The 72,089-nt window shown below is 38.1% G+C and overlaps 1 protein-coding gene across 3 annotated transcripts; it reads left to right on the plus strand.

The window, feature by feature from the left end:
- Positions 1–9,533: 9,533 nt before the first annotated feature.
- Positions 9,534–34,878, plus strand: MYL1 (myosin light chain 1). 3 transcript variants are annotated; one of them, XM_007524513.2, is made up of 7 exons: positions 9,534–9,803; positions 22,226–22,253; positions 28,370–28,513; positions 30,105–30,278; positions 30,981–31,058; positions 33,990–34,032; positions 34,569–34,878. In XM_007524513.2, exons 1-6 carry the CDS (start codon positions 9,684–9,686, stop codon positions 34,016–34,018), a joined length of 573 nt encoding a protein of 190 aa, XP_007524575.1. In that variant the 5' UTR covers positions 9,534–9,683; the 3' UTR covers positions 34,019–34,032; positions 34,569–34,878. The 3 variants fall into 3 exon arrangements, with proteins under 3 accessions (XP_007524575.1, XP_016044279.1, XP_060050000.1); XM_016188793.2 differs by lacking the exons at positions 9,534–9,803; positions 22,226–22,253 and adding exons at positions 20,936–21,068; positions 21,947–21,971; XM_060194017.1 differs by lacking the exon at positions 9,534–9,803 and adding an exon at positions 21,051–21,068.
- The last annotated feature ends 37,211 nt before the right edge of the window (positions 34,879–72,089 follow it).

The following is a 72,089-nucleotide window of genomic DNA, read 5'->3' on the forward strand; positions in this document are numbered from 1 at the left end:
GCATTCTTATCAGTTCCTGTTTGTTCCAATCTGAAGAACAGATGGGATTCCTAAATCAATTCAACCAAGATTCAATTCAATTAAAGATTCAACCAAGCTGAACTTTCCTTTTCGATCTCTGTGTCTTTCTTTACTTATTTTATTGGGAAGAAATGATGATTTATAAAATTGTTGTCACAAGGGGTCTGGTGGTGGCAAACCTGGTTGAACACACATGTTACAATGCACAATGACCCAAGTTCGAGCCCCCAGTCCCCACCTGCAGAGGGAAAGCTTTGCGAGGTGAAGCAGGGTTGCAAGTGTCTCTCTGTCTCTCTTCCTCTCGACCACACCCTTCCCTCTCAATTTGTGACTGTTTCTATAAAATAAATAAAGATAATAAAAAAATAAAAAATAAAAACTGTTGTCACAGGTATAGAGTTTCTTGCCTCCCCATGACCGTTATCAATCCACCACACCTTCTACTCATCTTCCTCCACTTCACAGTACTGGGTCCTTACCCCTTTTGATCCCTTTTCTGCACCACCATCACCTCCCAACCTCTGCATTTAGTATCCTCTGATCTACTGCAATAAACCATCGCCAACTGAAGTTGCACTCATAATTTTTCTTTATTAAGTCCTACCTGTGAGTGAGATCATCTGGTATTTATATGTATTATGACCAAAATGGGATGCATTGGATCGACCTTCTCGTGGTGCATCCCGTGAGTACCCATTCATTGGGGAAACTGACAATCCTCCCTAGCCGACTGAATCCACGTGGATCCCAGTCACTTTCAAAGCCAGCAACAAGCAGCTCCTGACAGCTTTCAACCTGACCTGTTGACTGGCTACAGAAGAAGGGCAAATGCTAGAAGAAGAATGACCAAAATAGGACTGTAGAGTATGCAACTATCTGTGCAGTTTATGGGTTCTGCAATGATTATCCTCTACCTAAGAAATAAGAATATTGAGCAGGGTAGATAGCATAATGGTACTGCAAAGAGACTCTCATGTTTGAGGCTCCAGAATCCCAGGTTCAGTCCCCCACACCACCATTAGCCAGAGCTGAACAGTGCTCTGGTAAGAAAAAAATAGTAAATAAAATAATATTTTTTAAAAAAGAAATAGGAATATCATCTGAGTTCTAGGTCTTGACATTAAAAGAAACATCTGAAAATTCCATTAAAAGTTGTTTCTAGTCCCAAATACCCACTGACAGATAAGTGATTAGGAAAGCTGTGGTATATAGACAGGATGGATTATTACTCAGCTATTAAAAATGACAAGAATCATCTCCTTTGCTTTATGGGTGGAGCTCAAAGAGAGATCACCCAGATGTAGAAGGATGAATACCAGATGATCTCACTTATTGGTGAACCTTAAGAAACAAGGAGCTTATGGAGACAAAGCAAAACATAGGGGCAAAACTTGACCAGGATGTGCTCTATTGCAGCAAGACCCCGGATGGCAGCTCAGGGAGAGGAAACTGAGAGGCCATTGGGGGTCGAATGCTCAATGGTGATAGAAGACCCAAGTTGGTAGTGGGATAGGTGCAGGTGTATATCAACGTAATGATGAGAAACTACACATTTGCTCATTATCTTGTAAATCATTATTTCCCTGGTAAAACAAAAAAATAAGTTGTTGCTATTTATGAACTTAGTTTTTACACATTTTTGTTTAAATGGTGGACTTGAGAAGTCATCTTGTTTTGCCTTGTGGTTTCAAATAAGACTCATTCAGTTAATAAAATTCCATGTCCTTATCCCTAATTATGAATTCTTCGTAAACTTAAGAGTATCTCAAATGTGCTAGCCACAACACCAAGTGTCACAATTAATGAATTTCAGCAAGATAGCTATTCCAATATTTTATTCATTGCTCTAAAATATGAAAAACTGGGTGGGGATAGATAGCATAAAGTTTATGCAAACAGACTCTCATGCCTGAGGCTCTAAAGTTCCAGGTTCAGTACCCCGCACCACCATAAACTATAGCTGATAAGTGTACCAGAAAAAAAAAATTCAAGTGGTCCAGGAGGTGGCACAGTGAATAAAGCATCGGACTCTCAAGCATGAGGTCCTGAGTTCAATCCCCGGCAGCACATGTACCAGAGTGATGTCTGGCTCTTTGTCTCTCTGCCTATGTTTCTCATTATAAATAAATAAAATCTTTTTTAAAAAATCAGTTTAGGAAGTCGGGTTGTAGTGCAGTGGGTTAAGCGCAGGTGGCGCAAAGCACAAGGACCGGCATAAGGATCCGGTTCGAACCCCGGCTCCCCACCTGCAGGGGAGTCGCCTCACAGGCGGTGAAGCAGGTCTGCAGGTGTCTATCTTTCTCTCCTCCTCTCTGTCTTCCCCTCCTCTCTCCATTTCTCTCTGTCCTATCCAACAACAACTACAACAATAAGACAACAAGGGCAACAAAAGGGAATAAATAAATAAAATAAATATTTTTAAAAATCAGTTTAAAAAATTCAAAACTTACTTCTTTACAGCTCTTATTACAATTTCCTATCATCTCTTACTCTTTACTATGACAAAATTCCCATCTCCCCCTTTCTTTTTAATCCCTAAAGAACTCCTATTAGTCCTGCTCTTTTCCCCACCCTTTATTGAATACTGTCCCCCAGAGTTCTCTGGAGAACCTCTCACCTTCTGTCCTATCTAACCACTGACCAGGATGGCTATTCTTTGTCCTAACTGTCCTCCTCACAGAAATGATACAAAAGATTTTCTCTTTTATCAGAGGACAAATCATTAGTCCAACTCCTGTGGAGAGTAGACTGGAGAATTCTCAGAAGGCTATAAGTCAACCTATCCTCCAAAAAGGATGACAGAGGACCCAGTGGGGGTTGTACTGTTATGTGGAAAACTGAGAAATGTAATGTACAAACTATTGTATTTACTGTTGTTATGTTACAAACTATTGTGTTTAATGTAAAACAGCAATCCCCCAATAAAGTAATTAAAAAATTTTTTAAAAAGTTGACCTATCCTATGACCCTGTAATTCTTCTCCTGGGAATTATATTCTAAGGAACCCAACACACCCATCCAAAAAGATTTGTGTATACCTATGTTCATAGCACCACAATTTGTAATAACTAAAACCTGGAAGCAATCCAGGTGCCCAACAACAGATGTGTGGCTAAGTAAGTTGTGGTATATATTCTCAATGGAATACTACTCAGCTATTAAAAATGGTGAATTCACCTTCTTCACCTCATCTTGGATGCAGCTTGAAAGAATCATGTTAAGTGAGATAAGTTAGAGAAGGATAATATGGGATGATCTCACTCATACACAGAAGTTGAAAACAAGATCAGAAGGGAAAACACTAAGCAGAACTTTGACTGGAGTTTGTGTACTGCACCAAAGTAAAAAAAGACTCTGGGGAGGGTGGGAGGGTGCAGGTCCTGAAACATGATGGCAGAGGAGGACTTAGTAGAGGTTGAATTGTTATGTGGAAAATTAGGAAAAGTTGCACATGTACAAACCATTGTATTTTACTGTCAACTGGAAACTGTTAATGCCCCAATAAAGGAATTTTAAAAAATAAATAAAATGTTAAAAAGAAAAGAAGGGGAATGGGAGTTGTGGATCTAAGTATATACATCAAAAGTATAAATATTTAAAACACATTTCCTTGGAGAAAATAGTAGAAAGCTCTTTATATTATTTTATTTTCCAGGGCTATACCTGTTTGCTGAAGCAAAGTAAAGGTGTGTGTGTGTTTGTGTGTGTGTGTGTGTGTGTGATGTGTATCCTAGAGAATCACAAGTGGGGTAAATCCAAAAGCGATGAAAGAAAGGGTTAAGGGACTGTATCATCAAAGGGACTATACAATGATGAGTAAAGTTTTGAACATCAGTTCCTGTAGCTTTTTTTCCTGATCCAAGTCCTTTTCTACTCTGACACTTTCTCTATAACCCACAAAGTCATGAGCATTCATATCACAATGATTATGCCTTGTTTTTCTGAGGCATCACGGAGGTAAGATTTGTCTTCACCTTTTCCTACTTCCCCTTAAACTACACGCAACTAGAATCTTTGTCAAGGTTCCATCACGCTTGTCTCACCTATCTGAATTATAGCCAATCTTGACATGCACATCTGCGCATATAGAGTGATGTAGGTTTGTGCAGAGATGCTTCCACATATGGTATGATTCTATTCATATTTGGCAGTTTGCTTCTTTCAGGTCTTAGTGATCATTATACTATTCTGTATCAGTATATATTAGTCTATTTCATTATTCCGGAGAATAGAAAAACCCACACGTGATCCTGGGCCATTGTTTACAATATATGTACACTCAACCTCCTATGAACCTGCTCAGCAAAATCCCAGGAGGTCTCCTATTAAATATATATATTTGGGGACAGGTGGTGGCACACCTGCTTGAACGCACATGTTACAATGTGCAAAGACCTGTGTTCTAACCCCTGGTCCAAACCTGTAGGGGAAAAAGCTTCACAAGTAGTGAAGCAGTGTTGCAAGTGTCTCCCTGTCTCTCTCCCTCTCTATCCCCACCTTCCTCTCAATTTCTGACTGTCTCTATCCAATAAAGAAATAAAGATAATACAAAAGTAAAAAAAAAAAAACACATACTATGTTAATGTAGGCAATTTAAGGATAAGATTCTATGTTATAGTCTCTATTCCTGTTAGACACATGCTGTAGTAGGTTGTCTGTACAAGTTCCTGCCTGGTTCATAGGTTGATTTCTTCTCTACAGTAGCATTTCTCAAGCCTGACTTCACATCAGAATTATCTGGGGGAACTTTTTAAAATACTGTTGGACAATGGAGAAAAGAGCTTAAGAGCACAAAACTTGCTTGCCTGAGGTGCCAGGATTGACTCCCACCTTGTCTCAGAGTAAATGAAAGGAAAAAACTGCATGCAGTGGTAGAGCTGTCCAAGTACCCAGTCCTAGCAACAACAGAGGCAGCAAAAACAAACAAACAAACACCAATGAAAGGTCTCCTGGGGCCAGGTGGTGGCACACCTGGTTGAGTACACATGTGACCCGGTCCCCACCTGCAGGGGGGAAAGCTTTGTGAGTGGTGAAGCAGTTGCTGCAGGTGTCTTTCTGTCTGTCCCTCACTATCTCTTCCCTTTCTATTTCCAGCTGTCCCAATCTGATACATAAATAAAAATATTTTTTTTAAAAAGTGAAGAAAGAAAAAGGTCTATGTTGAAATGGCAGCTCCTTAGATATGTATATGTGGAGTGTCCACACCATCTCTACTAATTGTTTCCATGACATCCATTTTGTTTTCTGTGTGTGTGTGCGTGTGCGTGTGCGTGTGTGTGTGTGGTGGGGCTTCTCCACTCCAGGTTGACTTTTTGATATAGAAAGACAGTGATAGAGAGGGAGGGAAATAGTGATAGAGAAATAGAAAGAGAGAGAGAGAGAGACCACAGCACTGAAGCTTCTTCCAGTACTGCAGGGACTAGTCTAGGTCTCTGTCATAGCAAGGTAGAATGCTCAGGTGAGCTGTCTAACCTGCCCAATTTTTGTTTTCTTTATACTGTAAAAACTTGCCATCATTTTCTTATGATCTTATTAGTATCTATTACATCCACAACCTTCAAGAGATTCCCAACTAAGAGAAAACAAATCTGTCATCCCAATGCTTATTAGTATGGAGCCTAGAATAGATGGTCAACACATCTGGAAAAGATTTGGTTTGTGGGATATATGTGGTTGCCCAGTTAGCATGGAAGAGAGACTATGAGGACCAGTGAAATGAAGCAGAAATGCTGATGACTGACTTTGTCTAGACTCAACATTTGCAAATGCAAAACAAATATTTTAATCTTAGCCAAAATAATAATAATAATAACTTTAAAACCTTCTGGCATATAAGAAACAAATTAATGTGTGCCAAGTACTGATCAAGTAAGGAGAAGATCGTAAAATAAAATGAGCTGTCTTTCATAGTGAATATACCCCTTCCCAGCCGTTCCCTGTACTGTAGTAAGCATCTAAAAAAAAACTTGTACAGCAAATGGTACAGTGAAGTGTGAGGAGCACTTGGAAGATAGGAGCACAGCATGTTATCAGTTGTCACTGGAGATCAGGATTCCTCAGCTGTCGCTTTTTTTTTTTTTCCCCTGACAAATATGTCTTGTCACACAGTCCTATAAAAAGGAAAGGTCAAGAGAAAAAAATTTCATTTTGTTTCTGATTATCATATTAAGTTACTAGGATCAGAATTTCAGAAAGTCTTTAAATTATTTTCTCCATATGTCATTTCTTCATGCAACCGATGATACCTAAATCATTCTGCATGCCCCTAGTAGGACTGACTGTTCCAAGGAAGACTTTAGTGCTATGAATTATGATGTTTCAACTTTTCATCTGTAATACCTAAGATACAAAAACAAAAAAAAATGATGAGCTCTTACACCACCTCTCTTTGAGGTTTCAGAATAAATTATTTTTACTTGTTAGTTACTGGATTTTATAAAATAACTTTCACTGCACGATATTTGAGATGCACAGAAAAATTGAGAGGAGAGTTCCCATATGCTACTCTGTACCCAGGTTCCTCTATTGTCAACACTTAACTTCAGCATGGTGCATTGACCGATGAGCAAATAATGATGTACTGTTTTTAGCTAAAGAAGACTTCTCAGGCTGGGGAGATAGCTTAATGATTATGCATTAAATGGTTAATTAAGTGGTTGTTGTTTTTTTAAGAAAAAATTGTTTTAAATTTTTTTTTTTTAAGAAAAAAAGCTTTCATGCCCCAGTCTCTGAGCTCCCAGGTTCAATCCACAGCACCACTGTAAACCAGAAAAACAAGCAAAAACTTCCATAGGATTTTTGTTCGTTTTGTTTGTTTTTGTTTGTTTGTTGCAGAGAAGGCAGAGAATGAAAGAGACCATGGCAATGAAATTTCCTCCAGTATGTGGGAACCAGGCTCAAACCTGGGTAGAGTACATGGCAAAGCAGCATACTATGAAAGTAAGCTATTTCACTGGTCCTTCCTTTGTTTCTTCTTCCTCTTCCAGGAGTTGGGCGATAGCACAGAGGGTTAAGCACATGCGGCACACAGAGCAAAGACCAGTGTAAGGATCCTGGTTTGAGCCCCCAGCTCCCCACCTGTAGCAAGTCTGCAGATGTCTTTCTTCCTCTCCTTCTCCTCTCCCTCTTCTTCTCTTCCTTTTCCCTCTCCCTCTCTCCTTCTCCTTCTCTTTCTTCTTCTTATGACTCTGATTTATTCCCCAAATTTTGTTTTGGACTCGGGATAACATTAAAGATGTCCGCAGTTTATACTTATTATTCCTTTTTATTCTGGAAATCCATCTAGAATAGCACATCATACGTACTCATAATGTATACTTAGGTTTTTCTACAAGCTAGCTGTGTCTCAAACATGATTTATTTTTGACAGCCTTCATAATCTTTAGAAAAGTGTCTATCAGGTGGGGGAGATAGCATAGTAGTTATGCAGACTCTCATACCTGAGGTGCCAAAGTCCCAGATTCAATCCCCCACACCATCATAGGTGTTTCTCTGTGTGTATGTCTCTCTCTCTGCATCTCTCTCAAAAGTAAAGTTAATAAAATAATTTTAAAAAGAACAAAGAAAGAAAAATGCCTATAAAAAAACACCTTCAGATAGAGATGAATTGCTATGACAGAAAGTAAATCTACAAATGAGATTTTTAAAAGCTCAAATTCCTTAAGAGATTAGTGAGGGGTGAGGGAGAGCTCAAATATAAGCAAACAATGCTACAGACACAAAAAGTAACAATAAGATAAAATCTTATGCCAAATAATTTGAAAATTTAGATGAAACAGAAAAATAATGTAAAAGCACAATTTAGAAAGTTGACATAAAAATAAGTGAAAACATTCCACAATGCATATAGATATGGAATCATTATGTTACAAATCTGAAATTAATGTATTATGTTAATAATGTCATCATGTTCTAATATTAAATATTAAAATTGGGTAAGAAAAAAAGTGCCTGTCAGTAATTTTATAAAATGTTCCTCAATTTAACTTCAATGGATGCTGTCTCATGATTAGACATCCTTATGAGTTTGAAGGAGGGGTCAAAGTTAGTATCAGCAGTAATGTGGGGTTAATATTAATACTATGTACTGTAGATACATTATGATAGCTTATTATTACCTTTGTGGTTTCTACCTTTCAAGCAGGAAATTCTACACCACCCCTCGGTGTGTCCATCAACCCATGATATCATGATATCTATTTGAACACACTAAATGATTTTAAATATGTAATGAGAACAGTTGTTTTCTCCTTAATATAAAATGTGTTCCTGTTTCTGATATATATTTGAAAACACCAGAGTTTTAAATATGTCATAAGACCCAGTCATTTTTTCCTTAATGTAAATTGCATTCCTGTTTTATTTTTTGTGTTTGCTCAGAATACACAACACACACGTACACAAACCTTTTTTTTTCATATAAGCTCTTTTATGTATGAAATGTTTAAAGATTCTCTTTTAAAATCCCAAACTACCATCTGGATTTTTTAGAAAAACTAATTAGTAAGTACTCATTAATGAAACATTCACAAATTTAAAAAAAGAGCACATGGGGATTGAACATTGATTAATCCTGTGCCTCTTAAAATGAGACTCTAATCTTGCAAAGTGAGAAAGTCAAAGGAAGGAAAAGGAAAACTTTCAAATTACTTACCAAAACTTACACAGTTATGATAATTAAAAGTTCTTTTTATCTCTCTTGACACCTAGGTAAATTTTTTATTATTATCTTATGTCCCCAGTGGATTAAAAAAATGCATATGAGAAATAGACTTTGTGCCATTTAGAAAATAAAATGGATCAATTATGTAGTTTGAAACCTACTTGACTATATAACAGTTGATTTGAATGAAAGCTAATCTTGCTGTCATTCAATCTCATCTAATATTTTTCATTATAGAAAGAAAATAAAGTTATAGGAAGTAGTTTTAAATTATTATTATTATTTTGTAGGAGATAGTTCAGTAAAAAGGTAGGAGCCAGAGACTGTACTCCCTAGAAGGAAAACCACTTTAAGACTTAACAGACTTTCCTTATACGTCTGCTTTTTATTTTTAACCACCACCCTCTCTTTGCTGACCAACATTTTTTTTACAAATGATGGCAAGGGGGGAGGAGCATGAGCTAAGAAGCTGGGTGAAAGTTGGTGGCACTCCTGCCAAACTTCCAAGTTGAAATCAAATCCCTCAGTAAAGTTTCTTAGGCATAGAAAAGAAAACGATTTATAACTTCAGCAGAACTGTAGTTCTACCTAGAAAAAGTATTAGTCAATCTACTTTACTGTCACCAAAGGATTTGACGCTGACTTTGTCATACATCTTTCTCCTTTATATATGGAGGCAGGGGGGAAAAAAAAAAGTAAGAAGGGTTTTAAAAAGATTTTGATGAAGCCCTGACCCTTTAGATTCCATTTATAGTCTGAGCCTGAATGCCATCCCCCTTGACTAGAGAACTGTCCAATCCAGCCGCATGTGTCAAAATTCTAGTAAACACTAAGTGAAATATATATGCCCTTATACCATTGAACACTCTGGGTCCGCCTTCAAGACACTGGGCTGTGGATCAACCCAACCACCACTCCTCTTGCAAGAATCATTTTGACAAGTTCTTTTGGAGGTGCTCCTTCTCTCTCTCTCTTTTAACCCATCCTCCTTTTGAACAAAATGGCACCAAAGAAGGACGTGAAGAAACCAGCAGCTGCCCCAGCCCCAGCCCCAGCCCCTGCACCTGCACCTGCTCCAGCCAAACCCAAAGAAGAAAAAATTGACCTCTCTGCCATTAAGGTAATTAAACGAGTGAATTGTTTTAGTCACTGAAACATCTTTCAACAGTAGGAAACTCTAGGAACTTGTAGGTGGACCTATTTTTTCATTGAGAGAAATGGCATTACTGAGTGCACTGGTAAGAAAGAATCCCAATTTTAAAATCCTGATTTTGAAATAAACTTCAGCATTTAACTTCAGTGAATTTATCAAAACTGTAGTACCGAATGGGGAACCTGCACTTGTTCTATTTTTTTGTTCTCTAGTTTCTTCTTTCTTTATAGTTGTCAAAGTATCATGTTGGGGAAAAGTGCAAAAGTGTATATATGTAATGGTGTTTAACAAATCCTTAAACACGTGGGTTATTTTTTTTTTCAAAGTAAAGTCTGAGGAAACTAGATCCTTTGCCTTAAAGCTACACCAGAGAGAAAGGCGTAACCCTCATTAGATCCCAAAGTTTTACAAACAGCTGTTGATCCAGTTGTCTTACTGGTATTTATTTGACAGTTGTTTTATTTCATCTGAAAAAAAGTATTTTTGCAATTCAAGCAAATTCCTCCTTCAGCTTTGCTTAATAAGACTTATATAGTATGAAGTGAGACCTCAGGACAGACAGTTACACGTTCTTATGTTTCAGTGACTGTAACTGTTATCTTGCTTATTTATACAGAGTATTTAATTCAGAATGTGTGAGTTGCTTCTAAATGAAACTAACTCAAAAATGATGTTGGTTTTGTGGCTTTCTGTTTGTGTTTCTGAGTTATTGCATACTGATCTTGAACTAAGGAGAATGTGACTGATTTTTGTGTCAACACTGCTGTCTGTGATCAAAGTTCTCAACTGCCAAAAGATTATCTGCTTTTGGAAAAGGACACAATGGATGTGCCCATTACCGCTCAGTGATGTGACCCACCAAATGTGCACCTCTCCTTATTCACCGAGCTCTGATTGGTCCAAAAGACAGTTGGAAAATCTTCATCTAAGAAACCCTGCCTTATATGGAAAACAAATGTGTGAAAGTGTCCATGAGGTGATCATTTTACTTAAGCCAGACGTTGTATAATAAATACGTACAATAAATCTGAACTGTGCTCACATTACAATACTGATTTTGAAATTCTAAACATATACATCAAAAATAATCTTGTTATAAACATTAGACTACACATATAAATACATTCATGTTTTATAGCATTCTAATTAAACATAAAATTTTATATTTCAAAGCAGGAGTAAGATTGTCACAAATACTTTATTGTGAGTTTTCAGATTTCTGAAGTTATATCCGAAACATGTTAGTTATAGGGTCTACTATTGCTTAGCAACTACTTTTGTGAATATCCACTTAGGAGGAGAAATGCATATCAGATCTCCTAATAAATATTTTGCTGCCATAAAGACTATATGCAAATAGGTCATTAACAAGAAACCAAAAATTTAATTTTCATGGGAGGGAGAACCAGCCCAGAGTCAGCGTGCTTGCCTGCCTACCAAAAAATGCAATTTTCAGAAATCCTGGTTAATTCATCTTTACATGCTGACTACATGGCACAATGAATGTGATTATAGCACTTATAATAGCTCCAGCTGTCCCTACTATTTGACTCTCCATTTCAGAGAGATGAATCAACATCAAAGCTATTCCTTTTTGCATTTATTGTTATCATCTCCTTTTGTCTGGTATTATAAGTATCTATAAAGAAAATTTGTGACTTTTTACTTAAGAATAAAAATGTATCTCACTAATACAAACAGGCATTAATTTTCTTCCCTGAGGAATTATATATGAAATAAGTAAGTAAGTAAAAAATTTAGCTTGGAAGGTAAGAAGTTTCCAAGAAAATACAAAACATTGCTTTCTTTAGTTCAGAAAGTAAATGGATTAATTGTTTGTAGTCTGCAGGGAAGTGATACTATTATGAGTGGTTTCTTCCTTTCATCTGTATTCATGCTAGTATGAGTTAGTACAACTAGGCAAAAGAAGGAAATACATTCAGAGAATTGTTGTAAAGATGCAGTATATTAAAGAGTGAGAGAGAAAAGAAAAGGTGGTGAAGGAGGAGAAGTTGTTAAATGAATCTAGAAGGAAATTGAAACTTTTTTTTACCAGAGAATTTTTGGTTTTAGCCATCACCAGAGCCTCACCACTCAGGTCCTATCTTTTGGAAAAAGAGAGAAAGATACCACAATATGAAAGCTTCCCCAGCGTGGTGAGAATGGGGCTAGTACCTGGATTCCACTCATACCAGACCTTCCCAGATAAGCTATCTTGCCATACCTCAAAGAGCTTATGCTAAAAGAAGAATTAAAAAAAGAGTTTAAAAGATAGTTTACTTACTTTTTTTTTTGCAAGTTTGTTTAGTCATCTAGAGAAAACAAAACAAAATACTAACAAATTTTTTATAAAGGATTTAAAATGTATATATAGAATTTGGTTCATATTCATAGGTATTATAATATAATCAAAGAATGTGATATAAGTTGAAAACTTCACAAAATTTATCTTCATTCAAGTAGGTAACAAGGATAATTAAAATGTACATTTAAATTTTCATATCATGATGATTTTAATCACTTAATGATGTTGTTAGATATATTGCCTCATACAAGTTATAAACTGTTTTCTAGCAGAGAAAATAAAGTTTAAAGACATTAATAAAACTGTTATGTTTCTCAAAACTCAATAAATATCCTTAATTGGATTTTTTTTTCATTAAACCTATAAGATTTGCCACCTATCCGTCCTCTAGATTTGGAAGTGCTGAAGTTTATGTCTGTCTTTGTATAGTTACAGCAATTGTAACAAATAATTTCTCAATATTTATTCTGAGTTAATACTAATGTTCCATCTTATAATGTATTATGCTCAGTGAATGCATACTTGTTTCCTCATCAACTCTGAATCCTGGATGTTATTACTAATTTTATCAATTTCTTAAATGTTCATTCCAATCTGTTCTCCTGGCTTGGTGGTTTATTAAAATCATGTCTTCATTTGTTCTATCATAAAACCTCCTATCTTCCCTGAAGAAATACCTATTTGATGTCCTATTCTGAGTCCAGAGTACCCTTTTCAAACACTAAATCCTGCTGGTATTTAAACATTAAAGTGTCTGTCCTGGGCATTTCTAAATGTTCTTTACTTTCAGAGAGCTGATATTTTCTACAACAATGCCTAAATTAAAAGAAAACTGACTGACAGACTCTCTAGAGTCTGAATTAAAAACCATTTGAATATGATTGCAGATACAAACACAAGAATCAATAAGTGTTGCCTAAAACTACAATCAACTGAAATAACTAAATAAGTAACAATGCGACTATGTGCCTGGATTTTAAAATACTTCCACTGTGTGAAAGAATAATTTGCATGATGCATGTCTTAGCTGATATGCCAGGGTTTTCTTTAAGTGGTGGGTCTCTGAATCATGCTTCTCTTTACTGTGCTTAAATTTTAATCCTTATTGTATTCACCACACAGCCAGGTCATCCCTGATCAGAGACTGCAGGTAATATTACAAAAAGTGGTAAAATTACAAAATGCATTGACAAAAGTTCATCATACATCATCTTTCATAACATAGCCAATTTGGAGAGCAGATTAAACTTCCAATTTAAGAGGTACAGTGGAAACTTGGCAATTTTTTTTTTCTTAACTGCTCAGCTCTAGTTTATGGTGGTGGGGGGATTTAGCCCAGGACTTTGGAGCCTCAAGCATGAAAGTCTCTGTGGATTTAGCATCACCACCCACTTTTTTGGTCCTACCTTTTAGCAAGGCTAATAGTAAGCCTATCTGACCGCTGGGTACACAGTGGAGGCAAAGAGTTAATACGGGTGACTTGTTCTGGGCCAGGTGTAGGATTATTATTTTTTTTTTAGATTTTTTAAAAAAATTTATTTATTTTCCCTTTTGTTGCTCTTGTCTTTTTTTTATTGTTGTTGTTGTTATTGATGTGGTTGTTATTGGATAGGACAGAGAGAAATGGAGAGAGGAGGGGAAGACAGAGGGGGGAGAGAAAGATAGACACCTGCAGACCTGCTTCACCGCCTGTGAAGCGACTCCCCTGCAGGTGGGGAGCCGGGAGCTGGAACCCGGATCCTTACGCCGGTCCTTGCGCTTTGCATCACCTGCAAGCGCTTAACCCGCTGCACTACCGCCGGACTCCCCAGGTGTAGGATTATTTATGTTAGATTAAACACTTTTTTCTTAACTGTATCTAGGCTCCCACAAACCCAGTTCAATTTTAAATCGTTGGGAAGATGAAATAAAGTTATAGCTCACAAGAATCTTGAAAATATTTAAATTCTCGGGAAGGGGCGGGGGCGCAGCAGATAAAGCACACATGGTAGAAAGCGCACAGACTGGCAGCAGGATCCGGGTTTGAGCCCTGGGCTCCCCACCTGTAAGGGGTTCGCTTCACAGGCGGTGAAGCAGGTCAGCAGGTGTCTTTCTCTCCCCCTCTGTCTTCCCCTCCTCTCTCGATTTCTCTCTGTCCTGTCCAGCAACAACGACAACAATAACAACATCAATAATAACGACGACGACGATAAATAACATGGGCAACAAAAGGGAAAAAAATAAAAAATAAATTATTTAAGTTCTCTCTCTGTAATATAGCACCAATATTCAGTGTGAATTTACTCTGTGCCTTATTATCTAATTTAACTCTCAAAACATGGCACTGGCGTTGTTTTTAGCCTAATTTTCCTGAAAAAGAAAAAAAAATAATAAAAGCATAAATGAGGATCAACTTTATGCCCAACATCAAATAACTTAGTGAGTTATGATTTATTCTAGTCAGCCAAATCCGGAGTTGTCTATGTTAACTGTGTCATAACTACCTCGCGTTGATACAGAGTTAACTTGCTGTTTCCAACACCGCGTAAGAGACTTTGTCCTGAAGAGTGTGAGGTTCTTATTTGCCCTGCAGAGCTCAGGTTAGCCAGAAGAGGGAGTAATAGGTACACATCAGAATACATTAACCAAGATTTGACCTTGGTATTTCATGACTCTGGTGTCCTTCCGTTTTCCCTGATTTTAGCCTGTTGCTGATAGGCTCGATGTTGTGTCTTACTGCTCCAATTTCCTGTGACAAGCTGTGAGAGGAACTTGGGATACTAAAAAATACTGTTTTGACAGTCGATTGGTTGTTGTTAAGGACAATGGTGGTATACAATAACAGGGCGAACATATTCTGAAGATCTATTATACGGAGCCGTGATATAGTTAGAAATGCCATATTGGTATGGATACTAGAGAACGTATTTCAAAAGTGGGGGATGTTGTTCAGGACAGCATATGCCCAAGTTTGAACCCAGGCATCAACAATAAGCAAACAAACAAATTCACACCGTAAGAAACAAATTACAATGTGAGGTAATGTATGTGTTAACTACTCTTATGGTAATCATATAATATGCATATCAAATTAATATGTTTGTACCTTAAGTATACACAAAGTTATATGCCAATTACATTTTAAGAAAACTAGAAAAAAAGCAGAATATTTTAAATGCAATTATAGTGAACTAATTAAGCTTTAAAATGGATTTTGTTAAACAGACACAAATATAAAACCTGACCTCCAATTTTTGTCATTAAGCTAATATTAAAATGGTATGTAATTTCTCCTTTGTGTAAAAATAAATAGCAAATTCTAAGCTAGAAATTCCAATGAATTATTCTTACACTAGCATGATTAAATATTAACCTTAAAAGTGGTTTTAGGAAAATATCATATATAGGTAATCTAATTAAAAGGGATGGATTGAAACATTTATAATGTTTCTAAGACTTTTTCATATAGTTTATCTTCTTTTACTTTGGCTTTTCAAATATAAATTATTTTAATATGACTGGAATGCCAACTAATTAAAATATTACTCCACTTATCGTGGACTTATCATAACCTTGGAAGCAAATAAAAATTATTTAAAATTATCATCAGGTTTCAGTGTCAAGTTTCCACTTTCAAACATCTATGTTGTTAAAAAAAAAACTGGTATGAAGTGGAAGGATCTTACTTAAAGGGCATTCTGTATCTCTTTCTAAAATTACATTTGATTTACATGTAACTAGATAGTGTCTTTACAAAGAAAAATGCAGTTTGGAAATGGATAGATATGTTCAGCAATTAATGTGGAATAACACTTTTAATTTTAAAGATAATGAAATCTTTGCGAGACAAGGAGATCTACAAAGTGACAGTGCCAAATTTAGCCTCGCGACATTTTAATACCGCAAATGAACCCCCTGGCAAGTTGTCTTCAGAAGTTGTTCCATAATTACCCGGCATTAAGCACCATCTGACTCATGGAAATTGTGGGAAGGATTATATTTAGTCTGCTGATACCAGACTTTCTTCTGCTTCTCTTCATACCCCAATATAACAGTTTCCTTCTGAATTTTTTGAAATTCTTCATGTCGCAATAACATTTTGTATGAAAATAGGGTCTTTGACAGTTTGTTTCTATATCAAGTTTTATAGTTTGGTTTCTAACCCCCAGATCAGAACTTGGAGGACAAAATTTAATATACAAGTAGTAATGGCTTTAATTATAAAAGTTAAATTTTTAATTACATGGATGATAAATCCTTGCTATTTTCATCACAAATTAATGAGATAAAGTCAGAAAATTCAATTTTTCCAAGACAAAAAAAAATCATATTCAACTTTATATTTTTCTTCTATTATAGTGTGAGATTCTATGTACCTACTAAGTGCTCGAAGTCCTGTTAATAAAACATTTTACTCATTGGGATGCAATATTATAAAATTTTATTTTCCTTAACTTTCTTTATGTAAACTGCTTCAAAATAGTACACTCTGAATTCCTCTGTATCTTGTACTGAAAAAGCTGAGAGCTAGAGGACTCATGCTTGGTGTCTTGGGTTTGATCCCAGATAATGCATAAAGATAAAAGTAAATAGACTATTATAAGTAGCAGGACAGTGCTTTGATGTTTCTTTCCCTCTCTGTCTGTCTCCTCTACCTCTTTCATGCAAACTAAGATTTTCTTAATTACAAAAGGTTTTAACTGAGTTGAGGTAGATCCTACTGATTAGAAAAGATGGGATATTCACAACAATATAGAACCATAAATAACTTCAGAAACGTGTAGTATAACATTTCATTTACAAGGAGCTATAACCCAGATAAGAGAAACCATTCAATCAAGGGAGTCGTGATTTACTACAAAAGAGCCAGAACAATACTACAATTTCTAATTCTCTTTCCATCATATCAAAATACCTGAAACCTCTAATACAATAAATGCAATATTCACAGATCCCTGTGATCACAAAATAAACTTTGGCTCCAAATAACTATGGAAAAAAAAAACTGCATTTTTTTTAAAACACATCCACATGGATTTTTTTCTTTTTCTTTCTTTCTTTTTTTTTAATCTTTGAGAAAGATGGAGAGGGAGAGAAATACCAGAGCACTGCTCAGCTCTGGCTTATGGTGGTGTGGGGGATTGAACCTGGGACTTTAGAGCCTTAGGCATGAGAGTCTTTTTGCATAACCATTATGCTATCTCCCTCACCCCATCCACATGGATTTTTCTAAAGCTTACAATTTAAAAATAAAAGATGGTGGAAGGAACAAGAAACACACATTGCATTTTTAACTAAATCATATGCAAGCAAAGTGGGATCAGTATTATATCTCATCCTGGAGGATGTCTGCTTTGCCATGAGTATGACTGACCCTTTCTCTCCCCGTCCCACCCCCCACCCCCACACACTGGGGAACCTTTAGTGCTGTGGTGTTTTTTTCCCTCTCTTCCTCTGTCTCTCTACATTTCTATCTGGAAAGAAAAAATTGACCCAGAAAGTCAAAGCCCCAACAATAACAAAAAATACACATGCAAACAAGAGAAGGTACAACTCTCAAGACATCTGAAATTTGTGTATTAATTATTTACCATGACAAAGCTGACAATAAGTGCAGGGTTAAGTCACATTTTAAAATTTATGATGATTACTAGTAACTGTGAGATTGAAGTGAAAATTAATAATTTAAGTACTTCATAGGGTTTATGTCACCTATGTCTTTGACCTTTATGCCAGGCACTAAGTCCAAGAACATGCAGCAGTGCTTTCTTGATTGGTTAGATTAGTATTTTTATGGAGACTTAGAACTCATTAGCCCTATAAGTAACTTGCAGTGCTATTGAAGTTCTTTTGTTCCTTTGTAAGGATTTTTTTCCCTTAGTTTTCAGGATCATCTATTTTTTTTTTAAGATTTTATTTGTTTATTCATGAGAAATGATAGGAGAGAGAAAAAGAACCACACATCACTCTGGTACATGTGCTGCTGGGGATTGAACTCAGGACCTCGTGCTTGAGAGCCCAAAGCCTTATCCACTGAGCCACCTCCCGTAACACAAGATCATCTATTTTCCAGATCATTTTTAACTATAACTAATATTGCTGAAGTTCACTATACATCAATTCCAGAGTCTCTTTAACATATATATATTCAACTATTTCTCTAATAATTTCTTTCCATATTTCAGAAATTTTATTATTTTTTAATCAGTTACCTAAGTCTCATTCTTATTAGAAAAATACATCTTGAAGTAAGGCTGTAAATATTGAAATAAAACTCTTTTAGTAACTGTACCTTGCTGACTATTTGTCTTAGTCCAATGCCAAATGGTATACAATTCTTAAGAAAGCAGACTATAGTTATTATACAAAAAGTGTAATATAAGCTTCAACTTAAAAAGCATATAGACAGAGAGACAGAGTCAGAGGGAGAGACAGAGAGAGAGAGAGATTAAGATTATAGCACCAGAGCTTCCTCCACTGCAGTGAGAAAACAGTTCAAACCTGTATCATGCACAAGGTAAAGCAATACACTAAATGAGCTTTTTTGCCAGCCCTAAGATAAGCTTGTGCACGGTATCTGATGAGCATTATATGGGTCAACTTTGATGAGTTTATTTTATATTGTTTATAGTTAGCTCTTCTAAAGATACATACTGGTTCTGAATGTTAGTTATAGGGCAATTCAAATGTAATGACTCAATGACATATACAATTGCAGGACTGAAAGGGGCACAAGAAACTCTAGTGACTTGAATTTGTGCATCAAAAATCAGGAGACTTAAAATCACACAATTATCTAAAGTTACAAATGGCTACCTTTGACCTTCTCTTCCATTTCCATTAACTTCCATTTCCCAATAACCTCTCAAAGCAACAACCTATTTGTGAAGATACATATATCTAGTGATTCCCATTTAAAATTATATTTTCAATCATTATTTGGGGGCTCAAGATTCTCCAAGATTTTCTCTATAACTCACAAGCTTTGGACAAATATGTATTTAAATTATGATCTATTCCTAAGTAACTTGAGAAAAGCTATAAAGTATACATCAGTCAACTAGGAAGAAATTTTATGCTTTTCTGCAGCAGTCCCTTACACACAGTAAACTGAAACAGTATTTAAGTTCTAATCTATCTCCAATATACTTCATGATTATAAGCTACTGCAAATATGTGGAAACTGATATATTGCTTAAATGTAGTGCAAATCCTAGGGCTGATTTTTTTCCCATGTACCACTTATTTAAAGTAGTCCATTTTAGTTGTTCATTCCAGGAAAAAAGTTGTCATCTTGTTGTTTTTTTTTTTTGGGGGGGTAATCTACTATGAAAACTCATTTCCAGTCAATTGCTTGAGTGATTTTAAAATTCTTAAATACAACTTTACAATCCACAGTCCCTACTTTGAGTTCCTTTAGTTCTCAATCTGGAAAACTATACGTGTGACAAAGCAGAAATAGAATAAGCACACTCCAGTAAGAACATATTTTTGTTGAAAATGCTATACCAGGGGGCCAATGGTGGTGCACCTGGTTGGGTGCATATGTTACAATGCGCAAAGACCCAGGTTCAAGCCCCCAGTCCCTACCTTCAGGGGGAATGCTTGGCAAGAGGTAAAGCAATGCTACAGGTCTCTCTCTCTCTCTCCCTCCCTATCATTCCCTTCCCTCTCAATTTCTAGATGTCTCTATCCAATAAATAAAGATAAAAAAATTAAAACAATAATAAAAAATATTATACAAGGAAAGAGAAAAAATAATAAAGAAGAATTCAGAGAAGATCTAGCAGCTTTTCTTCCCATAAGAACTTCAAACATGGGAGTCGGGCTGTAGCGCAGCGGGTTAAGCGCAGGTGGCGCAAAGCACAAGGACCGGCATAAGGATCCCGATTCGAACCCCGGCTCCCCACCTGCAGGGGAGTCGCTTCACAGGCGGTGAAGCAGGTCTGCAGGTGTCTATCTTTCTCTCCTCCTCTCTGTCTTCCCCTCCTCTCTCCATTTCTCTCTGTCCTATCCAACAACGACAACAACAATAATCACTACAGCAATAAAACAACAAGGGCAACAAAAGGGAATAAATAAATAAATAATTTAAAAAAAAAGAACTTCAAACATTAAAAAATCTGACCTAAAGATAGTAAGGAGGGAAGAAAATACCCAACCTAAATGTAAGAGAATGGAAGGATAACAGTGAAAAATGGAAATCAAAATCATTCCTGATTTAGATAAGCTCTTTGCTTCTGAGAAGACAGTTTGCCAAAGAGTGGTCTTTAATGCAAGTCTTCAAGAACAGACTGGAAAGCCTCTTGGGTAGACTTGGAGATACGTGCGGGGCATGCACAGCCTTTTCCAAGTCCCCTGAGTCTTAGCACAAGGGAGAGAACTTTAGCGGACCCTTCTTCTATAGCAGTTGTCATTTGAAACCCTACACCTGACCCATCCAGTTTCTTCTTCTAGTGTTTGCCCTTCTTCCGTAGCCAGTCAACAGCATCAGGTTGAGCCTGATGTAAAGTTTCGAGACCTCCTCTAGTAAGTTCCATTAATACTAAAACTTGCCCACTTGAAGTTTACAAAGTCCTTAATTTAGCAAGAGAAGGGGTCGACTGGAGCAAATAAGAAGTTTCTTAAAGGACAAACGTTCCAAGAACACAAAAGTACATACAGACCATAAAAGTACACACAGATTTCAGTCTCACTATGGCTGTCCATGCTTAAGTTCTGTTTTCCTATAAATAGCCCTGAGGGTACAGATGTCTCTTTCCCTTTGCCCTAAGAAAGCTAAAGACCTCTCCAGGGGAGTGGCTACTTCCCTCTGAAACCTTATGCTAGCTCTGAGGTCACATCTTGTCCAGAAATAAAAAGCCTCCTCAGCAAGGAAGGCCCCCACGCAGGGACTGGAGCTGCCCTCAACTCACTCTTCAGCTTCACCGCTCAGCATCTCCATCATGGTGGGTCCTAGGAGAAGCTGTTAGCCATTTGTCAGAGGAAATTGATGGTGGATATGATCTGGTCAAGAAGAAAGACAAAGAATAGAACAGAGGCAGTGACATATTTCCTGAGTCTGTAGAATCTACTTTTGGTTTCTGTTGAGGTGGGTTGGGGACAGAGAGATTAATTACAGCTATTATGCCAAGTGGGAAAACACTTCTTATTCCCCAAAAGCAGTATTTTATGTGCTTCATCAAATTTTGCTATATCAGAGCAAGTTGGTTTTATCTAAATTGGGGGGGGGGGGGAGCTGCAAAGACAGCAAAATATTTTACCTTTTAAAAACAGTCAGATGATGCTGATAGCTAAAATTAAGTAAACTACTTCCATTTATTATGTAAAATGTACTGGTTAAACAGAAGGAAGACTTAGGTGATCTTCCCATTGCATTGTTTCTGTACTTCTTAATATATCTATATGATATGTATGTTTTATAAATATATATGTACTATGCATATGTTGCATAGATATATATAGTAGATATGACAACTGTATTTGATGTATTTTAAATACATCATAGATGATTACATTATTCCAGAAAGTATTTTTAGAAGCCTTTTTTTAATGAGATTTTTTTAATGAGGGGGGCAAGATACAGAATCCAGAAAAGATTTAACTTTATTATATTAAATCACTGATGAACATACAAGGAGATGTTCCCTAACCAGCTTTTGCAATAGTTCTCCATTTTTCCTAGATTCAAAAGTAACATTCTTATTCTTTGACACCTACATGATTTCACAAAACTCTCAGAGCAGAAAACACTCATTCTTCTGTCAATGCATTTGAATGAATACTAGTTATTATTTTTTTCCCTTCTTCTTGTTCACGTCTGCAGTCCTTCAGTGCTGACCAGATTGCTGGTAAGTGAATTGAGCTTTTATACTTCAGATGTAGGCAGAGTACTGCCTAGTTTCTGAAAATTCACTTTGTCTCCAAGGCATGTCGTTTCATGGCTGAACCTATTAGTGTCCAAGCTATGCCTGAACTCTGAAAAGTAGGCTTCCTTTTGGAGCCTACTCTGAAGAACACTCAGGGAGTGAGCTTGGATACATTTAAAAATTAGGACATTTTTGTTCGGTTAAAATATTCTTTGTGATTAATTTCTTTCTAACAGATCGAGTTCTCTAAGGAACAGCAAGATGGTAAGTTTAAAAGATATAGTTGCTAATATGGGCATACTCATAAAGATAGCATGTGAGAAAATCAATTCCCATGAGATGAGATTAGCTCTTCCTATTTACCCCCACTGGTGTTACCACTCTAAATATAAAATATTCTCAGTCAGTCTAAATATACATCAGCCTGAATGCTTGGCTTATTTTCAGTAATCAAAGGTTAAAACAAACAAAAAACTAAACACCACAAAGTAGGTCTTTGTAGTCACCAATTTCTAAATAAAACTATTAGATATAGGTATTAAACAAATAGAGCCCCGAAGAGGACATTGATTTTAAATAACTGACCTGTTTATCAAATCTATCAATAACAAATTGACAGGTGTGAATTTTTCAGTTTGGAAAACAAAATTAACTATTAAACTGCCCAATTATCAAATTTACATAATTTTAATGGGCACCATAAGAGAAATAACAAGTAAATTGGGTGTAGACTAAAAGTAAATTGAAATAAAAGAAGAGAAATTCACTTAAATTAAAAATACAGAAGGAATATTAGACATCTCCTGGAAAGACAGGCTCCCAGAGAGGTGATGGGGCTTGCTCAGTGATTTCAAGAACTATTAATAGCATTGGAATCTGGTATTCATTTAAATTAATTAGAATTTTATTTTACAAAATGTCACTAGCTAAATTTCAAACTTCTAAGATTGAAAAGAATCTATACAGTGTTCCTAATATGTCTAATTTTCCTTCTTCAAGTCTTTGGATTCAAGAGGCCCTGTGACCTTAGTATCTAGCTTTTTCATTAGATTCTGTTGTGAGGGGAATGTTTTTATGTAGGGAAAGTGTCACATGTCCAAATAAGCAGACAGAAATACATCTATATAAAGGAGAGGTAAAAAAAAATAAGTTATGTGTTAATGTATAGATTGTAGCACTAGTCATAATAAGGAATTGATTATATACATTACTATGTACGACATATGGATTTACAGTTATAGGTTGTGAATAAGGACCTATCTAAACAGTTAATTTTCTTTCTAAGTGGTCTCACATTTTAAAGTCTATTTCAGAGTCTAAAATATCTCTGATTTAGATATCAATTTTTGAAAAAGGAAATTGCTATTGTACTGACTTGGAATTATGGACATCATGACTGATGGTATCACATGTAGACAGGTTAGATGATTTGATGGCTCAGAACTCAAAATCATTTGAAATCATACTAGAAACGGCAATTATTTTCTTAATGGAAAAGGTTTGTGATTTTATTACAACGTGTTTGACTTTAATGCCTTTTAACTTGAACTAATTTTACCAGAGCAGTGCTCAGCTCTGATTTGCAGTGGTGTCAGATTAACCCTGGGGCCTTGGCGCCTCAGAAATGGTATCTCCCTAATCTTATCAGCGACTACATCCCCATTCTCTCAGAGCTCTTGCAGGGATGGAAGGGCTTATTATTGAACATTACACCTATCACACCACATTGATGTGTGTTCTCTCCTGTGCCAGAAAAACAAATGTAAGCATTTCAAATTCAGTTGAAATTCCATATAGTCAGAAACGAAGACCTTCCTTTTGTTTTCTTCCTTCCTTAGTGATTAAACAGTTTTTCTCTAAGGCTTCTTGTTGGAAGAAGAAGAAGAAATAAAACAATTAGAGAGTAGGGAAGGTAAATTAATAGATAGACAAAAGATTTTCCTGCCTGAGACTCTGAAGTTCCAGGTTCAATGCCCCATACCACACTAAGCCAAAACTGTAGTGCTCTGATAAAATTTTTAAAAAATAAATGCATAAAATAAACAAATGCCCCCATTTCTTTCTCTCTCTCTCTCTTTTTTTTTTTGCCTCCAGGGTTATTGCTGGGGCTCAGTGCCTGCACCATGAATCCACTGCTCCTGGAGGCCATTCTTTTTCCCCCTTTTGTTGCCCTTGTTGTGGTTATTATGTTGTTGATGATGTTGTTCGTTGTTGGATAGGACATTGAGAAATGGAGAGAGGAGGGGAAGACAGAGAGAGGGAGAGAGAGAGAGACACCTGCAGACCTGCTTCACCGCCTGTGAAGTGACTCCCCTGCCTGTGAAGCGACCCCCCTGCAGGTGGGGAGCAGGGGGCTCGAATTGGGATCCTTATGCCGGTCATGGCACTTTTTTGTGCCATGTACGCTTAACCGGCTGTGCTACTGCCTGACCCCCAAATACCCCCATTTCTATGGTCAACTGATTTTTGTTTTGACAAGGGGGCCCAAATTTAATTTAAAAAAACAAACCAATATACAAAAGCATGAGATGTAGAATATTGTGACTTTCTAACGGTGTAATTCTTATGCTATCTAGTCAAGTTGCCAGTAGGTGCGCACCCTGTGGCTACTTAATTGTAAATTTTAGTTAAAATTTAATGTATACAAAATTCATTTTTTTAACTTGCACTAGTCTCAGAGTGATCATGCAACATAGGTGGCAACTTTTTTGGGGGGAGAGGGGTGAGCATCAGAGATATGGCATATCAGATTATCATAAAAGGATCTGAAACAATATTATTCTAGACCAGGGTCTGGAAAAATTTAAGGGACCCAATAAGCAAATGGGATAGGCTTCATTCGAAGAATCAGTCTCTGTAAAAACAACTCAACTCTCAATGAGATAAGAAAATAATCACAGTCAGGGTAGGGGTAGATAGCACAGTGGTTATACAAATAGATTGTCATGTCTGAAGCTCCGAAGTCCCAGGTTCAATTTCCTTCACCACTATAATACAGAACTAATCAGTGCTCTGGTAAAAAAAAAAAAAAAGAAAGAAAGAAAAAAAAAGAAAGAGAGAAAAAGAGAAAAAGAAAAAAGGTGTTCTGGAAGGTGGCGCACTGGATAGTGCACTGGGACTCTCAAGCGCAAGGTTCCGAGTTCAGTCCCCAGCAGCACATATACCAGAGTGATGTCTGGTTCTGTCTCTCCTAACATTTCTCATGAATACATAAATAAATAAAATAAAAAGCAGGAAAAAGAAAGAAAAGAATCATAGTCTTGGGGAAATATGTAATTTTACCTTTGTGGCAACAAAAATCCTGTAAATCAACATCTTCACAATAAAGTGATATTGGGCATATGGTGTGGAACTATACCCTGTAATCTTACAAGCTTATAAACCACCATTAATCACAAATTTAAAAAAAAATGGATTGGGGCTAAAAAATAAAATAGATAACAAACAGTGGCCATAGGCAAGCCAGAGAGAGAGCAGTAGTAGTGATGCAGCAGGCCTTGCATTTCTGTGGCACCAGAGGTTCCAGGTTCAATCCCCAGCACCACCATAAACCACAGCTGAGCAGTGCCGTGGTTAAAAAAAAGAACACTAAATGAAAAGGTCACAGATAACACATAAACAAATTAGCATGGCTATATTTCCTTGAATTTTATTTACAAAATCAGAAAACCAGGCACAAGGCAAGGTTTGATAACTCAGGTTCTAGGCTTTTAAAGAGAATACCTGAGCTATTAAAATCTGGGATAGGAAAAGTCTTTGGCCTTTAGTCAATAAAGAGTTAATGTCAAAGCGATTTTATTACAGCCCATAAAATCCTATTTCTATATCAGCATCTGACCAGAGTAATAGTGAGCCCTTTGAGCAATCAGGCTTGAAAGCCTGGAGCCAGTAACAAGAATAGTTCAGTTTCACATGTCCCTTAGAAAGATGAAAAATAATATCTGACTAATGACCTCACAGTGCCTGCAGCTGTGATTTGTTATAGATAAATTGCATATGTGTGAGGGGGATTTTTAAGCAAGAATAACCAAATTATCTACAGTTATTGTGACTATAATATCCGGCAATGGGGAGTTAGTAGGGTAGTTGGAGGCCATGCGATGGTGTACAAAGTGATAGTACGAAGCCAAAGGACATGACACAAGGATACGGGTTCGAGTTCCCAGCTCCCCTCCTGCAGCGGGCACTTCACAAGTGATGAAGCAGATATGCAGGTGCCTCTCTTTCTTTTTCCCTATCTCCCCCTCCTCTCTCAATTTTTCTGTCCTATCCAATAAAATACAATACAAATGAAAAATGAAAAAAATTAAAAGTCCTCCAGGAGCAGTTGATTCATAGCGCTGACAACAAACCCCAGCAATAACCCTGGAGGAAAGATAAAATTTAGGAGAGACAGGCAGAGAGAGAGAGAGAGTTAGCACGGCAGTTTACATTTATCTAGAGACCAGCTTTTGATTTGATTACATAAATGACCTAAAGATAATCTTTTTTTCCTTCACCAGTTAACACTGATGGTTTAGGTAGGTTGTTACTTTTAGCTTTGCTTCTTTTGTATTGTTTAGCTCTAACAGTGTGCTGTCAAAACTTTCTGCGTTTCTCAGAAATTTCCAAATCGAGAAGTTGTAATTAAAATGAACTTTCTGACTCTTAAAACCATAGTAGCAGCTCTTTCTATCTTTTTTATGTACTTCTCAAAATTATTTGTCAATATAATTCTGAAAGGCAAAATAAAGTTCTATCAAAGGAGAATGACAACATTTTAGAAAAAGTTAAAAAGAGTGGTTGTAATACCCGGGCCATGGCACACTAGCTTAAGCACACATATCACCATGTGCGAAAAACAGAACATCACTGTGATGATAACTGATGATCAAACTTAGAACCTAATGATTTTAATTTCAGAATTCTTTCACCGCACCATCTTCCAGGGCACAGAAACTCAACCCCACTTGAAAATATGTCATCAATACATGCACACACATATTCACGTACATGGAGAAATCTGAGGAAATAAATGGTCTATCAATGTGAATATTCTGGTTGAGCAGTGGATAACGGCAATTTTGCAAAATGTCATTATTTGAGTGAAATGAAATGAGTATTACAGTGATCTTTTCATTTTCTGTTAGAACTACAGCTGAATTTGATTCCTGTAAAACTTTAATTTTAGAAATTAAGTGGTGCACCTGGTTAAGCGCACACAGCACAATGCACAAGGACCCTGGTTCAAGCCCTTGGTCCCCACCTGCAGGGGAAGAGCTTCAAGAGTGGTGAAGTAGGGCTGCGAGTGTCTCTCTGTCTCTTTCCCTCTCTATCTCCCCCTCCCTTCTCAATGTCTCTCTGCTTCTATCTAATAAGAAATAAATAAATAAAGTTTTAAAGATGTATACTGACAAGGAGGTACTACAGTGGTAGCAGTGCTTGATTCCCCAGCACCACCACTGAAATAGCCAGAACTGAGCAGTAAGGGAAAAAAATTTGTACTTAAATTCAGAAAGTAATATGGTGACAACCTGTTATATATATATACATACATACAGTACCTGGAAAACAAGCTTAAAGATACCACTGTTCTGCTAGGGCCAAACAAATATTCTTCCTTCCAAAATCAATTATATTTGGAGTCTACCAGAGTAATAAACTGGAGTGGTTAACTGGTTATAAAATTTGGGAATCTGTCTCACTTTTCTAAATTTTCCCTGGAAAATAAAGTTACTGTTGAACCAAAAAAAAATCTAAGGGGAGAACCTAGGAAATTTGTGTCTCAAGAGAAAACTTTCTTATAAAATGTGTGAAGTTTGAATCAACCTCATAAACGTATCCTTGATTCAAACTTTTATTTTCCAAGAGTTTTTCAGGTTTTATTTATTGATAGAAAAGAAGACCAGAGCATGACTCTAACATATATGATGCCTGGGACTGAATTTAGGACTTCATGCATGGGAGACCAATACCATACACTGCACCCTCTCCAGTTCTCTTGGAATTGTATTAACCTTGTTAACTAAATGAGGGATTATGTGAAGTTTCTTATAATTACTCCAGACCTTTGAATTTTTAACCGGGTCCTACACCCAGGCAGGTGAAGTAGCTGAGCACTCATGACTAGGAACTTCAACTTATATTACTGATTGATAATAGCATATGAATGAAAAATGAAATTGCAGATTTAAAATAGCCCCCACACACACACACACACAAACTTTTTAAGGACTGCATAATGATGGACTGAACTAGAAAAAAAAAAAAATCCAAAACTTGCAACTTGAATGGTTGACAAGATTGTTAAATAAAGTTTCAAGTGGATGCTTGAAAAAAAATAGGGTTGAATTCTAGGTCTGAAGTAGACAAAGATAACTAATATGTCCTGTTTCTTACAGAATTCAAGGAGGCATTCCTCCTGTTTGACAGAACAGGGGAAAACAAGATCACCTTAAGCCAGGTTGGTGATGTCCTTCGGGCACTGGGCACAAATCCCACTAATGCAGAGGTCAAGAAAGTCCTGGGAAACCCCAGCAATGAAGGTAATCAGCTATTTTGCCAAGAAAACCAAAATGATAAGAAGTGCGTGCATGCACAGTTAAAGATTAAAAGAGTATGTGCGTGCCCGTGTGTGTGTGTGTGTGTGTGTGTGTGTGTGTGTGTGTGTGTGTGTGTGTGTGTAAGAGGTGTATTAAATTCCATGTACTAGGACTTATGCTAACTGTGCCTCTTGTGATGGGTAGTGGCACACCTGGTTGAGTGCACACAAGTACCTACATTCAGTCTCCTTGTACTCATCAGTGGAGGGCAGAGAGGAAGGCGAAGCTTCATCAACAGTGAGGCAGTGCTGCAGGTGGCTCTTTCTTGTTCTCTACCTCCTCACTCTTAATCTCTCTCTGTCTTTATCTGATAAATATATAAATATTGGGGCTGGTTGATGGAGCACCTGGTTGAGCATATACATTACGATGCATAAGGACTGGGGTTTGAGTCCCCAGTCTCCGCCTGCAGGAGTAAAGTTTTCCAAGTGGTGAAGCAGTGCTGCAGGTATCTCGCTTTCTCCTTCCCTATCCCTCCCCCCTTCCCTCTCAACTTCTGGCTGTCTCTATCCAATAAATAAATATATAACTATTTTAAAATTAAAATCAACTTCTAAGTGAACTTCTTAGGGTTTTCCTCAAACTTTGTTTTCTTTGAAGGAAAATTCCCAATTAAATATGCAAAAAGTAGTTGAGATCATGAAGTAAAGCGAGGAAGCAATAAACCAAACTTTGATTTTACCATCTTCCAACTTATCAAGCATCCATGTTTAAGTCCATTTGTTTGTACAACATTGGGATTTAGTCTTTTTTTATTAGTAGTAAATGCACTGTATTTCTGTTCTATGAAGAAAGTCTAGTATTATAGGGTACATAGCTTTTCTGTAAATGTGATTTATCTTGTCAGAAGATATTAAAGTCCTATCATCTCTAGACATTTAAACTGTAAAGAAGTAACAAAGTATTTGACACATATATTCTCCTTATCAACTTTCTTTTAAAATTTACAGAAACTGAACAATAAATTCATAATAACTGTCAAACTTCCTGGGTCAAGAATGCTGAAATGTTTTAAATATTTTCTATACAATTATTACTCATTAGGTGAAGCTTAATGATAATTAGCACCAAAACATTCAATCGCACATAAATTATTTCTAGCTACCAGGTGTTCTTTTTATTCTTGTTGTTGTTGATGTTTTGGTTTTTAGTTTCATGCTGAGTTTTCAGTGTCCAGAAACAGAGCAACTTAATCTGTGTGAATTTCTAATGGGTTATTTATATTCTAACATCTCATCCACATAAGTTACCACCACTAAAGTTCTAATTTCCCTTGACTCTATTTTACATGTTGGAGAGTTGAAGCACAAAGAGGTTAAGAAACTTGGTTGTAAGTGGTTGAACTGGAGACAGGAGCTCAAGCACTGGGGCTTCAGAGCTCATACTATTATCTACTACCAAGCTCTTATCATTTTCACAATTTACCAAATCGATTAATTTCAGAGCATCTCGAATGAATTTTCAAGTTTCATTAGTGACTCATAGATGGTACTTTGTGGCACTTAAATACTCTCTAAATTACAATTTCTTCCAGAGATGAATGCCAAGAAAATTGAGTTTGAACAATTTCTGCCCATGATGCAAGCTATTTCCAACAACAAGGACCAGGGTAGCTATGAAGACTTTGTTGAGGGGCTGCGTGTCTTTGATAAGGAAGGGAATGGTACAGTCATGGGTGCTGAACTCCGCCATGTCCTAGCCACACTGGGTAAGGACACTTTATTTCAGTATACTTAAGAGAATAATGTTATAACCAAAATAAGAAGGGGGGGACTACAGTGTATTCAGAACTCAATGACCATTTCAGTTAAGCTAAGTGGCAGTGATGTGTTTGGGGAAAAAGGTAATTTGAAATATTTCTATAGAAATACTCCATATTTCTAAAAAGCAATATAAAATTCTGGTGACCTGGTAGTAGCACACCAGATTGAGCACACACATGAAGATCCGGGTTCGAACCTCCTCTCCCAGCTGCAGTGGGGAAGCTTCATGAGTGGTGAAGTAGGTCTGTGGGTCTTCTCTTTCTCCCTCCAGCTCCCCCATCTCTCTCAGTTTATATCTGTCCTATCAAATAAAAGGGGGGAGGAGATAAAGAAAGGCATAATGGCCATAGCAAGTGGTGGGTTCATCCTATGAGCACCAAGCCCCAGAAATAGCCCTCATGAAAAGAAAAGAAAAAAAAAATCACTACAGTTCTTATAGAAATTAGTTGGGTGATCAGCTAGAATGTGATTTTTAATGCATTAATTGCAAACAATTTACTATCAACCTACTAGCATTAGAGGGAGAGGGAAGGCATGAATCTTATCCTCCAAGAGTTCAGTCGTAGTTTTCAGAATTTCACAACAGACAATGACATTCTGGCAATATCCTCTGACCTCCCTTCTGAGCCAAGAGTTTTGCTTCACAGGTGAAAAGATGAAGGAGGAAGAAGTAGAAGCCTTGATGGCAGGTCAAGAAGACTCCAATGGCTGCATCAACTATGAAGGTATAATCTCATGTGCGCTGGTACTTACCACAACTCTAACTGGTAGGGTTGATGATGGACTCCTTTTAAAGTCAAAGAAATTTCTTTTCCTTCCTTATTGAATATAAATAGATGAGTTGCTATCAACTAATTACACAGTAGCACTAAAATGCTATTATACTGTATAAATGTCTGTTCCATTGTGCTTTGACAATGTTGTGCATCGTTTTATAACTTATATATGTCTTTATGTTAGCAAAATAATAATAATGATAATGATAGAATGTTCAAATTGAAAAGAATATTAAAATAGTTCATTACTAGTAGTAATTATGAAAATAGGACACTCGGGGTCAAAGAAAGTCAGATCACTAATGATAAATATGGTGCTAGAGTTTTGCTCTCCTTGTCTAGTAGTTCTGCTTAAATGAATGTTAACTCTTAGGTGAAACCACCACCACAACATGGGAAGTTCCACAGATGGAGCGATACTGTAATGCCTCTCTTTTTCTCACTTCCCTCTCCTATCCCTTCTCTTTATCTTAAATAGAGAGAATTAAAAAGTTGGCCAGAGAAAAACAAGAACAGTCACAAACAAAGCCTCTATGCAATGAAATACAGAATTTAATTTTTAAAAGAAAAGGTATTTTCTTAGGCAGATTACCTTCTTCTTCTAGCGTTTGCCGGCAGATTACCTTACTTCCTGCAACAAATTTACAACCACTTCACCAGACAGTCTAGAAGAGAAATACACCACATGAAATAAAATGGAAAATTGATAGAATTTGTCATTTAAATTTTTTCTGATAAGATGAGGAAGCTGATCACAAAGACGACTAATCTAGCCACATTTTCATAAAGATTCAGTTTTGCTTTGCTATAAGCCTGAACTTGTAAATTCTGAGGTCATGGAGAAAAGTAACACACACACACACACAAGAAGAAAAAAAAAAAGAGGGAAAGAGATCTGAGAGAAGAGAGGCAGAAAGAGGAAGGGCAGGAATGCAAGAAGAAAAAGGAAAGAAAAGTTTAGCACCAGTAACCTTGATTAAGCTTCATTTTTCTCCTGTAAGCTATGCTTTGCATTTGGTTATTGTCATAGATGCATTACATATGTACATAACAGAGGATTATTTAATAGATTATTTAATAGGATTAGTAGTTATTTAGAAAGTAAAATCATTTTTTATAGTATGCCAGGATAAATTTCAAATGGGCCAAGTTGTTAGTGTAAAAACAAAAAATGAAAGCCATGTAAGAATGCTTTGTAACTTTTGAAACCTGCTAAAACTGATACATTATCCAGGAAGCTTTAAATCCAACCATTCATATGTTTAAGTCTATTAGCAAGAGCTGTAAGAAGCAAAGAAATAACGTATATCCCTAACTAAAAATAAAAAAAAAGATATTTCAGATTAATACAAAGACCACAACTCAATAGAAAACATGAAAGTTCACAGAAAAGGAAATACACTAATAATAATAATAGTAAAATTCACAATATTATAAATGCAGATTAACACTATACTGAGATGTTATTTTTCAATAAGCTGTATGCCAACAAGTTTGACCATACTATAGACTGAAGAAAGTGCATGGAAGCAGGAAATCTTGGGCATTACATATAGGAATGTAAACCCTTAAATTCCCCATCTGGAGATATGATACTATTAATTGTGGCTAATTTACTTCCAGATATGAAGTGTTTATATATACTTGGGTTTGGGGAGTTGGTTGGATGGTTGAGGAAATGAGCTTTTCCTTTGTCTCTGATTGTTTTTGCCATAGTGACATGATGATCGAATGATCATTGCTAATATATTGTTCATAATAACCAAATGTTTGAGCAACTTAGTACACATTAATATAGAATCTATTAAATAGATTCTCATACATCTATCTACACAGTAAAATTCTCCTTAGTGCTGAGAAAATAATTAAGACACTCTTGTTCAGGCTAAACTAATACCTCCAAATTATATTATTAATTGAGAAAAAAAGTAAAATATAAATGCATTTGTAGATTATTCCATGGTTTGCATGTAAAAAATGTGGCGATACATGTTTGTATTATCGTGTGTATGTGTACTAGTTCTACCAACCAAACTATAAAGTTCAGGGACCAGCTGGTGGTACACCTGGTTAAGTTACAATGCACAAGAACCTGGGTTAAAGCCCCCCAGTCCCCACCTGCAGAGGGAAAGCTTTGCAACCTGTGAGACAATGCCACAGGTGTCCTTCTTTCTGTCTGTCTCTCCCTCCCCTCTATTTCTTTTTGTCCAATGAATGGTGGCACATGTTACAATGTTCCAGGACCCCAGTTCGAGCTTCTCAGGGGCCCCCCACCTGCCGGGGGAAAGCTTTGTGAGTGGTGAAGCACTGTTGCAGATGTCTCTCTGTCTCTCTTCCTCTCTATCACCATCTTCCCTCTTGATTTCTGGCTATCTCTATCTAATAAATAAATAAAGATAATTAAAAAATTAAAAGTTTTAAAAATATTTTTAAAAATAATAAAAAAGCTGAGGAACAAGAGATAATGGCAAAGAATATCTACTTGTCATAAATCCTTTCACATTAGCAAAAATCACTGTGTGAATGTACCACTTATTCAAACTTTTACATTTACAAAATAAAGAAAATTAGCCATGCATTGGCATTAAGAATAGTGTCCTACAGTCATACTCAAAGACTTTGAGACCTATGGTAGTTATCATTGGGGGTGATGGTAACGTGGTGGGAGTACACAGAACTTTTATGGCAGATAGTATGTAAAACTATACCCCCATAATCTTACAAACCATAATGAAGTCACTAATAAAAAAAGAATTGCAGACTGCACATAACTTTGTAAAATAATCTTTGTAAAGTAAGTAAAAGTAAATAGGATTGAACCTCTTTATTATTACACTGGCCTTTTTCTCTAACTCTGAACTATCTGTTCTATCCCAACAGCATTTGTCAAGCATATCATGTCCATTTAAATGGAGCACTAAAGGTATATACCTGTTCCCTCTTCAATACATAAGACATTCTTGAGACTGTGTTTTATCAAAATTTAGCAGCTTCAATTTTTATATTATGGATATGGTTACCATTGGTTTTATATATATATATGTATATATATATATATATATATATATCAGAAAATATCAACTTTTTGAGAATGGAGCATTTTATTTATGTGTATAAGAAAAAACTAATGATTCTACTCCCATATGTAAACAATATCTTTAATTATGCTATAATTGTGTGATAAAAAAACCAACAAATAAGAGGTTAGTTAGTTGAAGTATAACACTAGTAAAGAAATGTGCTTGTATTCCTCAAATACTGGAATAATTAAAACCATTACTGCTCTAAATAGCCATATTATCCCAATACAAATTCAAGCACATGAAACCAGGTTTTTATTAGTAGGTAGTGGTTTATCTTAGAAGTACTGGCTCATTTTGAGCCAATTCTTTCATATGTCACATTATTGTTCTGTCTGAAATATTGTAACATTAAATCATTTTCCCTTTTCCTTTACAGATCAAGTATTCTTAAGGAAGACTGGCTGGAACTTTATTTTAATAATACCCATGACGAATTGTCTGAATCTGCATACCGTCATTCAGAAAAGCAAACAAATGGACTGTTCTAAACTGAGAAATTCCCTGACGTTTTATATATCGTACATTTCTTTCTTAATTATATTCATACCACACAAGCTGAGTGTCTCTTGTTCCAGACAAGAAGGATAAGATGTTAACAATGTCAAGCACTGCTATTTATTTTCTACCATGGGTCAATGAATATCCTTAAAATATTAAGTCAATAAACATTTTGTGTCAGTCAGGAATGATCAAGTCTCATTGTGTTTTTTTTTTTTTAATCTTCTTGTTTAAAGAAAATAGTTTTTAAACTCAATCACTTTTTTAAAGGCTGGGCAGTGGCACACTCAGTTAAGCTCACTTTTTTAATGTCCATAATTGTTGTTAAAATTCGGAGGCTCTAGCTGCGGGCAGGTAACAGAGACGCGGAGACAATGGCTGGGCAGGGAAGCTGTATGTCTTTATTCAGGAACAACGATTCATAAACTAAGACAAACTAATCACCAAACAGAACTGTGCTGCCTCTTCCCCGCCGCGGCACAAGCACTCTCTAACTCTGCAACTCTCCAACTCTCCAACTCTGGAACTCTGGAACTCTGGCACTCTCTCGGGGTTCCTAGGGGCGGGGCCAAGCGGCCGAGAAACTAGCAGGACTGATCCAATTTTCTTGGCGGGGGAGAACTAGAACAACCCAATGTAAAGCATACAACACATAATATTGATAAATAACTTTTTAAGGAATAAATCATTTAAGTCTGCATAACAATGACAAGTTAAGTAATTTGTGATGATCATATATTATTGAGAAGTTAGAGAACAGAGTCAATTCATATATAATCAAACACATTTAAATATAAACTACAAAGCAGTGGAAGGCAAAAAGAAGTTTTCTTCAGTTTTGTGTAAACCACTATATAAGTGGTTTGATCTATTTCATTTCTAGTGGCAGTTGGTCCTATTAGACAGGTCTAGTAATCCCCTGATCCTGCTTACTGAATATCAACAGTAAAATTAAAAGTGATGTTTAAAATGTTACTTTAAAGAAAAACTATCTGTTGGTGAGAGTGCTAATCAAGATCCTATTAATAGTCTCTTTTTGGCTAATTTCTTTATTTCGAAAATAGAAAGTCAGAGTCTGTGTTCCAAAATTCTGATTCATTTTTTTTCATTCATGTCTAAATAACAAGACCGACTGGCAAAAAAAAAAAAAAAAATTCAAAGTGTAAACTTACTTTACCATAGCAGAACTTCAGTATATATGTTTTTTTTTTCTTTTGAACAAGGCAGAACTTGAAAGACTATTTAGAAGAAATTCAGTGACAGTTATCCCTCTCTCTAAAAAGATATTTGTAAGATAGAGGATTATAAAATTTCTGAATATCTACCAAACTAACCAATTTTAGATGCTGAAACAACTTTCTGCTGATGTTGGGACCTTTAAGTAAAAATGTTCTTTCTATCTTTAACAAAGGCCACTTCACTTAGGTTTGAGTGGCCATCAGTTTCAACTTTTGTAGCCAAGGTGATGATGGGGTCACTCTTGTAAGTAAATTCATTTTGTTGTCATGCTTTTTAGGGTTACGCTCATCTAAAATCAGAAATTGAAATTTTCACACTGTCCAATAGAAATTTTATTGAAAAGAGGAATCTAAATATAAATCTGCCACTTTCCTCTGTTGTAACAACTGGCCACATGTTTATTGAGCACTTATTTGTCTTGTGACCAGTGTGACTAATGGATTGAACTATTAGCTGTACCACATCCAACTGATTTAAATAACCGTATGTTTGAATACCATGCAGAACAACACACTTCTAAATATATATATATTTGGTGGTTTCACTAGGCAACAAAAGGTTTTTAATTACAAATGTCTCCATGTGGAGAATTTGACAGGTACAAATAATCCAATTATAAAAGGCTCATTTCTGTTTAGGAATATATAGCCAAATTTTCCATTCTAAACTACTTTAACATTTTTCAGTTAGAAAAAGGTGATGTCTATCAGGTACAGTGTTTTATCTCAAGCTTCATATTTAATACTTTTCTCTCAAGACCTTATATAAAACTGCTCTAATTCCCACTGGGATAACATGTAATGCACTGTTATGGGACCCAGCCTTATTAAATTACCATGTGTGAAACACCCATAACTCAAGTACTAGCAGGTGCAAACCAGAGTAGCAAGCAAGAGACTGACAGTAATTTTTAACATCTACACCAGCTGGCAAAAATGACAGGTGCCTAATTCCTTGGCCTTTAAAAATAACTTTTGAAAAGCCAAAGCTGCCTAAGCAAATATTTTCAAGTTTGTTTTTAGCTATCTTCGGTTACCTCCCTAACAAACATAATAATATAAATTTTTTTTGCCTCAAAATACCTGGGTTCTTTATTGAGAATGAAATATCAAGAGTATCAATCCACCATTTATTATATTCTATTTTGGTTTTGTCATTCTACTTGTTATGTGGTACTAGGGGTCAAATTCAAGGTCTCACACCTACAAGACATGTGCTCTACAATTGTCAAAGAATACTTGAAACTTAAATAGTACATAGGCACTTGAATTATTCACTATGAATGAAATAGACAGTGATGATTAAATTGGGGAAGTTAGAGATTTAGATCTTATGGCTATATTTCTCAAAAAAAGAACTCAGTAAATCTTTCATTCACTTTCTGTAGTAGCAAATATAACTTGGAACATAATACAATAGAGAAAATATGACTTCCTTTAAATTCTAAATGTAGGGAAAATCATCTATAAATGTATTTGGCAAACTTAGTCAATATACCATTGCTATCCCCCAAAAGAAATTTAAACAGTAAGTATTTGGAACTTAGACTAAAGTGGAATTTTAATCAGTTATTTTTGCATCAAGATAATGGATGCTGAAGAGGATCAAAATAGTGAAATTAGTCAGGCAACAATCTCAACTTTAGAGTTTGACAAGTGAATCCCAGGCTAAAAAATATTGATAAATAAGGAAAGATGATGGTGCTGCAAAGACCTGCTGAATTTTTTTTCCAGAAACTTGGTATTAAAATAAATATTAGAACCAATGAGAGAAGCCAGGTGGTGGCACATCTGGTTGAATGCACATATTCCAATGTGCAAGGACCCAGGTTCCAGTCTCCCCCCCTCCCACCCCACAGGGGGAAAGCTTTGTTAAGTGATAAAGCAGTGTTTCAGATGTCTCTCTTTCTCCCTCTATGTCCCTCTCTACCCTCTTGATTTCTGGCTGTCTCTATCCAATAATAAAGAAATTTTATTAAAAATTTAAAAAATAGGTCCAATGAGATAGCTCACGTGGAAGGACTCTCACTTTGACATGCATAGGACCCAAGTTCAAGTCTCAGGTCCAAGCCCCCAATAGACTGCATAAAAGCACTGTCTCTTCCATGCCATCTTCCCCACCACCACCTTTGTGTGTGTTTGTTTGTGCTAGTCTGTGTGCATGTACGTGTGCGTGCTTATTTGTTCCTCTCTAGATAAATAAGTCAGCCTGAAGCAGTAAAGGGCCAGCCACAAAGTAAATAGATAAATAAAAGAAATAAATATTGTTAATCAATATTTTGTAGAAATAAGTACTAGTTGTATCTTGCCTTCGTCTTTCTTTACCTGTAACCATTTGAGCAGGGAAGTCTGGGACTTTCTTTTGGTCCAGACTTTCTCTCAGGACCTGAATGAGTTTCTTCCTACACTTATCCTCCTAAAAGAACACTGACTGACAGGTGTGTGCAATACCAAGATGAAGTGGTGGTGGTGAAAATCATCCTTTTTTTTTTGTCTTATTTAAAGCTAGAATAAAGTTAACTAAAAGTTTCCCTCAGTGCAAGATGGAGCTGGGAATTGAAATGGAAGGACTTAACACCACATTATCTAGTAGTTCAAGAATTACAACCTGATATTCCAAGGTATTATGAAACAATATTTGTCAAAGAAAGACATGAAGGTATACATATATGCTTTACTTAATAGTTTGTTCTTTTGATTAATATTTAAGTATTTAAATTTATAGCAATTATCATTTAAATTCTTTTTTTACCCCAGACTCACAAGCATACAAGTGCACCCTACTAAAAAGGAGTAAAACTCAGAATTTTCAGGAATATGACTTGAGATATCCCAGAATTACTCCAAGAAATATCCCTAGTTCTAAATTGTTTTAAGTGATAACAGTGAAATCTTTGTCAGTAATCATGTAGGTGGTAGAGAAAAACTGAAGTAGTAAACTTTAGATTTTTCTTTCAGTCCTTGAAAAGACGAAAAGATTGTCCTTTCCTACTATTCTTCTTCAATTTGTGAAGGGCAAAAATCAACTCATGATAATCATGACACAAGGTGAAAATAAAAAGCACTTCTATGACTTGTAGCAGGTGAGGTCAGGTAGTGGTGCTCCTGGTTGAGTACACACCGCCATGCACAAGGACTTGAGTCCAGGCCCTTGATTGCCACCTGCATCAGGGAAAGCTTTGCAAGCTGTGTGACATCAGGTATCTTTCGATCTCTCTATTGCCTACCTTTCTCTCAGTTTCTGTCTCTATCCAAAATAAATAAAAATAATTAAAACAATAGTAGGGGATCAATGTCTAGTAGTACAACAAAATTGTGACTCTGTGGAGGCTGGGTGGTAGTGCAGCAGGTTAAACGCACATGGCGCAAAGTACAAGAACTGGTACAAGGATCCAGGTTCGAGTCCCCGGCTCCTCTCCTGCAGTGGGGCCGCTTCACTGGCAGAGAAGCAGGTCTGCAGGTGTCTGTCTTTCTCTCCCACTCTCTGTCTTCCCTCTTCTCTCGATTTCTCTCTGTCCAGTCTAACAACAATGACAGCAATAGCAACAACAACAACAATTTTTTTAAAACCAGAAATGGTAAACAATAACAACAATAATAGCCCCATATCTATGGACATCTAATCTTTGACAAAGGGGCCCAGACTATTACATGGGGAAAGCAGAGTCTCTTCAACAAATGGTGTTGGAAACAATGGGTTGAAACATGTGGAAGAATGAAACTGAATCACTGTATTTCACCAAATACAAAAGTAAATTCCAAGTGGATCAAGGACTTGGATGTTAGACCACAAACTATCACATACTTAGAGGAAAATATTGGCAGAACTTTTTTCCGCATAAATTTTAAAGACATTTTCAATGAAACGAATCCAATTACAAGGAAGACTAAGGCAAGTATAAACCTATGGGACTACATCAAATTAAAAAGCTTCTTCATAGCAAAAGAAACCACTACCCAAACCAAGAGGCCCCTCACAGAATGGGAGAAGATCTTTACATGCCATACATCAGATAAGAGTTTAATAACCAACATATATAAAGAGCTTGCCAGACTCAACAACAAGACAACAAATAACCCCATCCAAAAATGGGGGGAGGACTTGGACAGAATATTCACCACAGAAGAGATCCAAAAGGCCGAGAAACAGATGAAAAAATGCTCCAAGTTTCTGATTGTCAGAGAAATGCAAATCAAGACAACAATGATATATCACTTCACTCCTGTGAGAATGTCACACATCAGAAAAGGTAACAGCAGCAAATGCTGGAGAGGGTGTGGGGTCAAAGGAACCCTCCTGCACTGCTGGTGGGAATGTCAATTGGTCCAACCTCTGTGGAGAACAGTCTGGAGAACTCTCAGAAGGCTAGAAATGGACCTACCCTATGACCCTGCAATTCCCCTCCTGGGGATATATCCTAAGGAACCCAACACATCCATCCAAAAAGATCTGTGTACACATATGTTCTTGGCAGCACAATCTGTAATAGCCAAAACCGGGAAGCAACCCAGGTGTCCAACAACAGATGAGTGGCTGAGCAAGTTGTGGTATATATACACAATGGAATACTACTCAGCTGTAAAAAATGGTGACTTCACCGTTTTCAGCCGATCTTGGATGGACCTTGAAAAAATCGTGTTGAGTGAAATAAGTCAGAAACAGAAGGATGAATATGGGATGATCTCACTCTCAGGCCGAAGTTGAAAAACAAGATTAGAAAAGAAAACACAAGTCGAACCTGAAATAAAATTGGAGTATTACACTAAAGTAAAAGACTCTGGGGTGGGTGGGTGGGTGGTTGGGGAGAATACAGGTCCATGAAAGATGATGAATGACATAGTGGGGGTTGTATTGTTAAATGGGAATCTGGGGAATGTTATGCATGTACAAACTATTGTATTTACTGTTGAATGTAAAACATTAATTCCCCAATAAAGAAATAAATTATTAAAAAAAACAATAATAATTAAAAAAAAAACAGCAGCGATGAACAACAAAGGCAATAAAAGGGGGGGAATGGCCTCCAGGAGCAGTGGATTCGTATGGAGGCAAAAAAAAAAAAGGAAGGAAGGAAGGAAGAGAAAAAATGTGAATTTAAAACTGATAAGTAAAAGCATAATTCAGGGAAAATCATTTTGTGTATATTTTATATTTACAGGACTCAATTCCATCTTGTGTGGGGCCAATTAGTGGTGTACTTGATTGAACGTTCATGTTACAATACAACAAGGACCCAGGTTTGAGTCCCCGGTCCCCATCTAGAGGGGGAAAGCTTTGTGAGTGGTGAAGCAGTACTGCAGTTGTCTATCTAGCTTCCTGTCTCCTTTCTCCCTCTCAATTTCTGACTGTCTTTATCCAATATATAAATAAAGATATTTCATTTACTTGTGGTAATCTTATCAGAAATCCATGAACACCTCCTTTTCCACACATTAAAGCCACCATCTCTTTTCAAATGTTTTTCCCACTTTCTTTCTCATTCTTTATCGTATATTCATCTAGTTTACAAAAAAAAAGAAACTTCAGAAGTATATTCAGAGTGTAAACCTGTTGACACATCAATTCATTCATCAAGCTCTGTTGATGCCAACATCTATGCTTTCATCTCCATCTTGTATGCTTAGATCTCTATCAGCTTATCCTCAGGCTATGAAAATACCCTATTTACTGGTCATATAGTTTTTTGTTTGTTTGTTTTTTGACTAGAGTACTCCTTGGCCCTGGCTATTAATGATGTGGTGAGAGACATCAAGACTGGGACACCTCAGGTGCAAGTTTTGAGCACTAATGCTGAGCAAATGTCCCCTCTCCCAGGCTTTGGCTTTCTTTTTTGCCTCCAGTCATTCCAATTTTACGTTTTTTAAAAATCAAAATTCTTCTTCTGGTTTAAATATTTAATGATGTCCTATATTCAGAGGATAATGTTCACAGATTATCAAGACAAACAAGATCTTTTAGAATTTTTTGTTCGTAAATGTTTATCTTGGGGGGAGTTGGGCGGTAGTGCAGCGGGTTAAGGGCACATGGCGTAAAGCACAAGAACTGGTGGAAGCATCCCGGTTCAAGCCCCTACTCCCCACCTGCAGGGGGGTCGCTTCACAAGCAGTGAAGCATGTCTGCAAGTGTCTATCTTTCTCTCCCCCTCTGTCTTCCCCTACTCTCTCCATTTCTCTTTGTCCTATTCAACAATGACAAGATCAATAATAACTACAACAATAAAACAAGGGTAACAAAAGGGAATAAATAAATAAATAGATAATTTCTAAAAAGTTTATCTTGGGAAAAACAAGTAGTTTACCTGGTAGAGTAGACAACTTTTCAAGTTCTAAGTCCTAGGCTTACGACCCAGTACCACATGAGAACATCATAGCACCAGGGGAAGCTTTGGGGTACTAGGTATTAGAGCAATGCTGTAATGCCTCTACCTTCTTCTTTCTCTCTGTCTGTCTCTATCTATTTATCTTAAATTTTAAAAAATTGGTAGAAAGTCAGCCTAGAAGCAGTGGAATCATACACAGTAGATGATTATAAGTAAAGCTGCAGTGTTACACACACACACACACACACTCACATTTTTCTCCTGGGATTTCTTCAAAAATGTTCTCTTTTCCAATCATACTGCATGGTGTAGTGGCTAAGAACACAAACCTGGGTTTCAATCTGTTCTACCACAACCTAGATAAAATAACTTTAATTACAATCATACCTGAAGTAAAATACTTACAAAATCTTGCTTTAATAATGAAATGAGGTGTCGGGAAATTGTGAGGATGTGATTAAGCTTGGCAGGGCTAGACTTGAGGGGACATCCATCCTGTCAGTCCCTCTCTCTCTACTGAGAGGTCGAGCGAGGAGGTTGTGACCCCCCAAGGTTTGCCTTGTCTTATCAGACTCCCTGCCTCACAAAGCACCCTGCATTCCTGATACTATGCCCTGTTCCCTTATTGTCTACATAATCCCCACCCATTCCATTCCTTTGATCTATTTTCTTTCTACCCTCAAGACCCTCCCTGACTGCAAGGTATTATTAATCCTACCAGTTAAAACCCCCAAAACAGTTACTAAGGAAGTTCCTACCTTTCCCAACCCCTTTTCTCCACCCCTTTCCAAACCATGTCAAGCCATTTCCGTTTCCGACTTGCCACTTCAAGGTTCAACTCTTAAAAGCCTTGGCTCTCTGATCAATAAAGAATTGAATTGCTTCACCACCACCAGCTCTGTTCCTGGGTCATCTCTCTCCCGTCACTGAGTGAGCAGCAGCCCAGGATGGCTCTGGTCATGTTCTCTCCAACCCAGAACGTTACACACCTGAGAAGAGGCACCCCCACGCTAGCCCGGCAATGAAGAGGCATAAATAAAGTGCCTATATACAGAATATTTTTTATTATAAGGGCCAATAAGTGAAATTATGGCTTTTATTACAACCATAACTTCTTTTTTTATATTTATTTATCTATTTTCCCTTTTATTGCCCTTGTTTTTTATTGTTGTTGTAGTTATTATTGTTGTTGTTGATGATGTCATCGTTGTTAGATAGGACAGAGAGAAATGGAGAGAAGAGGGGAGACACAAGGGGGAGAGAAGGATAGACACCTGAAGATCTGCTTCACCGCCTGTGAAGTGACTCCCCTGCAGATGAGGAGACTGAACCAGGATCCTTAGGCTGGTTCTTGCACTTTGTGCCATGTGCGCCTAAACCCACTGTGCTACTGCTATAATCATCACTTCTTTAAATTGTTACGACAGTTCCATATCAGAAAAATTATTTTACATCTCCCAAGATGTTGAGTATCACCTCTTCCACTGACTTTCTTCCACCTCATTCATCCAAGCACATCCAAGATGTGCCTAATGCACCTTGTACCTATTATCATATTTATAAGGCAGCATGAGTATTTGTTTGTATCCCATCATATCTGCATCCCCAGAACTTAGACCAGTATGTTATTCCTGGTTGGCTTTAAATAAAGGTTTTTCACATCATAATTGTTAGGATGAATACAACTATTACTAATGCCATCTTTCCCCCTTAAACTCGAAGACAAAAGACATGTTCAGTTGACTTTTATATTCTGTATACCTCAGAGCAAGAAAATCCAACTGAAGACTTAGCTGATGTGATAATGAATTAATGGACACAAAATATGTATTGATTTAGAAAAAAAATTCCTACAATTACATGCAAAGAAGGTAATCCTGAAGTCTGCATTGACTTTCTAGAACCAACTGGTAAATTATTACAAACTGAACAGTAGGAAATACAGGTGTTTGGCTGATTCCATGTCAAACCATTTGGAGGGCAACAAAATAGCTCATTTGGATATTGTGCTGTTTTGCCATATTTGCACACAAATTCAAGTCTGACTTCCTAAAGTAAACTGTGGTGCTGCAGTCTCTCTTCCACCCCTTCCTGTGGCTCTCTGTCTCTATCTAAATATAAGTAAACAAATAATTAAATATGTTTGTTTGTCTTTTGCCTTGGTAGTTAGAAAGTTTAAAACAAATTTAATGTATCTTACAACTGTTCATATGCAATCCTTTCCTCTTCTCTCCATATTTTTATCTTTGTCTTTGCATTTATTTTTAATTGCCCTGTTACAAGGGCTTTCATTGTAAGCTAACAAAACGTGTTTGGAAGTGATGGTGGTGTGAATAATCATAACCATATTGATAGACTGCATGGTTTCATCTCTCTAAATATAAACTTTATTTACTACCCATGAAAATCAACTTCCTGGACAAAATTAAAAACAATGATAAAATGGTTCATAAGGTTCCTGGACATCAAGCATTTTCTACCAAATATATAGCTAAATCAGAAACAAATTTAATTTCCCTTGAAATAGAACTGGCTTTATCCTAAAAGTTTAATACCTAATTTGCTGAGTTTGCTAAGCTGGGGGGGGGGAAGAATTATTGAAAGTTTCTTAAATAACCAAATATGAGAAAAATATTAGAATAATAGAAGACATGAAGATCCTTAGTGAAACAATAATAATAAATGAACTACTATTATCAGTTCCCGTACTTCTCAGGCCAAACTGACTTTTTAAGTATACTCAAAATAGCCAGAATTGAGATAAAGCAGGGTGTGGCAGAGATAATCCAGTGGTTATGCAAAGAGACTTTCACAGCCCTTCAGCTATGCCACCGAGGTATAGGTCTTCTCCTGAGTTTCCTGGTTAGATCTCTGTGCCCTGGTGTCCCTCCCTGTTGCTGCTCCAGATTTTGAGGGTAGTAGCAATGGAGACTCAGAGTTGTACTTGGTGAGTCTCTGGGGAGTCCTTTCCTCCCTTCAGCTGTCCCCTTGTTGGTGGAGCAGACTGGAGGTGGTGTTTCCACTGATAAACTGTTGAACTGTTAGCAGTCACTTAATCTCTCCTTAGGCCCCTCTCTCCTCTCTGTCACCAGCCACGCGTGTTTGTACTCACGGGTGATTTACTGGGTTCCTGTGGTCATTCTAGTCCTGTCTTGTTTCGGTCCGGGTGGTCTCCTTTGGTATTCCTAGTTGATCCCAAAATAACCAGAATTGAAATGAAAACTTCATGCAATGCTTGGCTCTTCTGCTACCTCGTGTAGATTATTTTTCTCTAGACCTACATATGCTAAACAAATAGAAAGCATCTGTACTTTATCCAGGCTTATTTCCAGAATGTCTAGTCATTTACTAAGTTTCTATACTGTATTAGAAAGATTATGGAGGGGGATCGGGCAGTAGTGCAGCGGATTAAGCACACATGGTGCAAAGCACAAGGACCGGCCTAAGGATCCTGGTTCAAGCCCCGGGCTCCCTACCTGCAGAGGAGTCGCTTCACAGGTGGTGAAGCAGGTCTGCAGGTGTCTATCTTTCTTTCCCCTTCTCTGTCTTCCTCTCCTCTCTCCATTTCTCTCTGTCCTATCCAACAACGAACGACATCAACAGTAATAATAACCACAACAAGGCAAAAACAATAAGGGCAACAAAAGGGGTGGGGGAAAATGACCTCCAGAAGGTATGGACTCATGGTATAGGCACTGAGCCCTAGCAATAACCCTGGAGGCAACAACAACAACAAAAAGATTATGGAGAACAAGAAACAATTATACACTCTGAAGATGTTTTTCCCAAGTGAAAATATTGATTCCTTAAGAAAGGGAAAAGAAGTATTCATGTAACCTATGATCTCCCTTTGAAAAAAATTTCTCATAACCAGGGAACTTTATCCCATGACTCCAATTTTTATTCAATATCAGGAGACGGTAAATCTTATAAGGATTTTTTTTTTCTTTTTGCTATATTTAGGCACATTTGTCTAGATCTCACCTCAGGACATTAAGACATGAGTCATATGGCATCCAGTTTTTTGGTTTTTTTTTAATGTGTTATTTATTTATTAATGAGAAAGAGAAAGAACCAGACATCACTATGGTACATATTCTGCCAGGGACTGAACTCAGAACCTCATGCTTGAAAGTTCAATCCTTTATCCACTGCACCATTTCCTGGGCTGTGCACAGCATTCAGTTTTTACACAGCTTATTCTTAACTATTTGATGACATTTTAAATTACTTCCCAATTGCTAGATTTATACTTTTCCAACTTCTATTTAAATTACTGTTTCCATCTACACTTCCTTTTTTATTTTATTTTTATTTATAAAGAGTAAACACTGGGGAAAAAAACATAAGATAAGAGGGGTACAACTCCACACAGTTCCCACCTCTAGAACTCCGTATCCCATCCCCACCCCTGATAGCTTTCCTATTCCTTATCCCTCTGGGACTATGGACCCAGGGTAATTATGGGGTGCAGAAGGTGGAAGGTCTGGCTTCTGTAATTGCTTCCCCGCTGAACATGGGTGTTGACAGGTCCATCCATACTCCTAGCCTGTCTCTCTCTTTCCCTAGTGGGGTGGGGCTCTGGGGAAGCAGAGCTCCAGGACACATTGGTGGGATCATCTGCCCAGGGACGTCCAGTTGGCATCATCATAGCAACTGGAACCTGGTGGCTGAAAGAAGAGTTAACATAGAAAGCCAAACAAATTGTTGACTAATCATGAATCTAAATGCTGGAATAGTGCTGATGAAGAGTTGGGGGGGGTCTCCATTTTGTAGATAGTAGGTATATTTTAGTTATATTCCAAAGGGCCCATGACTATACTAGTCTTTTGTTTGTTTATTTGTTTGTTTTTCTGAGCCTGACATCTGATGTGCAGGTGGATCCCATTTGTTGTCTGGTGAGATAATGTCATGGCTGGAAAGAGGGCTAGAAAGCTGGATAAGGGAGGAGAGTAGCTCCAAAATATGGGAAAGGCGTATAAATATTGTTGACTGTAAACCCCATCAATTTGATCTGATCTGGGGCCCATATTCGGCTTTGGAGCCTATGTGACCTCTGCATCCCTGTAGATCTGAGCTCACATTCTGTGGTCATGAGTAGGAACGTTCCAAGATGCCCCAATATCAGGACCCATCTTCCTCAGGTGTAGCATAGAGTATGTTGTCCAGCCTCCCTTTGGAGGATGGAACATTCTCTACCATCGTTGATCCACATTGAGGGCAAGGGGGCCCACAAAAGGATCTTTGTGTTGTTCTTGATAGAGATGACTTGTAACTATGGAGAGAGGGATTTATTCAAGGCCTAGTCCCGTCATGTCTGTTTGGGAATCTCAGGACTCCCCGACTACGGCCCTTAATGCTGGGGTGGCCTGATAGTGATTCAAGAGTCATCGTTAAAGTATGCCAGTCTCTTGCCCTTATTCAGCTTTTGCAGTCCTAATTTTGATTAGGTTAGTTTTGGAGTGAGTGAGCAAAGCCTAATAGGAAGTAGGTGAGGAGGGTATCTAAGTCTAAATAGAAACTATTTCATTGGGAACTTTATGGTGTCTTTTTAGGTCTTTTGACTTGCTTGCTGCATATACTGACTCACTGCAGACTATTGTGCACTTTTGGTTTCAGGTATATATTTTGCCTAGTTTATGAATACATGTGAACATATGGCCACTCCAGATTGGCTGCACACAGCCTGGTTCCCTTCCTAAACCAAGCAAAGACAACCAATTATAAGAAGTATTAAAAAAAATTAAAAAAAAATAATAAACTCCAGCTAGTCTGTTCCCAACAGGGCTGAGGCCCTGAATGGTTGGTATTCTGTCACTCAACTAGAGCTCTAGACCCATTCAAAAAGAAAAAGTGTTTATGTACACTCCTAGTAAAGTGTAGTCATATAAATCATTAGTTAATTAATATGAGAGGGGAAAAATTAATTGTATGTCTCGAAGTTTTTAAAACACAGACTCAGTCTTTTTAATATATAGGCTGTGTATTTGATATGCAGACTCTCTCAAAAGCCTAGACTAAGTAGATCAGAAACAACCAGTGTCACCGCTATATAAGATACTGGGTATTATACAGCAAACCCTAACAAAAGGACTTTTCAAAGTTAACCCAATTACCAAATAATGTGATGATAACAATAACTATCCATTGTCTTTTTGAACCCTAAGACAGCAGGAACCTCACATCTCCACTATAGAGCCTGTATTTCCCCCAGTCCTGGAACCTTAGGATAGGGCCCACTTTCCCACATGCTTCTCCCAATCCATATCAAATAATATTGCATCTGCTGACCGCAACCTAATCAACGCAACGATTGCCACCTCAACATACTTCAGCTCAGACTGTGTCCAGAGACTTCAGGTGTGGAATGACAACCCTTCAGCTTCATTACTCGGGTGAGACCTTTCCTTTCATAGTATTCTCTAATTCCATCCCAGGTGGATCACTTTCTAACAAAGTCCCAAAACCTAGATATAGACCAGGTTCTGTGAGAGAGAGCATATGTTCACACGTATCCATAAACTAGTGCAAAATATATACCTGAAAGCAGAAGTACACTAGAGTTTGCAGTGAGTACTCCCCCCCCCCCAACTCTTCCTCTCCACTATTCCAACCTTTGGGTCCATGATTGCTCAACAATTTGTTTGGCTTTGTATGTTAACTCTCTTTTCAGTCACCAGGTTCCAGATGCCATCAGGATGCTGGCCAGGCTTCCCTGGATTGAAGACCCCACCAATGTATCCTGGAGCTCAGCTTCCCCAGAGCCCCACCCTACTAGGGAAAGAGAGAGGCAGACTGGGAGTATGGATCAACCAGTCAACGTCCATGTTCAGTGGGGAAGCAATTACAGAAGCCAGACCTTCTACCTTCTGCAACCCACAATGACCCTGGGTCCATGCTCCCAGAGGGATAGAGAATGGAAAAGCTATCAGGGGAGGGGATGGGATATGGAGATTGGGTGGTGGGAATTGTATGGAGTTGTACCCCTCCTACCCTATGGTTTTGTTAATTTTTCCTTTCTTAAATAAAAAAAAAGAAAAAGAAAAAAAGAAAGGCTTGGAGTGACACCCCTGTTGAGCCAGGAATCTTGGTAAAGAAAGCAGCTCCACAGGAAGCCTGCTAGGAGCAGCTGGCCAGCTCCTGGGGGCTGGTTTTGGGGTGGGGGTGAGTTCAGAAATAGTCAAGCCAGATTCTCCTTTCCTTTGTTCTTTGTCCTTTGTCTTTGTCTGTTTGCCAGCCCAAGAATGGGTTATAGGACTCTTCTTTGGTGTCACCCTGACCACCCCTTGCTTTCCCTTTCCACTGGTGGCCCAGAAATTCTACCCTCTGCTGAAAATCCCAGGTTGAAAGCTGCTGATTTTCAGAGCTCACACCAGGTATTGTCTCCAAGTCACCATCTTGGCTCCACCCCCATCTACACTTCTTATCAACAGTTCAGTGTGTGTGTGTGTGTGTCATGCATGTGTGGAATTGGGGCCTCACACATGCATGCTTTCACCACTCTAGGCCACTTTCTCATTCAACTAGAGAATCCAAATGGGGAAGAAACACCATCCAGCATGAGTTTCCTTGTTGTCATAGCACCGCCCAGGTGGTACCAAGATGTAAACCTGGGCCATAGGCAGGCAATTCAGGTACCCTACCCAGTGTCTCTGAGCCCTAACAATTCACTTTTAACAAACTTATGAGGGTTATGTAAGGAATTACTTCCACTTTTGTCGTTCTGAAATTATTTAAAGTATTATATTTTGTACATATTTAATCAAAATTATTTCAAAATTGAAACCTAGAAGTGTTCATGAAATTGAAAAGAAATAGAGTTGGGGCTGAGTGGTGGCACACCTGGTTCAGTGCACATGTTACAGTGAAAAGGGACCTGAGTTCAAGCCCTCCCACCTTCTGCACCCCACAAAGATCCTGGGTCCATGCTCCCAGAGGGATAAAGAATAGGAAAGTTTCCCATATAACAATACAACCCCCACTAGGTCCTCTATCATCCTTCATGGACCTGTATTCTTCCCACCCACCCCAGAGTCTTTTACTTGGGTGAAATATGCCAATTCCATTTCAGGTTCTACTTGTGTTTTCTTTTCTGATCTTGTTTTTCAACTTCTGCCTGAGAGTGAGATCATCCCATATTCATCCTTCTGTTTCTGACTTATTTCACATAACATGAATTTTTCAAGATCCATCCAAGATCGGCTGAAAACGGTGAAGTCACCATTTTTTACATCTGAGTAGTATTCTATTGTATATATATATACCACAACTTGCTCAGCCACTCATCTGTTGTTGGACACCTGGGTTGCTTCCAGGTTTTGGCTATTACAAATTGTGCTGCAATGAACATATGTGTACACAGATCTTTTTGGATGGATGTGTTGGGTTCCTTAGGATATATCCCCAGGAGAGGAATTGCAGGGTCATAAGGTAGGTCCATTTCTAGCCTTCGGAGAGTTCTCCAGACTGTTCTCCACAGAGGTTGGACCAATTTAAGTTCCCACAAGCAGTGTAGGAGGGTTAATAGAAAAGGTATTAGAGATTGAACTGTTGTGACTTTTATCCCAATTACTCATCCACATTTAGAGACTCATCTGATTGCCTGTCATCCTGAATATGCACATTAACATACTAACAGGGATAAAAATAGTTTTGAAAAGGAAAATACCAGGATTGACCTCTGAACAAATATCCAGCAAGCCTTAAAATCCTTCTTAAAAACAGGAGCATACACACTGGTCTCTAGTGACTCCCCATGGCACAGCAAAAGAGAAGTGCTGAGCTTGCAGAATGAGCAGCAGCCAGCTCTCCCTGAAAATGTCATTGCAATGACCCAGGCCTTTGAAGTGGAGGGGAGTGGGATGAATATAGTTCAAGAAGTAGAACAAAAGCTCTCTTTCTCTAAGGAAAATGCCCCAATTTGCTTAATTACTGACACTTATTATCATACCTTGCAAACTCTAATTATGTAAAGCAAATCCACTGGTAGTTCTCTGTTAATACTAATATTTTGGAAAATCATTAAATGATTGATACTAGAGACAGTATGTTGGAAAGACTCCTCTAATCCAATGTTTGTTCCATCAGATAGGAGATAAAGCTAACAGATGAGTGGCTCATTTTCACAACGTCTGGTTTCCATGCTCATTTAATTATTTTACACATCAAGACAGAGAAAACTACAGAGTATAACTCCTCTTGTGAAGTACTGCATATACTTTTAAAAATGTTTTAGGGGGCTGAGAGGTAGCACAGCGGATTTAAGTGCACATGGCACAAAGCGCAAATACCCTCCTTAGAATCCTGGTTGGAGCCTCGGGCTCCCCACCTGCAGGGGAGTCGCTTCATAGGCAGTGAAGCAGGTCTACAGATGTCTATCTCTCTCCCCCTCTGTCTTCCCCTCCTCTCTCCATCTCTTTCTGTCCTATCCAACATCAATAACAACAACAGTAATAACCACAACGATGATAAAACAAGGACAAGAAAATGGAAAGAAAAAAAAAAAAGGGCCTCCAGGAACAGTGGATACGTAGTGCAGGCACTGAGCCCCAGCAATAACCCTGGAGGCAAAAAAAAAAAAAAAAAAGCTTTAATAAAGACTGGCGAGATAACTCACCTAGAACGGTGCCTGTTGTGTCCTATATGTAATCCAGGTTTAAGTCTGGGCGTCACTACTGAAGCTTCAATGTTGTTGTGTTTTTCCTTCTCTATTTGTCTCTTTTTTATCTGTTTCATATCATTGTTGTGACCAGAGAAAAGGGAAAAAAAAAAAAAAAGGAAAGGAAAAGTAATGCTTTCATAACAAGGGTCTTGTGCATCGACAGACATTTGCTATCAGATCTGTGCAGAGTTGAAAATGAATTGTCTTTGGAATAGTGGAGAGGAAGTGTTAGGGAGGTACTCACTGCAAACTCTAGTGTACTTCTGCTTTCAGGTATATATTTTGCAGTAGTTTATGGATACGTGTGAACATATGCTCTCTCTCACAGAAACTGGTGTATATCTAGGTTTTGGGACTTTGTTAGAAAGTGAACCACCTGAGATGAAATTAGAGTATACTATGAAAGGAAAGGTCTCACCTGAGTAATGAAGCTGAAGGGTTGTCATTCCACAAGTGAAGTTTCTGGACACAGTCTGAAGTGAAGCATGTTGAGGTGGCAATCGTTGCGTTGGTTAGGTTGTGATCGGCAGATGCAATATTATTTGGTTTGGATTGGGAGATGCATACGGGAAAGTGGGCCCTATCCAAGGGTTCCAGGACTGGGGGAAGTAGGGGCTCTATAGTGGAGATGTGAGGTTCCTGCTGTCTTAGGGTTCAAAAAGACAATCGATAGTTAGTGTTATTATCACATTATTTGGTAATTGGGTTAACTTTGTAAAGTCCTTTTGTTAGGGTTTGCTGTACTATTCCAAGCTTTGGGTCCATGACTGCTCAACAATTTGTTTGGCTTTGTATGTTAACTCTCTTTTCAGTCACCAGGTTCCAGGTGTCATCAGGATGCTGGCCAGGCTTCCCTGGATTGAAGACCCCACCAATATGTCCTGGAGCTCTGCTTCCCCAGAGACACACCCTACTAGGGAAAGAGAGAGGCAGACTGGGAGTATGGACCGACCAGTCAACGCCCATGTTCAGCGGGGAAGCAATGACAGAAGCCAGACCTTCTACCTTCTGCAACCCACAATGACCCTGGGTCCATGCTCCCAGAGGGATAGAGAATGGGAAAGCTATCGGGGGAGGGGGTGGGATATGGAGATTGGGTGGTGGGAATTGTGTGGAGTTGTACCCCTCCTACCCTATGGTTTTGTTAATTAATTCTTTCTTAAATAAAAAAGGGGGGGGAAGAAATAAGGCTTAAAAAAAAAGTGAATTGTCCTCAGGCAACACCTAGACCAGAATTCCTAAAGTGTGTTTGGGTGGAACAGACCTGTAACCAGAAACCTCATTTAAAAAGAGTAGATTTATAACTGATTAGGTGGAAAAAGCTAAATATTGTCATATTCTTTTGATTCTATGACACGTGATTTTTTTTTCTTTTTTCATCTCTGATGTTGAGATGTGTTTCATCACTGGTGGTCTGTCACAATTTAATTAACCTATCTCCCCTTGTAAGTGGAATATCACTTATCAGCATATCTTACGATGAGTGGCAAAATTCAGTACACCTCCCTCTGAGAGATTGATGATTCTCACTTTGGCACATTAAAGGCTCGGAGCTGGCCGGCATCCTGATGACACCTGGAACCTGGTGACTGAAAAGAGAGTTAACATACAAAGCCAAACACATTGTTGAGCAATCATGGACCCAAAGCTTGGAAAAGTGGAGAGGTAGTATTAGGGAGGTACTCCCTGCAAACTCTAGTATACTTCTGCTTTCTTACTTTGGTGCCATACTCCAAACTCAGTCAATTTCTGCTTTGTGTTTCTACTTCTTTTTAATTTTTTTTTATTTTTTTTACATGCATAACATAAATAAAAAATAAAAAATAAAAAATTTTAAAAAAAATAAATAAATAAAGGCTCGGAGCTGTTTTGCAGCAAATTTCTCCAACAGGATTTCCCTTTTCTTATTTTTTAAAATTTTTTATTTATTAAAAGGAAACACTGACTAAACCATAAGATAAGAGGGGTACATCTCCACACAATTCCCACCACCAGAACTCTCCACACAATTCCCACCTCCAGAACTCTGTATCCTATCCCCTCCCCTAATAGCTTTCCTATTCTTTAAACCTCTGAGAGTATGAACCCAAGGTCATTGTGGGATGCACAAGGTAGAAGGTCTGGCTTCTGTAATTGCTTCCCTGCTAGACATGGACATTAACAGGTCCATCCATGCTCCCAGCCTGCCTCTCTCTTTCCCTAGTGGGGAAGGGCTCTGGGGAATCAGAGATCCAGGACACATTGGTGGAGTTGTCTGTCCAGGGAAGTCTGATTGGCATCATGCTAGCATCTGGAACCCGGTTAAGTGTACAGTTTACAAAGAAAGGACCTGGGTTCAAACCCCTGTTCCCAGCCCACTCATTGTGCCGTAGTCATCAGATACCTTATTGGTCCACTGGGAACTTCTGAAGAAGACTCGCCTAAATGCCTGAATGGACTCTGTATGTGAATTCTTCCAGTTTTCTCATCTTGCTATGTGTGAAGAAGCCCTGTGTTCAAGCCTCAGCATCACATAGAAACATCATGAATGTCACTAAGGGACCCCTTTTCTTCTTCTTTGTTAATTCTTATGTCATTTTCCTTGAAGAAGAAATGATGATGAATGGAATACTTTAGGGGAGTTTATAAAGTTAAGGGGAAAACTGGAGGATCCATGTTGTATCAGATTGGCTTGTGTTGACTCTCAAAGGATGATATTATTACTATTATCATTACTATTACTATTTATTACTATGACTATGCCATTCCTTGTGCTTCACCACTCTGAGCCAATTTTTTTTCATTCCAAATAAAAAGAGTCAGAGACATCTTCATTTCTCCTTAAAGGAGTCCCTCCCACATTCTTCTATTAGTTTTAATATATTCTAAATGAATTCAATCAGATTCTGTGGACTGTCAGTCAAGAAAGTTTAAATAGCTCCTTTTGATAATTTACTTTTATGTGAGGCCATGAGTTCAGGTGCTTCTCAATAATACTAACAAACAATAATTTTCAGAATCCACAGGCAGAGCCCCTACACCAGCCTGGCAGTCTAGCAAACAATAATTTTCACAAACTTTTGCTGGATGGAAGACAGCTGACCCAGAGGGCATGTCTTACTGTACATCTGACCTAGCTTCGAGCTCCTGTAACACATGGAGTTGCCAGGGCACTAGGAGAAGCTGTAGTGCTGTGATGTATGTTTAACGTTGTCTCTCTTTTATGAATGAAAAAAAAAAAGTTGACTTGGTAGCAGTGAACTCACACATATTCAGGGCTCCAATATGATAAAAAATAAATACATACTGGAGTAGGGCACCAAAGTAAAAACCCTGGGTTGAGGTTAAGGGTGGATGTTTGGTTTCACGTGGTCGGGGGTGGGGGGGTGGGAGGATGGGGTGGGACACAGTCTTCTGGTGATGGGAATGGTGTTTAAGTATACTCTTATTAATTTGTAGTCATATAAATCACTATTTAATTAATATAAGAGGGGGAAAATTGATCGAATGTCTCAAACTTGTTAATGCACAGACCATAGGCTAAGTCTACGATATGTTGACTCTCTTAAAAGCTTAGACCAGGGGGAGTTTGGCATTAGCACAGTGGGTTAAGCACACATGGCACAAAGCACAAGGACCAGAGTAAGGATCCCAGTTCGAGCCCCCGGCCCCCCATCTGGAGGAGAGTCGCTTCATGAGCAGTGAAGCAGGTCTGCAGATGTCTATCATATTCTGCCCCTCTCTGTCTTCCCCTCCTCTCTCCATTTCTATCTGTCTGGTCTAACAACTACAACATCAATAACAACAACAATAATAACCACAACAATAAAAAAACAAGGGCAACAAAAGAAAAAGAAAAAAAAAATATATATATATAGCTTAGACCAGGGAGAATAGAAGCAACCGGTGGCATAGCTATATACAAATAATGTCAAAGGACATAAATTATGGTGATGTTGTGAATGATGCAGCAAATCCTAACAAAGGTATATGTCAAAGTTAACCCAATTGCCCAATAATGTGATAACAACAACTATCTATGGCCACCTTTAACCCTAAAACAGCAGGAACCTCCCGCTTCCTCTATAGAGCCTATATTTCCCCCAGTCCTGGAACCTCTAGGGTAGGGCTCACTTTCCTGCATGCTTCTCTCAATTCATACCAAATGATATTGCATCCACCGATCCCAGCCTAATCAATACAGTGAGTACCACCTCAGAATGCTTCACTTTAGACTGTGTCCTGAGATGTCAGTCCTGGAATGTCTCATTACTCAGGTGAGACCTTTCCTTTCATAGGATTCTCTAATTCCATCCCAGGTAGTTCACTTCCTAAAAAAGTCCCCAAACCTAGATATAGACCAGATCCCATGATAGAGCATATGTTCACATGTATCCATAAATTAGGGCAAAATATATACCTGAAAGCAAAAGTACACAATAGTCTGCAGTGAGTCAGTTTAATAAAGTTCATAACGAAATAGTGTCTACTTAGACTTAGATTCCCTCCTCACCTTCATCCTATTACACTTCCTTCACTCACTCCAAAGCTAACCTCATCAAAGCAAGGACTGCAAAAGCTGAATAAGGGCAAGAGACTGGCATACTTTAAGGATGACTCTTTAGTCACTATCAGGCCACCCCATCACCTGGGGCCCTAGTCGAGGAGTCCTGAGATTCCCAAACAGACATGATGGGCCTAGACCTCGAATAAATCCCTCTCTCCATTATTACCAGTCATCTCTATCAAGAACAACATAATAGGTCCTTTAGTGGGCCCCCATAGAACCTTGCTGTCAACGTGGATCAACGATGGTAGAGAATGTTTCATCCTCCAAAGGGAGGATGGACAACATACTCTATGCTACACCTGAGGAAGATGGGTCCTGATATTGGGGCATCTTGGAACATTCCTACTTATGTCCACAGAATGTGAACTCAGATCTACAGGGATGCAGAGGTCACATAGGCTCCAAAGCCGAATATGGGCGCCAGATCAGATCTAATTGATGGTGTTTACAGTCAACAATATATATACACCTTTCCCATATTTGGGAGCTACTCTCTTCCCTGATCCAGCTTTCTGGTCCTTTTTCCAGCCATGACATTATCTCCCCAGACAATAAATTGGATCCACCTGCATATCAGATTTCAGGCTCAGGGAAAATAAATAAATAAATAAATAAATAAATAAATAAAACTAGTATAGCCACAGGCCCTTTGGAATATAACTAAAATATGCCTACTAACTATCTACAAAATGGAAGATCCCCCCCCCAACTCTTCATCTGCACTATTCTAGCCTTTAGGTTCATGATTAATCAACAATTTCTTTGGCTTTGTATGTTAACTCTCTTTTAGCCACCAGGTTTCAGATGCTAGCATGATGCCAATCAGACTTCCCTGGACAGACAACCCCACCAATCTGTTCTGGAGCTCCGCTTCCCCAGAACCCCCACTAGGGAAAGAGAGAGGCAGGCTGGGAGAATGGATCAACCTGTCAACACCCATGTTCAACGGGGAAGCAATTACAGAAGCCAGACCTTCCACCTTGTGCATCCCACAATGACCTTGTATCCATACTTGCAGAGGGTTAAAGAATAGGAAAGCTATCAGGGGAGGCGACAGGATACAGAGTTCTGGTGGTGGGAATTGTGTGGAGATGTACCCCTCTTATCCTATAGTTTTGTCAATGTTTTCTTTTTATAAATAAAAAAAATAAATAAATACATGCATACATAATAATAATTAAATATATAAATAAAGAAAAATTTTATGGCCAAAGTTTTGTTCCAAGCATTTTTACATGATTTGAACATTTAATCATTAGCATAATACTTTAAAGTAGGTAATATTATTTTCCTTTCACATATAAGAAAACTTGGCACTTCTAGAGATGAAGTAACTTGTTCAGATCACACAATTAGAAGAAGCAGAACTAGGATTTGAACTCAGACAGTCAAAGCTGGTTCCAGAGTTTATACCATTAACCATCTCTAAATATCTTTACTTTACAGCTCTTCTTAATGGAAAAAATATTCATACACATTTCATATTCATACATATACCAAGTTCCTGGCAACAAGCAGATATTTAAAAAAATATTTAAAAGAAGTAATGAAAGGGGGCAGGGTAGATAGCATAATGCAAAGAGACTCACATGCCTGAAACTCCAAAGTCCCAGGTTCAATCCTCCACACCACCATAAGCCAGAGCTGAGCAGTGCTCTGGTAAAAAAGTAAGAAATAAAACAAAAACAAAAACAAAAACAAAAGAAGTAATAAAAGGACTACAGAGGTGTGTGCAGGAGAGAATTCAGGGACTTGGAACAGTAGAAAGTCATTATCACTCCATCTTCATTCTCTTATCATTGCTCAATATCTTGCAAGTGCCTCTTATTGATAAAATCCAGCCAGAAGCCAAAGAGCAAGGAGGCACAGATATTATACTCTGTAATTATCAAATTTCCTGGCCACAGATAGAGGAGAAGAGCAGAAAATGGATTTTGTACTTTTGAAAACTGCAAGGTAACCAGGACACATTCTTTTTTTTTTTTTTTTTTTTTTAAATTTTTAATTTAAGAAAGGATTAGTGAACAAAAGCATAAGGTAGGAGGGGTACAACTCCACACAATTCCCACCACCCAATCCCCATAACCCACCCTCTCCCATGATAGCCTTCCCATTCTCTAGCCCTCTGGGAGCATGGACCCAGGGTCGTTGAGGGTTGCAGAAGGTAGAGGGTCTGGCTTCTGTAATTGCTTCCCCGCTGAACATGGGCGTTGACTGGTCGGTCCATACTCCCAGTCTGCCTCTCTCTTTCCCTAGTAAGGTGTGTCTCTGGGGAAGCTGAGCTCCAGGACACATTGGTGGGGTCTTCAATCCAGGGAAGCCTAGCCAGCATCCTGGTGGCATCTGGAACCTGGTGATTGAAAAGAGAGTTAACATACAAAGCCAAACAATTTGTTGAGCAAACATGGATCCCAAGATTGGAATAGTGGAGAGGAAGTGTTGGGGAGGTACTCACTGCAAACTCCAGTGTAATCCTGCTTTCAGGTATATATTCTGCAGTAGTTTATGGACACGTGTGCGCATACGCTCTCTCTCACAGAAACTGGTGTACGTCTAGGCTATGGGACTTTGTTAGAAAGTGAACCACCCGAGATGAAATTAGAGTGTACTATAAAAGGAAAGGTCTCACCCGAGCAATGAAGCTGAAGGGTTGTCATTCCACACGTGAAGTCTCTGGATACACTCTGAGGTGAAGCATGTTGAGATGGCAATCGTTGCTTTGGTTAGGTTGTGATCGGCGGATGCAATATTATTTGGTATGGATTGGGAGAAGCATACGGGAAAGTGAGCCCTATCCATGGGTGCCAGGCAGGACACATTCTTAAGAAAATTCAATGTTGTCTTGATGGCTTGACAACAGAACTCTCATCAGTGTTCTCTCTTACCTCCTATTCTTTCAGACATATAAACTCCAAAAATTTTTCCAGAACGTGCCTTCTTGTTTAAACTGTGGCCAATTTCCTGCCTTCCCATATGAATGAATTTGTGTTGGAGAATGGAGACATTGTCAGAGTAATTGAACTCCTAAACTCCCTTATATCATGCCAGCTTCAAGGATTATCAAGAGAAAGACTCAAATAATTGGGCACAAGCCACTGAGCTGAGAGAAAAAGTCGGCTACCTTGACCCCTTAAGACAAAAGGCTTGGGAGGCCCTTCCTAGAAATGGCAACAAAATTAAAAGACAAAGGTAACTCCTGAGGAAACTTCCTTACAACTCCTAACAGGGAAGGAGGCAGATTTTCTCTAGAGTAAAATGAACCCAGAAGGGAGCTATCTGGAATCACTGTAAATTCCACCAAGAAGACTGGTTGGAGGGGCTGTGAGATAGCCCAGTAACAGAGTTCCTGCATAAGGTGGACTTGGCACTCTCAGAACTGATGAGACAGAGGAGGAAGGAATCCACAAATATTGAATGAGCATCCCCAGTAGGCTCTACAACACCCTTGCCTGTCACTGAAACGTGTGCTCCTCTTTCGAGAATACTGTCCCATACCATTCTCTGGACATGACCATCAGAATTGTATGGAATTGTACTCCTCTTATCCCGCAATCTTGTTGATCTGTCGGGCTAGCTTCATGGGTGGGAGAGAGAGACGACCAGGGATTCATGGCTGAGTGGTATGCAGTTCAGTCTTTATTCATGTGGAACGCAGCACAATCTAAGCTATCTCTAATCACAATCTTGTCCTTATATATCCTGAGGCAGAAGAGTCAGGTCCGAAGAGGATGTACGTAGGATAAGGGGTGGGGAGAAGGGAAAAGCGTGCAAAACAGTGAGGATTAAACCAATGCCCTGGAGGCAGGGCAGTGTTTAGTTAACAGTGGTTATATAAATAGAATACAGTGTTACGCAGGGGAGATTGAACCAATGAAACAGAAGGGGTCTTAGAAGCAGAATTTAGAAACAGACCAACATTGATCATTATTAAATCAAATAAAAAATCAAATTAAATCAAAATAAAAAATTTTTAAGAAAAGAAAAAGCAGCCAAAGAGAAGGTAAGATGAATATGAGGAAGAGAGAAGCCATATCTCTTTCTTGTTACAAGAGTTCAGATGAGAAATAGTGGCAAGGGAGTCAGTCGTGGCGCAGTGGGTTAAGTGCAGGTGGCGCAAAACGCAAGGATCCCGGTTTGAGCCCCCAGCTCCCCACCTGCAGGGGAGTCACTTCACAGGTGGTGCAGCAGATCTGCAGGTGTCTATCTTTCTCTCTCCCTCTCTGTCTTCCCCTCCTCTCTCCATTTCTCTCTGTCCTATCCAACAACAATGACATCAGTAACAACAATAACAATAACTACAACAACAAGGGCAACAAAGGGAATAAATAAATATATTTTTTTAATCTTAAAAAAAATAGTGGCAAAAGGGATAATTTTGCATGGCATTATGGATCCTCAAAAGAAATGGTTTTTTTTTTCTTCCTAGGTCCTTTTCTACCATAACATACCAGGACCCCAGATCCCCTCCAAGCCACTCCTTTCCCTCTTTCCCCTAAGTACAGGAATGGGACATTTTAATTACTTACGTATGCTTTATCTTGTGCCAGGAAGTACCAACAACATCATTAGCCCTTTTGTGGGCCTCTTTGGGACTTTACCTTCACTACAAACTAGCACTGGTAAGGATGGCCCCACTCTCTGAAGGCTAACTGGGTCATCCCACTCTGTCACTCAAAGAAAACTAGTCCTGAAATGAGTGCAGCCTAGAATGTCCCCAACTGTGACCATGGACTGTGGCCTCAGACTGGCAGGTATCTGGAGGTTATCCAGGCTCATACTCAATAGGAGCACACAAGGACCCCAGATGCAATGGATGTGGTAAACAGTTAATTGTATTTATATATCTTTTCAAATTTGGGAGCCACTCTCTAGCCTAAGCCAGCTTTCAAGTTCTATTCTCTGTTCTGACATCATCCTTCCAAACAATACTTCTAGTTCCCCTCCATGTTACCTAGCAAGCTCCAGAAAAGATTACTGAAGTTCTGAGATCCTAGGAACATACTCAAAATAGATACCCTAGCTTCTTCCCACTCTAGGGTCTCTACTCTGCTTGGCTCTATTCCTACTCCTTGGTCCGTGTTTATTAAACATTTCATCCTACTATATATCTTACTGCCTTTCAGTCACCAAGTTCCAGAGATGCCACTACAATCCCATCCTGATCTTCCTAGCCATATGTCCTTGCCAATATGTCCCAGAACCTCACCTATCCAGAGCCCTGACCTACCAGAGAAAGACAGACACAGGCTGGGAATGTGGACTGACCAACCAACATCCATGTCCATCACAGAAACAATTACTCCAAAAAATAATTTTTGGTCCTTATTCCTAGAAGGGGAAATCTTAAGGGAAGATGACCAGAAGGTTTTGAACCCCAATTCCACCAGGACCTGGAACTTTTGTGACAAGGAACATTTGTTTTTGCACCATCACTGAAACAGAAAACATTCTGGAGAACACCCAAGGAAGTCAGGTGTTATTTCCCTTATCTGTGAGGGAAGAGGAAAAAGGAAGGACAACTATGGGATGCTTTCACTCATATGTGGAATATAGATAATTGAAACAGATGAACTTAGGGCAGAGGGTAGATAGCATAATGGTTATGCAAACAGACTCTCATGCCTGAGGTCCCAGGTTCAACCCCCTGCATGCACCACCATAAGCCAGAGCTGAACAGTGCTCTGGTAAAAAAAAGAAAGAAAGAAAGAAAGAAAGAGAGAAAGAGAGAAAGAAAGAAAGAGAGAAAGAAAGAAAGAAAGAAAGAAGAAACAGATGAACTTGAAAAAAGAAGAAAAATTTATCTATAATAAAACTTTAACTACAACCTTGAGAAAGCTGATGGTTACCATTGGGGATGGGAGGAAGAGGATTTTGATGGTGGTAGTGGTGTGGAATTATATCTTATTATTTATAATCTTATAAATCACTATTAAATTGCTAATAGAAAATAAAGTACCAGAGATGTTACTAGTGCATAGGAGAGATGGAAATTTTATCATAAATATATGGACAAGTTTATGCAAGAAGAAAAAATATTTAACAGACTCTAAAGCAGAGATTAAGTCTGACTAAAATTATTTCCTGCTGTACCTTGCCAGCTTGCGTGCACACACACACACACACACACACACACCACTTAATTTTGGTATAAGCCCTTATTATCCTGCCTCTCTTCAATAAAAAGTGGGTTGTGGCTGTGCAGTTAGACCCCTGCCTTTGTACTGCATGCCATCTCCCTGCAAAATTAACTACTACATCAAAAACCAAAAGAACATGTCTAGATGATTTTTCTCACCTCTTAAAAAAAATCATTTTCCTCATCATTGAATTTGGCCAGCCAGTTAAATTAAAATCAATCATTTTTGCTTCATTTATGCAGTGGCCACCCCAATCACATCTTTGTCAGTTTTCACCTGTTCAACTAGCTTGTTTTTCTTAGTTATCTATGGTATATGAAGGATTATTTTAGTATTAAGAATTAATTTCAGGGAAGCCAGGCAGTTGTGCAGCAAGTTAAGCGCACATAGCCGAAAGCACACAGACCAGCATCAGGATCCTGGTTCAAGCCCCAGGTTCCCCACCTGCAGGGGTTCGCTTCACAGACATTGAAGCAGGTTTACAGGTGTCTATCTTCCTCTCCCCCTCTCTGTCTTCCCTATCTCTCTCGATTTCTCTCTGTCCTATCCAACAACAATGACAGCAATAACAGCAATAAACAACAAGGGCAACAAAAGGGGAAGAAAAAAAAGAATTGCAGAATGATTTGGATGTACCTTGTACAAAAGTGCAAAAACCTATCAATTTTTCTTTCCCGGAGAAGAAAATATGCAAGAATCCTATAGAAATGACATGAGACAACATTTAAATATTTTTTCTTGCCATGTAGCCTTTTTTTTTTTTAAGTCTTTATTTATTTACTGATTGGGCAGAGACAGCCAGAAATTAAGAGGGAAGGAGGTAATAAAGAGGGAGAGAGATAGAGACACATGCACCACTGCTTCACCACTTATAAAGCTTTCCTCCTGCAGGTGGGAATTGGGGGTTTGAATCTAAGTCCTTATGCACTGCAACATGTGTGCTCAACCAGGTGCTCACACGCCTAGCCCCTAACATTTTTTTTTCCAAAATCCTTTTGTTTGACCTCAAGCAAAACATTAAGGCTAAGCTTCAGTAAGTGGTGTTTAACCTAATTTACTCCAGGCTGCTGGCTAGATTGGTTGGCAATCACAGTAAGAGTCACATCTCATAAATATTTGCTCTCCCTCTCACCTAAAGCCTGAAGGTTTCTAAGTAGGTCACCCTTCTCACTCTGGTTTGTGTTGCTGGGAGTCCCCAAGGCTTTCTTCCTTCCTTCCTTTCTTTCTTTCTTTCTTTCTTTCTTTCTTTCTTTCTTTCTTTCTTTCTTCCTTTCTTTCTTTCTTCCTTTCTTTCTTTCTTTCTTTCTTTTTTAAGCAAATGTGCTTAGTTCTTCCAGCCCAGCTTCTCCATTGCCATACAAAGCAGCCACTAAAAACCACCATGAACTTTAGCTTGATGTCACCAAATCTGCTGAGTTATCACATGTTATCACAAGCACCCATGGAGTACCAGTATGTCTGGTGGACACCCACAGCTGGCCAGCTGTGGTAATGTCTATTGGGCACAATGATCTCCTGCCCCTATGGAGTCACTAAAGTTCTGAAGTTGTCCAGTCAACAGAATTTTCTGTTTAAAAGTAAGAGACAGTGCTGTTGGCCCCTTAATTTTATCAAACATATGGTATATTCATATGAATAATATTTTACTGTTCAAGTGAAATCAGACTTTGTTAAACTATGACTTTTATGAAGAATACTGTTTTAATTTATTTATTTTTATAAAATAAAAATATCAACAAGACCATAAGATAAGAGGGGTACAATTCCACACAGTTCCCACCACCAGAGTTCCGCATCCCATTCCCTCTGTTAGAAGCTATCCTATTCTTTATCCCTCTGGGAATATGGAACCAGGATAATTATGGGGTGCATAAAGTGGAATGTCTGGCTTCTGTAATTGTTTCTCTGCTGGACATGGGCATTGGCAGGTTGATCCATATTCCCAGCCTGTTTCTATGTTTCCCTAGTGTGATAGAGCTCTAAGGAGGTGGGTTTTCAGGACACACTGGTGAGGTCATTAGTCCAGACCTTTTCCTACTTGAACTTGTATGGATTGCTACATAAGAAAGTAAATGTGTGCACATATAAAGAGTAGAATCACAGCTATTATCCCAGTTGATTAAGCCATTGCTGAGGGAATACATCTTCCTGGAGGGTGGACATTTTTTCTTCTTCAACAATGGTCATACCATCTTGCTGAGCCACAAAGTCTTGTGCTTCTAGGTTACATCTGCCCAAGGACTGACTAGCAATAGCCTAGCACAACAAGGTCATCTTGTGAGACTGAGAGTGGAAGCCAAATTAAGCGCCAAACATCAATCAATATTCACAATCATGCTCCCCTTACCACACACCAAAACCTGAGGTTTTCTTAGTTCGTCAAATATACTGGGCACGTGTCATTTTAGCTTAGTAAGACAACTCAGACAAAGAGGAAGAATCCTGGATCTACCTGCAAAGGAGCTTCTGGCAACCTGACTCACATGAATTGTCAAATGCAATCAGACATAGATAAGTATCCCTTAGACTAAATGGCATCCTCTGCCTATCACCTGAGGATGATAGGTCCTGAAATTGGCGCAGCCTAGAATGTTCCTACTCGTGACCACAGAATGCAAGCTCTGACCTACAGGGAATACATAGGCTCCTGTGCTGACTATGGACCCCAGATCAGATCGATGGGGCTTACAGTTAACAATATTTATATAGTTTCCCATATTTGGGAGTTACTGTCTTCCCTGATCCAGCTTTCTGGTCCTTTTTCCAACTATGACACCATCCCCCCCCTCCCCAGACAATAGCTTAGGTCACCTGCATATTAAATGTCAGGCACAGGCAAAAACTAGTTGGGTCACTGGCCCCTTGGAATAAACCTAAAATATAGACCTATGAGCTTTTTCCCAAATGGAGACCCCAAATCTTCATCTGCAATATTCTTGCCTTTAGGTTCATGATTAGTCAACAATTTGTTCTGCTTTATACCGTAACTCTTTTTCAGCCACCAGGTTCCAGATACTAACATGATGCCAACCAGACATCCCTGGACAGACAATCCCAGCAATGTGTCCTGGAGCCCCACCTCCCCAGACCCTTGCCCCACTAGGGAAAGAGAGAGACAGACTGGGAGTATGGATCAGCCTGTCAATGCCCATGTCCAGCGGGGAAGCAATTACAGAAGCCAGACCTTCCACCTTCTGCACCCCATAGTGACCCTGGGTCCATGCTCCCAGAGGGTTAAAGAACAGAAAAGGTATCAGTGGAGGGAATGGGATATGGAGTTCCAGTGGCAGAAATTGTGTGGAACTGTACCCCTCTTATCCTATGGTCTTGTCAGTGTTCCCATTTTATAAATAAAAACTAAAAAAAAAATTAATTTAATTTAAAAAAATAGCCTTGTCCAGTGTCTGAACCATTGTGTCATTGATATTGCTTTTCATGAGATCCTTTCTGAAATAATACTTCATGTTTTTAACACTATGTAACATAAATTGAAGCAAATGAATGGTAGGTGTTGTCAGAAATTTTCTATATATCTAAGATCACATTTAGCTTGGGTGACATTGTCTTGTTTTTAGGTTGTGCCAAACCTCCAAGCTTCTACACAGGGTGATGGTAAGGATGGAGATATAATCTATGCCTGCATAGCCCTTGAAAGAATTTTCTGACTCCAGCAACTGATGCCTGCGGCCTTGGTTTGGTTCCCCCCCATGTGCCAGAACAGCATTGAATTCAGTAACAGAATATTAGATTTCTGATACCAGCACTGCCATTAATTCTGGTTATGGTCAATTTTCTGTCATAAAGAGATAGCAAAGGCTATTTTTCTTATTTCTTTTGGTTGTTACAGATGTAAAATCAAAATACTTGAAAAACTTTAAAGTTAAATTATTGTCATTTTCGATATCTTTAAGGATTTAGAGAATGCTTTCTTGTCATAAAAGAATTCATAAGTGATGCTTATAGAAACTCAAAAATGTCAATATGCAGATAGAATATATACCACTATAAATTACCAACAATATTTATGTTAAATAACACTGTACAAAAATGTATGATAAACATTGTAATAGAAACAATAATTAAGATGTTACAAATTATATAGCTATGCATGTGGCTATTATTTCAGCACATTTTTAAGGAGTGCTTTTACTGTAACTAAATTTCAAATAATTCCTTTTGCTTAAAATTTAAGGCAGGGAGCTAACTCATGAGTAGAGTATGACTCACATCTGAGAGGCCCTGGTTTCAATCCCTAGAATTACATAGAAACTAAATAAACTAAACCAAATTAAATTTATAGAACAACTTGCTGGTGTCAGTAATATATATTCTCCTCACTTCATGGTATATGTCAAAAGAGCACTGAATTAGAGAGTATATCTCTAACCAGTTCTATGAACTTGAAGAGCATGTCTGTCTCTTCAATGTCCTTTCTGAATCTTATGATTGTGAGATTTTTAAATGGGTCAGAGTTGAGCAGTGCTCTGGTTAAAATAAAATAAGTCCCTTGCATACATTTTATGGGACCCATTTACAAGGGAATTTATGTAAAAAAGCATAACTCCCCCTAAAAATCTAGACACTGATGACTCATATGACTAGCTTATTAAAACTTTTAAAATATTTATTTGTTCCCTTTTGTTGCCCTTGTTTTATTGTTGTAGTTATTATAGTTGTTGCTATTGATGTCTTCATTGTTGGATAGGACAGAGAGAAATGGAGAGGGGAGGGGGAGACTGAGAAGGTGAGAGAAAGATAGACACCTGCAGACCTGCTTCACCACTTGTGAAGTGACTCCCCTGCAGGTGGGGAACTGAGGGCTCGAACCGGAATCCTTACTCTGTTCCTTGCTCTTTGCGCCATGTGCGCTTAACCTGCTGTGCCACCGCCCAACTCTTTATTAAAACTTCTATTCATTAAATATAAGTCTGACGTTTTGGTTAAACAAGAAACAAAACAGGAAAGACTTGTTACTTTAAACTTTTATATCATTCTCTACTCAAAATTCACTATTTCATTTCTATGCATCCACTGGCCCCTGTGATGTTTTTGTTTTACTTATTTCATAGATCTAGGAGGTATTTTACAAACTATCTTATATAGGTTCACCTAAAGTTGCAAATAATATACAAAGAAGTGTCATGTCATTCTGTTTCCCCATTTCTACTCCAGTGATGATGTCTTCTAATCTGCCTCAGCTACTTATTCACATGGTCAAGCCTTTAGATGGTGTCTTGCTAGTAATAACTATAGCACCTCCAGAATCTCAAACAAATCTGCAACCCATAACGGCCTGCCTCACCTTCTATAATAGTTTGGCCCCAAGAACTCTATAAACAATTGTTTTCATTTGCTTCTCGATTATCTTTCGCTCTTTCATATCCTTACACCATACTTGATCCTAATTTTATTTCCATAGAACATAGTTACATAGTTACCTGATCAGTGTCATTTCCTCCTTTGTTGTTGAAAGTACCCATATGGCCAAAACTCATCTTTGATTATATCCATCCTTCAGCCTAAAAAGAGCAGATAATGTTAAGGGCAAAGGTTCAATCCCCAGCACAACATGCAATGGCAGGTTGATGCTCTGGTTTTGTTCTATGTTTCTCTTGTTTCTCCTTCCTCTCTTAGTCATTCTTTTTCTCTTTATTATTAAATACCTTCCTCACCTACTTCCTATTATACTTCTCTCAGTCATTCTAAAGTTAACCTTATCAAAATAAGGATTACAAAAGCTGAATAAGGGCAAGAGACTGGCATACGTTAATGATGACTCTTTAGTCACTATCAGGCCACTCCATCACCTGGGGCCCTAGTAGAGGAGTCCTGAGATTCTCAAACAGACATGCTGAGCCTAGATCTTGAATAAATCCCTCTTTCCATTGTTACTGGTCATCTCTATCAGGCCCCCATAGGACCTTGCCCTCAATGTGGATCAACAATGGTAGAGAATGTCCCATCCTCCAAAGGGAGGATGGACAACATACTCTATGCTACTACACCAAAGGAAGATGAGTCCTGATATGGGGGTATCTTGGAACATTCCTACTCATGACCACAGAATGTGAGCTCAGATCTACAGGGATGCAGAGGTCACACAGGCTCCTAAGCTGAATATGGGCCCCAGATCAGATCATATCGATGAGGTTAACAGTCAATAATATTTATATACCTTTCCCATATTTGGGAGCTACTCTCTTCCTTGATCCAGGTTTCTGGTCCTTTTTCCAGCCATGACATTATACCCCCAGACAATAACTTGGGTCCACCTGCATATCAGATTTCAAGCTCAGAAAAAAAAAAAATTGGTATAGTCATTGGCCCTTTGGAATATATCTAAAATAGGCCCACTAACTATCTACAAAACAGGGACCGCCCCCCCACCCCAAACTCTTCATCTGCACTATTACAGCCTTTAGGCTCATGATTAGTCAACAATTTGTTTGGCTTTATATGTTAACTCTTTTTTCAGCCACCAGATTCCAGATACTAACATGATGCCAAACAGATGTCTCTGGGCAGATGACCCCACCAATGTGTCCCAGAGCCCTGCTTCCCCAGAGCCCCGCCCCACTAGAGAAAGAAAAAGACAGGCTGGGAGTATGAATCAACCTGTCAATGCCCATGTTCAGCGGAGAAGCAATTACAGAAGCCAGACCTTCCACCTTCTGCACCCCATAATGACCCTGGGTCCATACTCCCAGAGGGTTAAAGAACAGGAAAGCTGTCAGGGGCAGGGATGGGATATGGAGTTCTGGTGGTGGGAATTGTATGGAGTTGTACCCCTCTTGTCCTATGGTTTTTGTGTTTCCTTTTTATAAGTAAAAATTAAAATTAATTAATTGACATCTAAAAATATAATAAATAAATAAATAATAAAAAGAAAAATAAACGACTTCTATGGCTGGAGTAGTGGGCCAGCAATTATAACACTGGACTTGCTTGCTTATGAAGTCCTAGGTTAGATACCTAACACCTAATATGTCAGAATGGTGTCACTCTGGCCTATCCTCACTCCCCTTAAAATTCGTATTTAAAAAAATAGGGAAATATTACAATGATTCAACTATACTAGAGCTCTTAGAAACCTAAGCTATTAAGGATTTATTCCATAAATGTGAAGTTATCTATTCTTTGAGCCTCACAGATCTGAAAAGATGGTAGCAATATAAGCAGGAGCCATTTAAAGGGTAATCTTCATAGGAGAGGAGACCACATAATCTTTGTTCATCAATGTAAGTATTCCAAGTAGCTATCAGGATGCCACTTACCCCAGGTATGTTGAAAGAATTGGTGATTTAGAGAACAAGTTAGAAGATCAGTTTATGCTAAAATTTTAAGAACATGTAGAAATAACCAGCAGATAATTAAAATTCATTAAATTGATTTGGGAGATCCTCAAATTGAACTGATCTTACACTTATTGAATGCTTTTAAATACATTCAAGTGGCCTGTGAGGTTATGTAGTGGACAAAGTGCTGGTGTCACAGGTTTGCAGTCTTGCCTTTGATCCTTGAACCAGTAGACCAGAATGATGTTATGTGTGTCTCGCTCTCATTAATAAATGAATATATTTGAAAGAAATAAGTAAATAAATAAATTGTACTAGCACTAGGGACATATTTTAAAAGAAGATGATACTGTACATATCCATGATGTATTAAAATGGTTAATTAGGTTGAACTGAAATGCATATTTAGATTGCTTTTCTAGCTGAAAGTAATAATTTGATAAGGCCTTAAGGGAACAGAACACACAGAAAAAAGACAGAAATTTGAAATCAGAATACTTAAGAGCACTTATTTAAGTTTTTAAAGGAAGAACAGTCTAAAAAAGTAAATAGACAAAGGGAATTCAATGTCACAAAAGCCAGCAGAAAATCCAAGTTTCAACACATGTCATACTATTGAGATACCAGACGATAGAAAAGCAGGTTATTGGCAAGCCTGAAAACGTGAGCACTAAAAACATTTTCTAGAATTGAGCAAAGTTAAGAAACATATAGGGAACTAAAGATATAGGATGGAAGTTGTCCTTTCCAGAAAGTAATAATGAAAGAAAAGACACACACAAAAAGGAAACAGTTTAAGAATAAAGTGAAATGTATTGCCATCTAGAATATACAAAACTGTGCTTTTTTTTTCACCATAGGAGTAATTAAGTATAGAAAAAATTGGCATATGTTTCCCTATGTTCATAACTGCATGATTCACAACTGCCAGAGAGTGGAAGCAATTTAAATACCTATAGACAGATGACTGAATAGCGGTGTTATGGGATATATAGACCATGGAAAAAAGGTGGTATAGTGTTACAACTGGAGGTGGCTATGCTCAGGAAGAGAAGAGAGTAAAGGCAGCTACCAGATGGTCACACTGTGTGGACAGCTCAGGAGGTGGTACACACTCCATAAAGCACTGAACTCTCAGGAGGAGGTCTTACTCATATGTGGAATCTAGAGAAGTGTCACATATGACCCTGTACAAATGAGAAAGGAAGGGAGGGAGGGAATAAAGGAGGATGGATGTAAGGAAGAAACTATAAGCAAGCAAACTGTCTCTAAGACTTTCTGAGAACCGTGGTGGTTACAGTCAGAAGAGGGAAGTCACAAAACTTTGGTGGTGGGTACAATGTGGAACTATAACCTGTAATCTTATAATATCGTAACACATTATTAATCACAAATAAAAATGGCCGAAAAAAAGAAAAATGAACAATCAACTTTTTTAAATAAATTAACTTATTGGATAGAGACAGAGAGAAATTGAGAAGGGTGAGGGAGACAGAAAGGGAAAGAGACAAAAGAGACATCTGCATTCCTGCTTCAACACTTGTTAAGCTTTCCCCTTGCAGGTGGGAACCAGGGGCTTGAACCTGGTTCCTTGTGCACTGTAATGTATGCACTTAACCAGGTGAGCCAACACCTGGCCCTGAATCATCTTTTTTTTGCTACTTCTAAGCTCTTTACATGTTTCCTTTGTTATCCAATCACAGTACTGGATAGCTAGATCAATATATCTGTCTCTTCTTCTTCACTTGATTCCTGGATATCTCATTCTCCTTTCAAACCCTAGTATATAGCATATAGGAGACCCTCAAAAGTTTAGGTAACTGTGCTAAGTAAAGCAAAGAAATGAATGATAACTATCAGATGGTTTCACACATATGTAAAATATATAAAGGAGTAAAGCAAACAAACTTGCAAAAAGAAGAAGGAAAAAAAAGTAACCAGACTGATTCTTGTACAATAGGTGCAGGGGGAAGGGGTGGGGAGCAAGATGGTAGAGGGACATTGAACTTTGGTGGAGGTGTGATAACTTACATTATGTGTGGGAATACTGCTGAAATATGACAATTTTTGGATAACAATTTTAAATTTCTAACAAAAGCATTAAAAATTAAATCAGTGAAGGGGGTAGTTTTTAGAACTTTAACTGACTTCCAGATGAGATGATAATGAAAGAACTATGGTCTCTTTTTTATTTTATTA

The sequence above is a fragment of the Erinaceus europaeus genome, chromosome 7, assembly GCF_950295315.1.
Source record: "Erinaceus europaeus chromosome 7, mEriEur2.1, whole genome shotgun sequence".
NCBI lineage: Eukaryota > Metazoa > Chordata > Mammalia > Eulipotyphla > Erinaceidae > Erinaceus > Erinaceus europaeus.

What these genes read in the sequence shown, in the direction of transcription:
- MYL1 (XM_007524513.2), top strand. Translation starts at nt 9,684, where the DNA reads ATGGCACCAAAGAAGGACGTGAAGAAACCAGCAGCTGCCCCAGCCCCA. An exon ending in TTGACCTCTCTGCCATTAAG is followed by an intron (nt 9,804 to 22,225) that starts GTAATTAAACGA and finishes TCTTTCTAACAG; the next exon opens with ATCGAGTTCTCTAAGGAACA. An exon ending in CTCTAAGGAACAGCAAGATG is followed by an intron (nt 22,254 to 28,369) that starts GTAAGTTTAAAA and finishes TGTTTCTTACAG; the next exon opens with AATTCAAGGAGGCATTCCTC.